This window comes from Simochromis diagramma, unplaced genomic scaffold, assembly GCF_900408965.1.
Source record: "Simochromis diagramma unplaced genomic scaffold, fSimDia1.1 OVJJ01000361.1, whole genome shotgun sequence".
NCBI lineage: Eukaryota > Metazoa > Chordata > Actinopteri > Cichliformes > Cichlidae > Simochromis > Simochromis diagramma.
Genome location: NW_024386860.1, coordinates 7,190,660 through 7,262,415, shown reverse-complemented (window position 1 = coordinate 7,262,415; position 71,756 = coordinate 7,190,660). Strand labels below are relative to the sequence as shown.

The window sequence follows — 71,756 nt, the reverse complement described above, 5'->3', positions numbered from 1 at the left end:
CAGACGTCATGTGTTCATTAACAGGTACTTTTACTGCACTGTTATTTGATTTTATTGCTGTGATGACATTAGGTTGCCACGGCAACGTATTTTATGTACAATGACCTTTGAATTTATTGCTGCAGTTAAAATGCAGTTGCAGTTAAGAGTTTCATTCCTGGAACTAAATTTATTTTTGTATAATTAGGCTACAACTACTTCCTCCTGCAGTTACACTTCTAATAGTTTCTCCGTCTTTTGTTTTAACTTTAAACTAAGTAAACAAACACCAAAGAAACTGTCAACAGTATAGTTGCAATAATAAATGGGCCTTCATTTGCAGCCCTCTTTGGGTCTTGTGAATAAGAAGATATTTATGTTCCTGTTCTGAACTTCTTTATTTTTTCAGTTACAGTTCCTTTCTTGTGAAATTTTAAACAACAGATAACAATCAACTACTGTGTCATTTCGTCTCTGGAAAAACAAAAACAAACAAAGAGACACATGTGACTTATGCATGGATTTTAAGACAGAAGTAAAAGTGTCACTAAAGCAGAATATGCTCTGTAAACTCAGTAGTTGAAAACGCATTTTATTCATTTGAAGAAGTATATTATTACAAATACATTAAAAATAACATGCAGCTATCATCATTGCACTCCCGAGTGAACAGGTGCAAACTGGTTACACATTTATTTAACTTTCATTTCGGCATGTGGCAGAAAAAAAGACATCACCTTTCAATGGACATAAAACACCCACAGGGACAATGCACATGTAGCTTGATCTTCAGTAATGGGTAACTAATGGGGGGAGGGCTGACTGAGATAACCTCTAGACAAATGCTGATGATGGGAGGGAGTCTTCTCTCATGGTTTCATGTGCTCTAAACTAACGTTATTGTTTTACACAGAAGACCAACAATGACCCAAGTACAGATTGCACACCCAGTCAGAATTGATACATTTGATTTGAACTGAAGTGAATTGAATAGAAAGGGTGAATGACAAGTGTTGTTGGTCCACAGTTAAACAATGAATGGCATTGATTCAGTGAGTTTAAAGCCAGAGTTAAGACAAACTACTCTTATTTGTTAATTGAAGCCTTGTTCTTTAAATAGACATAACTCCTTGTTACCAAATGCACACTAAGAAAAGGACAAGTGCCATCTCTGTCACGCATTTATTGCTTGAATGATTTCAAACACAATCCTTAGCAACACCTGCTAGGATCCAGTGCCTACTTGCAAATGAATTAGTTTGATACATGAAGCACACTACTAAGACTACTAAAAAATATTATATATTTCCACAGCAGCCACAGAACAAAGTAAAAGATGTTTTGTTATATGATGTCTTCATTTTATTTACAATACCCTTAAACTGAAGTCATACAGTTATTGACTGTCAACAGTTTTCAGTTCATTCAACATTAAAAAAAAAGAAAGAACTTTAAATCTGTAGTAAAACTCTCTGATCATATTTTACTCTCAAGTGGGATATTCTGATTTATTAAAAAGACACCTTAAAATGTGTGCAATTCTACTGCATCTAATGCCTTTACTGAAACATCGCACACTACAGTATCATTAAGCGCTGTTTATGTTTGCACTATTGAGATATAGATATTGACAGAGGAGGCAAATGCCTTGCTATCTTAGCCTGCAAACATGCATGAATGACTAGTGGACAATTTTGTGTAGAAATTTTTTCTGGGTTTTTCAGAATTAACATGGCAGAAACATTTCAGACACAAATAGAAATGCACAGACAGAAAAGAATAGAAAAAAGGAACAAGTAAAAAAAATAAAATAAAATAGAAAAAAATAAACCCTGCAATTCCCACATAGCACATTATACATTACTTAGCAAACATCTTAATAAAAAACATGGAGACAATTATGAAGATGAAGTCATCTAGGCGTGTTGAAGGGATTTAAATGATAAAGTAGCTCACTGTTATCATACATATCAATAACTATACTCATCACACAGGTTCACCTGTCCCAGGAAAACATCTACAGTTCCCTCATGTTTATGTAAACCCTGACAAAGATAAAGCGTGCCTATATAAAGCATTTATTGTTATTTATCAGGGTAAGTAAAAAAAAAAGATGTAATATTATTCTGAAATATGATCCACATTATTGTCTAGTGTGCAATGGATGATTTCCCCAAACCTGCCCAATAGCACCAGAAAATGTTTGAAAGTCTGGAGTCATTCAAATGATTTTAAACAGAAGCATTATTAGTTATTGTCACTGCAGACCTTTCGTTTGCAGGGACGATAAAGCAGATTTCATTTAAATCTTTAAATTGCTGCACCTTTACAGTTCACTAAGATAATGAAGTAATGAATTGTCACACTGATCATCAAGTAGCATCCAGGAGTGTTGCTTTTAAAAAATTACTACTTCACTATTGGCCACAAATAAGAATCTTGTATGAAATCACATGATAATATATTATGACAAAAGTGACAGATAAATATCTGAATCAAATAAAAAGAATATCACTGCTCAGATAACTGCACTTTGCACTGTACAAAGAAAATGCTGAACATAAGAACAGGAACACTATGATATGCCATTTACTCAAAGTAATAAGGAAACATTGTTCCCATGGCAATAAACTTCAGAGCTGGTTGATTATTGACTACTTTTAAAGTGCTTTGACTCAGGAGTTCAAGTCCAAGCTAGCCCACAATAAATGGAGTGAGATTGACTGCTTCTGGCCGGCTTGGATATGAATCACATCCAGTACACTCAGCGTACGCGAACCTGAGCATAGGTTTCTCCAGCATTAGGATCAGGCTGAGGGGCGGGCCTCCTCACGTGGTGCATGTGAGCATCATATGTAGGGAGGGAGGATGCTGCAGGAGCCCTGCTGTTCGCTTGAACCTGAGCATAATTTGAGGATTCACTCTGTACCCCCATCTGAACTCTCCCATCATTTCTCTTTGGGAAAAACCTGACATCTGCATAGTTCAACTCCTACAGAGGAAACAGAGAGTAGAATAAGATTATAACTGTGAAATACAGGGAGTCTTATCGTATTTGTTTTAGACTCTTTAAGATCCAACTTTCATTCAGTTACATTGCAATAAATTAAATATTAAACACATATTTGGCTAATCTTTTGAAAAACACAACCATGAGCCCGACAGTTGTATCCAGCTGTTAAGTTGGGTTTAACTCAAAGTCTGACAAGGTTCAAAGTCTGCATAAGGTACACAAGTGTTAGCTGTATGTTAGGAGGCATACTCTGTTAATCGGTCCATATAAACTATATATGGACTAAGCTATAGTCCATAAGTGTGTCTCAAAACTCCAAGATTATGAATCTGTGATAATTTTTCTAGTAAAATTTATAAACATAAGAAAATAGTTGATTTGAGGAATATTGGTTTTAATTTGTCTGATGTTTCTGTGAATGATTTAAGTAATGGGTTTAGGGATGAAACATTGTTTCCTTAAACATATACTCAGGTATATGCATACTCATGTGAATTTAAAGGAATTAGCAACTTTTACCTGATTTGAGGAAGCTGCAGTTCCCTGGCCTCCTTTAACACAACAACAAATAATAATAACAGGAGTTAAATGTAGGGAGAAGCAATAATTCCTTTACATGTACTCAGCAGGGGTAATATTAACTAAAAAAAAAACTGAGAATTACACAGCATGTAAATTAAGACATGTAAATTAATTAAGTTTCACCATAAACTGATCCCAATACAACCAGTACAGTTTTAGTACAGGCTGCATTTACTGATTCATATACCATTTTATTATTATTGTCATTATATTTGTCTTCTAATGCTTTAATGCTACCACTCAAAAACACACAGAAAGAGCTGGGGATTAAATGACCAACCTTCTGATTAGCAGATGACCCACTTCATCCACTAGCTGCCAATACTACAAAATACCCTTGATCCACACACACACACACACACACACACACACACACACACACACACACACACACACACACACACACACTAACCTGTTGTAGATTTCTTCAGAGGTCCTCTGTTGAGAAAGATAAAGACTTATGACTGCACTACACATATAAAAATTTGCCAAATAACAATAATATAGTCAATATATATTAAGTATTATTATAATCAATATATCAATAATCAATATATTATCAACATTACTAGAAATTGAATTTCTGTTTGACTCTTTTTATACTTTTAGTCCCTGTTTTTTTTAAGCATGTCACACTATCCTGTTGTTCAAAAGGTGCAAATATTAATCATATATTTGCACCTTTGCAAATAATAATCAGTAAGTCCAAACTATTTTTTATTTCAAGTTTTTCAAGTGTTTTACTTAACTGACATTTTTATGACAAATACTGATAAAACATATAATCAATTTTAAAATAGTTTCAAATACAATTTTCCGGTGTCCCCATAAGAAGTAGCAATAAAGACTTGTCAAATTAAAGCTGCAGTAATCATTAAAACCACACAGACACACCCTCTAGCAGATCTTTACATGAAGGAACCTTTTAAAAAAACAAGCGCATCCATGCTCACAGGTGTACACACGGGTGATCACACCCACAAACTACACCCTTTTTGGCTCCTACCTCAAAGCACACTGTGTTCTGTTGATCTTATGTGCTGCACAATAATGTTTAATATTTAGTATTTACTGTCATATTCCCATATATCATTGTGATGTTGTTTATTCTATTACTCTTGTTCTCTTCTGCTTGTTTTCTTTTTTCTTTCTCAACAGGTGATCCAGGTGATCGATATATGCATTTTTTTTTCCTGCCCATTCTGTTGGTTTTTGTTTTTTGCCCTTTTCCCCCGTCCCTCTTCTCAGCTGTTTCTCTTTCCCTCTTTCTTTCTCCCTTTCTTTCCTCCAGTCAAGTCTGTCCCGTATTCAGCAAGTGAAAATAAAATAAACAATAAAAGGTGAATCAAATGGACCATTACGGCAAGGCTGGGATGGTCAATTTGGTAAAGTAAATCCGTTGGGCATCTTTCTTTGCCTTTAGACAACAATTCTGATGGCAAAAGAGCCAAACGGGACAGGCAACAAACAAACAAAAAAAAACACACACAGACAATGCACATTCAGAAAATGGTGCACTTTTAGAAAAATGTCCTCCTGTTTCCAACTTACTTTTTCTTATAAAAGTAGTATCCGCCACCAACAGCTGCAGCAACAAGGACTAAACATGCAATTACTATTCCAGCGATGGCACCAGCAGATAATCCTGATGATTTTTCTGGGAATGTACAAAAAGCAATAAATATTGTTGCTTTTTTTTTTTTAAAAAATAGGAATTACTCCATCATCTCACAGTCACTTAATAGTTTCCTTTGAATTTGTAACTGGTCAAGTTTCAGTGTCAATTTATTACACAGCAGAGCTGTTGAACTCCTGGCGTGGAGAACATTTTGTAATTTTTTAATGTTCTGGTATCGTCACGGCGGGGTGCGTCGGTGTGAGAAAGAGGTAGACCCAGATGCAGACACGGTGGAGACCAAACGTAGTTTCAAAAAATAAAGCAAGCCTTTATTGTTGCTGATTGCAGAAGAAAAACATGAAACTAGGGAAACTAAGGAGACTATGAACACTGTGTTAACAGAAGGCTGTGACACTCAGTGAAAAAACTATGAAAAAATTATGAACACTGAGTAAACAAGGAAACACAGTGAAACAATGAGGCAAACCTATGAAAACTGTGGTGAGGTTAAGAGACGATCTGACACTGACTGAGCGGAAACACACAGACTAAGTACACATAAGGAATGATCAAGGGAAGAGGAATCACGTGAGGAAAACAGCTGACAACAATTAACATAATGACAGGACAGGGGGATGTGAAACTAAATACAGTAAACAAAAAACACAAGGTTCTTTCAAAATAAAACGGGAAACATAACGAGACCCAGACATGACTCACCCAAACTTGACAAACAAAGAAAACTTGGACATGAAACATGACAGAATATAACTAGATAAACTGAAATGAAACTAGACTGAAAAGAATAACAAAAACATCAAGAAACTCAGAATACTGGGTCACATGACCCAGGACCATGACAGGTATAACATTAAAGGACATTAAAGACATTGCAGGGCATCCTCTATATATGGTCATAAACAGCCAGAGGAGTCTGCTCAGCAACATGTTGCTTCTCCTAAAGTCTAGGACAAACAGACTTAAAAATTCTTCTGTCCAACATGCCATCAAACTGTTTAACTCCTCACTAGAAAGAGGGGGGAGGGGAAACAGGAGGACACAGGAGGGCGGGGCCAACTAAGCTGTCATATTCTCTTATTCCCCTTTATTTATCTAATTCTGTAATTATGTACAAAATTCTGTTGGTGTTCTGCTACTGGAAATTTCTACCAGTAGCAGTTCCCTTAGGTATTACCACTACCTAAGGGTAGATAGATAGATAGATAGATAGATAGATAGATAGATAGATAGATAGATAGATAGATAGATAGATAGATAGATAGATAGATAGATAGATAGATAGATAGATAGATAGATAACAACTATCTTTAAATGGAGTTCTGTACTTAAAAACACTGTTGTCTCATTAGCTTGAAATTAATCTTAACCTTATTCGATGAAAGATGAATTATTAATTCATCTTAATCTTGTTAGTATCAAAGATCTCTAAGAAAATGTTAGGAGGTCAATTAGTGGCATGACAGTTAAAGCTATCTAAAAAAATCCAAGAAATCAATACATGCAGGTACCTGTTACAGTCAGTCCATGCACCACTGATGATGATGTTCTCTCAGTTATATTATTCCAGGCTTGACAGGTGTAGTTGCCACTGTCAGAAAGTTCAACCTCTTCTTTAATGTACTCAACTGAATTGGTGAGTATCTCCCTAGTCCCATTAAAGAACCAGGTGAATCTGGCAGTTGGTGTGGATTCAGCAGAGCAGGTCAGTTTTAAGGTGCCTTTGATATTTATTTCATTTGGACCTTTGATTTGAACATTTTCTGGTCCATCTGAAAAACAGGTAAAATAATAAATGTGTTCAGTACTTTTAAATTTCTGCATTACTAGACTACATATCATATTAGTTGTACCATTCAAAGTTTGAAATTATTTTACTGTATGCATGAACAAGAAGTGTAGACTGACCAGGATGTTACTTACAATTAACAGACATGATGTATTTAGCTTCATCACTGCTGAAGGGGTTGCTGATCTGGCAGAAATATTCTCCATTGTCTTTCCTATTCACGGTCTCAAAGGTCAACACTCTGTTATTGTCAGAAAGGATCATGCTGTCAGTCGGGGTCAGTTCGGAGCCATCCTTCATCCAGTTTCTTGTAAAGACTGAGCCAGAAGCCTCACAGGTTAAACTGACAGAGGTTCCCTCAACTGGCGGGTTTGTTGGTGGTTTGACAGAAGCACCTGAAATTTTCTCTGTTTGCCAAGAAAATAATAATTAAGAACAAAAGTAATAAGATAACAAGAACAAAAGTAGATGATCAGTTGAATACCAAAATTATACACTAAAATCAGTGATGGTGAAATAGAAGAACAAATGAAAAATCTAATTAATGAGATTAAAAACACCAAAGAAAACAACAGAGATGAGGAGAACCCTTGAGATATGGTATTGTAATTCTCTGTAGAATAATGTGCAGGATAGTGATCAACACTAAATTAGAGTTATATTGTCTAATACTAAAAATATTTATTACTGTCTTAGTTTAGTTTAGAGAAAGACCATCTCTGAATCGAGGAGGGGGCCTAAGGGTACCATCTTACAATGCTGTGATTGCAGCAATTCCGCAACTCTCTGTGAATGGTACTCATGGCCATTGATCAGTGGTCTTTGATCAATGGGATTTGGTCAGTGGTTGTTGATCAATGGTCATGAGAATTTGCATATTATGATTACTGACTGACCTCCCAGCCCATTGTTCCTTCAGTGGGCTGGTTTCAGTCATTATGCAAATGTGCTGTTTATAAGATTCGGGGAAACCTGCTGTCAGCTGAGACTGAAGAAGTCACTTGGATGAGTGACGAAACGTTTCTCCCACAAAACACTACGTCCAGATGAACAGAATCAACTTTTGGAGATATATGAGTAAACCTTTTTATTTGAAAATTGTTTTACTGTAGTGTTTATCTCCACAAATATTTTTATATGTGTGAAATTATCATCTGAATATAGCTCTAGTCAAAAATATATGCATGAATCACACACTTTAACAATAAATCAAACCTACCCAGTACAGTGATGGCTGAAGGCTGAGATGTTTGAGATCTCAGAGTTTTGTTGTTAAAGGCCTGACAGCTGTAGTTTCCACTGTTACTCATGTTAACATTCATCAGTCTGAGCTCTGATCCAGTATCAGGCAGCTGATCTCCATTCAGAAACCAGTTAAACTGGGCAGGAGGTCTGGATCCAACTGAGCAGGTGAGGCTGATGTCTGACCCCACAGCAAAGTATTCTTGTGGTGGAGATAATATCAAATTGATATTTTCTGGGCCATCTAAATGTAGGGGGGACATAGAAAAGTTAATGTTAACTGTATGAAACATTTAAAGGTATACAGCAGGGATTTCAAAGTTATTTGATAGTGTGGGCCACAAACACTCCACTTTGCTCTTAGGTGGGTCAAACCAGTGAAACTCCAATTTCAGCCAGTGTCAAGAAGTTTACTTACACAATTTATCAATGAGCGGTCATAGTATAAGACAAAGAGGAGCTTTTTCAACAGCATGTCTAAGATTTTTCACATGATAAGCAAATGAAGTGTAGTACATTAAAGACGTCTGTCAGCTTGACTCTGGGCTTAAAATGTAAGAGGTAATGTGTAAAATTACAGAAATCTGTCATTTACTTACTTTGGGGTATTGTGAATGCCCTTGAAGGAGTTCTTTATCAAAATAAAAAGGTGTAAAACCTAAAAAGAATAACAGTTAATAGTCCAAAATTTCTGTCCTCTTTCACCTTTTCCAAAACCATCCAGTGGGCCGGATGGGAATCTTTGTCAGGCTGATTCTGGCCCACAGGCCTCTGTATGACAACCCCAACCCTGGTATATACCATTCAGTTTGGCTTATTGTGAAACTGTGACATTATTAGCCAGATCATTCCACATTATATCACAATTAAAGAAATCTACTTACTCTGTAATGTATGACAACAAAACTATCCAAATGACAACTGCACTGTGAATTAGGTGATTTAAACTGTAATTTAAATCACCTCCATCCATTCGCTTCCGCTTATCCTTTTCAGGGTCGCGGGGGGCGCTGGAGCCTATCCCAGCTGTCATAGGGCGAGAGGCAGGGTACACCCTGGACAAGTAGCCAGTCTGTCGCAGGGCCAACAGACAGGGACAGACAACTATTCGCACTCACATTCACTCGCACATTCACTCCTAGTGGCAATTTGGATTATCCAATTAACCTATCCCCAAAAGTTGCATGTCTTTGGACGGTGGGAGGAAGCCGGAGTAATAATAATAATTAAAGAAAATAAACAAATCCCAGTAACTCACAGCTGATGGAGAGGTTTACTGGATCACTGGTAACAGCACTGACAGGATTGGACACACGACACCTGAATGGTCCCTGGTCAAAGCGGGTCACATTGATTATAGTCAGACTGGAGCCTCCATCAGTGAGCTGAACTCTGTCACTTGCTGTAACCTCAGAGCTGCTGTTCAACCAGAGGAAAGAGAGAGAGGATCCAGAGGCAGAGCAGGACAGAGAGACAGAACCACTGAACTCAACCAAGTCTGTGCTGCTGGAATTTACCAACACATTGGAGACTTTCTCTGTGGAAAAAAAAACACAAAATAGAGTTGGCAGTTCGTCTTGTAATCAGAAGGTTGCCGGTTCAAGCCCCGGCTTGGACAGTCTCGATCGTTGTGTCCTTGGGCAAGACACTTCACCTACCACCTACTGGTGATGGCCAGAGGGGCCGATGGCGCGATATGGCAGCCTCGCTTCTGTCAGTCTGCCCCAGGGCAGCTGTGGCTACAACTGTAGCTTGCCTCCACCAGCGTGTGAATGAATAGTGGAATTGTAAAGCGCTTTGGGTGCCTCGAAAAGCGCTATATAAATCCATTATTATTATTATCAACTCCTTTTAAGTGACTATTCTGAACAGAATAAATGAAATTAATTGAGTTCTCAGTTTGTTCTTTATAGTATGGGGGTCAATACTACCTTATAAAATAAATAAGCCATACAGTTTCTTACAGACACTTTAAGTCTTTAATACCACAGTCTTAAGAATAAGACAAAGTATTGCAAGAATGCATTACTGCAGTGAGTAGAGATGTAACAAACATGTACTAATCATTACAGGTATTTTTACATGTTCAATATATTGTAAACTTGTTTAAATATTGCAAAAACAGTTAAGCTGTTGAATTTCTACATCTGCTCACCGTATATCAACAGAGTAGTACGGCCATTCTGGGGTTTTCCATCTTGTATAATACCAACACTGTATTCTCCAGTGTCATCCAGAGTGAGACTCCTGAGCTCCAAAGACGCAGTAGATGGGAAGAAGGTGATCCTGCCTTCATACTCAGGTCCAATAGTTTCTTCTGAGTTAATCATGACTACTATAATTGTAGAGAAATTAAAACTCCAGTTCACAGATTGAAACGGTTTCTCTGTTGGAGACAGTGTTGTAGTGAACATCACCGTTTCTCCTACAGCTGCATTCAGTGAACCATCAGGCAACACACCAGCTCCTTCAGTGAAACCTGCGGGAGAAGAATAGAAAAGTGCTGTTGTTACTCAAACATATAGAACAGTTGTGGAATATATAAAGATTAAATTTTTTAGTTATTTTCATTAAAGTCTAATGTCAGCTTTTCCAGATAATACCGCACATATTTCTGATCGAGTTTCAGGAACTCACTCAGTAAACGTGTGGTTATTAAAACAGTTAACCAGCTGTTGCTTTTTGTGACTTGTTGCTATTCTAAGCCCTTGAACAACCGAAGGAAAATCTGACTTTTTGTAAAGAGACCACAAGTTATACTGAACATCTTAATTTTGAGACTTACTTGCAAATGTCACAAAAACAACAAGAAGCTGTAGTAAAAAAGCCATTAATTAAATATCCGTGAAGTGTGCAGTTAGGAATGTTCAACTATGAAACTGACCAAAAATCTACTGGCTCAGTATGGTGAATGAAACTCTACTTAACAAGATGCAGTGCCAGTTTCATGTGCAAAGAGAGTCCTAGATTTTTTTTTTCTTTGTAATTTAATGCACCAGAAAACTTGAAGGATGCCTCCCTCATGTGGTGTGTTAGTGCAAGATGTAAAACTTGAAATGTTGATATAAAGATGTTGATGTCCAGTCACAGGATGTTTTTCCAATTATCCCACACAGTTTAATTGATCAATAGAAAACAAATCACTATTCATATATATATTCCTCGCTGCATGCCACAGCCCTAGTTATTTGTTTAGTTAAAAATACTCAGAAAGATACCGAGAATGTTTTATAACCATCCAAAATGACCTAAAACTATCAACAGAATACAACCAATGTTGAAACAAGTCATTTCTGTTGCTTTCAAAACTAAAAGTCAAACTTTGAGCCAAAATCTTGATAAATTTTTGTGAGTATTTAAAATTCTGAGTTAGACGATGAAGCAAGGCAAAATAGTGTCTAGCATGCCCTGAGCCCAACATTAGAGGAAGAATAAATTTCTATTTCAAAAAACAGAATCATTTATTTTCCTTTTAAGGTAAAGAGTTTCAGGGCAGGCATAACCAAAACAACAAACAAAATACAGGTCTTTTAACTGCCTCCCTAGACTAAACAGGAGAAAACATTTTAAAAGAATACAACTACCATGTCTGTTCTCTTCAAAATGATCATTTGCAATATTTACAATATGTACAAATTAATTAATCTTGTTTTTTTAGTGCAGAAAATCGGTCACACAACAACACACAGCTAATCATACAAAGCCTTGTTGGAAGCTGGAAGTATATATAGGCAGGGCACAGCTGATCTGGACTGGTCCCAATTAATAGCCAGCCCCATTCAGTCTCCCAAACCAATGGTCAGCTTCCATCTGGAACTTAGATAAGCAAAAAAACAGTGGAGAATAACAGCACCCCCTCAATACACAAAATTATGACTTGGATCATAACAACTATCCAACACAGTCACAGAGCTCCCACGTGTCCCAGGGTAAGAGGCTCAATACTGTAATAATCCAAGTTGTGATATGTCAGAAAACCAAAAACAAGACACCATCACAGAAGGCAAGATCAGAAACTTTATTTCACAACTTACACTTAAAATAGAGATTTCAAACAAAGATTGAGAGGATGTGACCTACAGTACAGTTCCCAGAAGACAACATGCACTACAAACCAACCACATGCAAATTGCTCACACTGCACACAGTGAAAACAATTCCTTAAAACCCCAAAAATGAGTCAGGATAATGCCACCCCATCCTAAATCTTGGTTGGCCATATACCGGAAATCCCTTTTTGGCATAACCAAATACCAATCGTTCCTGTCTTGAATTCTATCACTGCTGTGATGGGTCATTGGAGCCTAATTGCCAAAATAGATCAATTAATTTATGTCTGACAATAAATCATGTTAAATTCTTCCAAGTGACACATCCTGTAACTAGCTGTTACAGTACAGAAGGAAAGCTTAATGTGACTAAACAGAATCTGACACAAACACTTAGTAGAAAGGTTTGTTAATGATTAAAAAAGTTCATGAAGTTTAACCTTTCAGAATAACAACATTACTTCCTTATGACACCATATATTGAATGAACATTCATGTACCGGTATTAGCAAAGGAAAAGGCAAAGAGTGAAGGACTGCTTTAGAAATGGGAACATTTTCTGATGTACTTGTCATATACTTCTTCATTTTTGGGTCCATCTCAGGTGAGCTTTCACTGCTTGACGTGGCAGAAAAAACTGTCGGCTCACACTGACTTTAAAGTTTTACTTTGTTTATTGTTTGTTTGTTGTTCACTTTATGAGACATCTGTTGAATACTTCTAGTTCATGTTTAATCATAATGTGACCTTAATATTATAAACAGAAATAAATTTTTCTGCTCAGATAACATGGATCAGAGAAGAAGCAGGTTTGTACAAAAGTATTTTAAATGAGAGTAGGAGAGCAGTGCCATGGTCCTTATAATTCTCTAGTAATGCTTAGTTTTCCTCGTCCTTTGTGTCATTCTTCATTGATCGTTAATTGTTCATCATGCGACTTTAACTCTTTTTACTTCTCTGATTTGTTCTTCATGAGTATAGAGAGAGAAGAGTGGAAACAAAAGACATTTAAAAGAAAGTTGAGTGCTTCCTTCTGAATCTCAGTTTAAATCTATTCCAATTAAACCCCATAGTTCGTGTCTCCTTTCTCCTCCGGATGCAGGACTTGGGACACATTTTTCAAGACTGATTTCAGATGGAGGACAGAGGAGACAGGAGAAATATGGGAAGCCTTTGATCAGGTTGCTTCTGTTGGCTCTCCTGTTGGCTACCTGTTTCTAGATTATGTTGTACGTGAATCTGTCAGTCTCAGTTTTGTTTCTTGAATTAACCTGCTGTGTGTGCTTCTTTTTTCTTTCCAATAAAACCTCTAATGAAAATAACGTGACCTTTTCAGACTTGCTTTATTTTCTACAGATTAATTTAACTTTTTGAGATTTTTTATATATGTGACTGGACATCTGGACGTCTTTATAGCAACATTTTAAGTTTTACATCTTGCACTAACACAGTTGCACCACTTGAGGAAGGCATCCTGCAAGTTTTCTGGTGCATGAAACTGACACTGCATCTTGTTAAGTAGAGTTTCATTCACCATACTGAGTCAGTATTTTGGTCAGTTTGATAGTAAAACATTCCTAACTACACACTTCATGGATATTTAATTAATGGCTTTGTTACTACAGCTTCTTGTTGTTTTTGTGACATTTGCAAGTAAATCTAAAAATTAAGATGTTCAGTATAACTTGTGGTCTCTTTACAAAAAGTCAGATTTTCCTTCGGTTGTTCGCCAAGGGCTTAGAATAGCAACAAGTCACCAAAAGCAACAGCTGGTTAACAGTTTTAATAACCACGCAATTATTGAGTGAGTTCCTGAAACTCGACCAGAATTATGTGCAGTATTATCTGGAAAAGCTGACATTAGACTTTAATGAAAATAACTAAAAAATTTAATCTTTATATATTCCACAACTGTTTTATATGTTTGAGTAACAACAGCACTTTTCTATTCTTCTCCCGCAGGTTTCACTGAAGGAGCTGGTGTGTTGCCTGATGGTCTGAATGCAGCTGTAGGTGAAACGGTGATGTTCACTACAACACTGTCTCCAACAGAGAAACCATTTCAATCTGTGAACTGGAGTTTTAATTTCTCTACAACTATACTAGTCATGATTAACTCAGAAGAAACTATTGGACCTGAGTATGAAGGCAGGATCACCTTCTTCCCATCTACTGCGTCTTTGGAGCTCAGGAGTCTCACTCTGGATGACACTGGAGAATACAGTGTTGGTATTATACAAGATGGAAAACCCCAGAATGGCCGTACTACTCTGTTGATATACGGTGAGCAGATGTAGAAATTCAACAGCTTAACTGTTTTTGCAATATTTAAACAAGTTTACAATATATTGAACATGTAAAAATACCTGTAATGATTAGTACATGTTTGTTACATCTCTACTCTGTAATAATACATTCTTGCAATAATTCGTCTTATTCTTAAGACTGTGATAATAAAGACTTTTAAAAAGTGTCTGTAAGAAACTGAATGGTTTATGTGAAGGTAATATTGATCCCCATAGAACAAAGAACAAGCTGAGAACTCAATTGTCTCATTTATTCTGTTCAGAATAGTCACTTAAAGGGAGTTGATTTATTTTTTTTATACAAATAAAAATATTCCAAGATTTTGATTGGTACAGTATTTCTTACAATTATTGATATTCTGTCTTTTTAGGTTGGGTATGTAATATATCCTCCTTAACATGACATAGTTCAGCTGGAATTGATTTGTAATTATTTTAATGCTTATTTTCTATTGTTGTATTTTTCTTTCACAGAGAAAGTCTCCAATGTGTTGGTAACTTCCAGCAGCACAGACTTGGTTGAGTTCAATGCTTCTGTCTCTCTGTCCTGCTCTGCCTCTGGATCCTCTCTCTCTTTCCTCTGGTTGAACGGCAGCTCTGAGGTTACAGCAAGTGACAGAGTTCAGCTCACTGATGGAGGCTCCAGTCTGACTATAATCAATGTGACCCGCTTTGACCAGGGACCATTCAGGTGTCGTGTGTCCAACCCTATCAGTACTGGTACCAGTGATCCAGTAAACCTCTCCATCAGCTGTGAGTTACTAAACTAAATGTTCAGTAGTCTATCTGAAAACATCTGCACACAAGCATCAGAGTGTTTAGACATCATTTTAGATTTCAGAATATTAGATATTTCTGATAAGCTGAATAGAAGATAGATGAGATATTTTTTCAGTTGACATGATGTGAAGCAATGTAGTTGTGTGAAATACTTTTACATTTTCCATCCACCCAACATAACTTTTCTATGTCCCCTCTACATTTAGATGGCCCAGAAAATATCAATTTGATATTACCTCCATCACAAGAATACTTTGCTGTGGGGTCAGACATCAGCCTCACCTGCACAGTTGGATCCAGACCTCCTGCCCAGTTTAACTGGTTTCTGAATGGAGATCAGCTGCCTGATACTGGATCAGAGGTCAGACTGATGAATGTTAACATGAGTAACAGTGGAAACTACAGCTGTCAGGCCTTTAACAACAAAACTCTGAGATCTCAAACATCTCAGCCTTCAGCCATCACTGTACTGGGTAGGTTTGATTTATTGTTAAAGTGTGTGTTTCATGCATTCTTTGCTCTCTGGATTCTCAGCCACATGTTAAACAAATTCTTCTTTCTTTAACATGTGGCTGTTATGATAACAACTTTGGTTATGATTTCATTACATATTGTGAGCTTTATGCGATTAGCCTAACATTATCACCATTTGTATAAGCCGGCAAAAAAGTCTTTAGTTTATTTCTTACGTGCTAACAGGTAGTAAACATTATTTGATTCATTTATGGTTTCAGCGTGAAAGAATGGCATTTTTTAGGGTATTTTGTATTTACAATTAAGTAAAGCATGAATAAATTGTTATGCACTTGTTTTAAATATATATTCAATCACCGTGGGATAATTGCACATTGGGAATTAATAATGAATTAATAGGAACACTAGCTAATTTCAATAGCTTTGGGAGTCATCATTGCTACAACATAGTTAAGCTAAAGAACCATATCATCAGGATGTTCATAATATTAAAAATGATAGTATTTAGCACTACTTAGCGTTACATGTTTTGAGCGAGGATCATACGGGTATGCATCACCAGCAAGCAGATACATCTCTCTTTTATCTCTTAGTTTCTAACCTGTATGTAAAGAATTGTATGTGCATTTTCTTTCTTAACAATTTATCTTTTGTCAAACAGAGAAAATATCAGGTCCTTCAATTTTGCTTAACTCGTCAACAAACCTGCCAGCTGAGGGGACTTCTGTCAGCTTAACCTGTGAGGCTTCTGGCTCAGTCTTTACCAGAAACTGGATGAAGGATGGCTCCAAACTGACCCTGACTGACAACATGAGCCTTTCTGACAATAACAGAGTTTTGACCTTTAACACTTTGGAGAAGAAAGATGAAGGAAAATATTTTTGTAATATCAGCAACCCTGTCAGCAGTGATGGAGCGAAATATGTTCTGATTTTTAACTGTAAGTAACATGCTGTTCAGTTTACACTAACTGTTCACACGTATGGTCATACAAATTTTGAGCTACAATATTGGCACCACTGACAACATATTTAATCAATCATTGCAATGTATTTTTATTTTAATGCAATGAACACATTTATTGTTTGTATTACTTTATTAGGTGTCCTTCAGACAGACCAAAACATTTTCAAATTGAAGTTCCAAAAAAAAGATCCATATCAATATCAAAGACACCTTAAATTTGACCTCTACCCAACTGTTCATGTTCGTCTATTTTCAATAGTGTTCAGTCCTTTGGGACAAGTCAGCCAAGTGATATAATCTCTCCAGTGAGTCCTGGAGTCATCCTATTCAAATGCTTGTTTATTTCAATGCTTATTTCTGCTACTTGTATCCACAACCTCATTCTTTCAGTAACTAGCAAGAGGTTAATACCATAGATAAAGATAAATGCTAAATGACTGGTAAGTCATCACCTTCCCATTCACACTCAGCTCTCTCCTCACCTCAGCAGACCATACACCGTCTTAGACCATGGTCTTAATACCATGGTCTAAGATTTGGAGATGCTGTTTCTAATTCATACTAAGCTACGAACAGCTCCAGTGCAAGATGGAGGTCAGTAAGGATCTTGTGGACTGGGAACTCTGCCAGATGTTCACAGCACACCCTCACTATACTAGACGTTTGGGTACACCAGGCCTGTCTGGCATCCTACCCCACCAGATGATCCATCTCACCACCAGTTACTTAGAACCCCCTTTTGGGTCTATAGTCACAAATGACAGTCATGACCTAAACCCGAACTGAATGTGTAGAGAAGCAACCCCAACATGCGCATTTGCCAGTTGACCTCTGATCTTACTTTTGCGCTTCACATGTGCCTTTCTTTCAAGTTGACTCCAAAATGCATTATATCTATAAATAAAATATTGTCAAGAGAAATAGAAAGCGGTACCTCTTTAGCTAGAAATATTGTAGTATAATAATATATAAGAAGCTCATATAATATAAGCAGGATGAAATAAAAGCATGAATAACTATTTCTAACTCAGATTTAGACAACAAAGTTCACAGTTGGGAGATATTTCTGAGCTGAAAAAGGCAATTCCTAATTAACTGTCGAGAGTGTTGTTGGCAGAATCAAAAATGGGGCAGATCATCACCAATTTGGGTGACTACATAAAAATAGAGGTTTTTAAGCATCACTCTCTCTTTTCTGAGAGAGTGAAGCACATTTCTCAAAGATGGATTAATGTAACTGAGAGGGCATCATCATCAGCAGTGTATGGATTTGATGTGAACGGTACCTGTGTGCTCTGATACTCTTGGATGTTGCAGTGTGCCTATAGTATGGTACCACTAATAGTTTAAATGATGTACGTTTCCTGGAGTTTTAATATTTTCCATGAACTAAATTTTGGAAATGTTTCCTAACACTTAACTACCCTTTATCAAAACATTAATCTTCAGCAAAATATTTGCTGAAACTACACAGTGCATTCATCATTTTTACAAATACAAGTGCTCTCCAGACAAAGTGAGCAATGCACTGACCAAAAGTCCTCTGAAACCTGTTCAATTATGAAATCAAACAAAGAGAGAAATTATTGGAAAGTTTTGAGATGGTGAGACAACTTTGTGTCATCTTTATTTTATCTCTATTTGAACTTCCCCAGATCAATCATCAGAATGTGCTGCAGGTTGTATCGCTGGAATTGTAATCGCATGTTTTGCCATCGTTGCTGTTGCTTGTGGTGTAGGATACTACTTTTATAGGCGAAGGTAGGTGGATAATTTCTTAATGATCTTATAAGTCTCTGAATCTGTGTTCTCAATCCACTTCTAAACACTTAAGCAAAAGCATATGCTTGTGCTAAACTTAGCAATGTTATGTGTAATTCATTTAACATTATATCATTTCATGAAACAACCACAGAGGTGCAAGTATTTCAGTGCACTGTTTGTTTGAACAAACAAGTCTTTATCATTTGTCATTAAGATTGGCTTTAAACAAATGTAAATGTGTTACAGTTTTGTGTAACTTTGTGGAAAGACTTTGATAATGCTTCATTTATTATATTTAGAACCAACAAAAATCCACAGACACATAATACAGGTGAGTAATATTTTTAATATACATTTAAAATATTGGGGGCAATCGTGGCTCAAGAGTTGGCAGTTTGTCTTGTAATCGGAAGGTTGCCGGTTTGAGCCCCGGCTCCGACAGTCTCGGTCATTGTGTCCTTGGGCAAGTATAAATAAAATCCAATCCAATCCAACTTTATTTATATAGCACTTTTAAAAACAACAAAGTTGACCAAAGTGCTTTCCAATAATAAAACAGAGATAGCAGTTAAAACCATACTTTAAGCATACAATGAAATCAATAAACAAAACAAATATATAATTGAAAAAGAAGATAAAAATAAATCAACATGAGTAGAATAAACAATAAGATATACAATGAATAAGATTAACAAAGTAAAAAGATTAAGAATGACCAACAGCTGACTAAAAACTGACTACAAACTGGCTCTGATAACACTCCTAGAAGGCCTTTGAAAAAAAGTGTGAGGCCTTTGAAAAAAAGTGTGACTGTATCAAAATATTTTTTTTTGACCAGGAGAACATGTGTATGAGAACACTTCCCCAAATGACAAGAAAAATTGAACTGTATTTCCATTTTAAGGTAAGCATTAAATTCACTGTTGTGCTTTATTAAGAAAGAATACCGTTATACATTATACTTATACATAAGGAAAAGAGTGAAAGATTTTTTCTCTGTATAAAAATCTATCATTTTTCCAATAGTGCTGAAAGCTAATGCCCACTCGCATGCAGTTTATAGTGTTTGTCTGCTAGAAAAAAATGTCTATCTTTTCTTGTCCTGCAGATGAAACATTTGTGAAGTCTCTATCTGCTCCAGGAAGACAAAAGTTATTGTTTTTGTTAGTTTGTTGGTTATAATATTTTTTGGGGTCATTATGAAAATATTTTAACAGGACATATGAAGATTGTTTATAAATTATTAGCCTACAACAATAAATATGAAGGGTTTTTTAAGTTGCTATTATTTTGATATAGGTCTCTGTCTGTAGCATCTTATTGATCATTAAATGTCAAATAAATACAACAAATACACAGAGGTTGTAGCCCTTGCTCTTACATCAGTTTATCACTCATAAATGTGGTCCTGTATGTTTTAATGGTGAACTCAATCTATATGTTGTAAAAATCTGGATGATTACAGAAAGCCTTCAAAGGTTTTGCAGGCCTTATGCTGTCTGATATGGGGCGCCGTTTGTAAACTGAAACATGCCGAAATTAACAGCAACATTTTTCCACATTTAGCTCTAAATCTTACAAAAACATGTTTTTTCGAGTCATTTTTTACAACATTTAGTAAAACATTTGTAACTTTTCATATTTAAAACAGGATTTTAAATGTTAAATCTAAATGCTAAATGTTAAATCTAAATGTTAAATGTTAAATCTAAATGTTATATATAAATCTAAATGTTAAATGTTAAATCTAAATGTTATATATAAATCTAAATGTTAAATCTAAATGTTATATATAAATCTAAATGTTAAATGTTAAATCTAAATGTTATATATAAATCTAAATATTATATATAAATCTAAATGTTAAATGTTAAATCTAAATGTTATATATAAATCTAAATGTTAAATGTTAAATCTAAATGTTACGGGAAACTAAATATTTAGCTAATATGCAAATTTATTGTACGGGTCAACGGAAATACCAAAATAAAAGCTTCAAGAAAACCTACCGTGCTAAAGTGTGCCGGTCGTGGTCAGGTTCTGTGTTTGCGCTCCTATCACGGTCACTTTTGACTGCCATGAACTGCTTCAACTATTCCCTACCAGCATGTCCAGCGATTTAGCTGAAAACATTGGAAGAGCCGTTTTGTCGGCCATTCAACGATAGTGCACCCTCGACCTCACAAACGCCGCAGCACTTGGTAAGTTTATTGTATAGCATTTTGGACGGGTTGATAGCAGTGTTAGCAAAACTAGCAAAGCTAAATTACTTAGCTAGTCCTCAATTATTTCATTTGGTAGGCAGCAGACAGAGATCGAACATCACACAACTCTATTTATTTATTTGGTAGGTAGGTAACAGTCGTTCTTGATGTAAATGTTTCCTTAGGAATCCAGCAATGCACCTGGACCAAGTAGACCTGCCGTCTCCACTGGGATACCATACCGCTCGGTAGGCCTTCTTACACATATCATTTAATTTATTTATCATGAAATTTCCCCTTGTGGGACTAATAAAGGTATGTTATCTTATCTTAGCTGACTGGTTTTGATATACAGTCAGGTCCATAAGTAGTTGGATACAGACACATTTTCTAATGTTGCTTCTGTACATTACCAGAATGAATTAAAAATGAAACTACTCCAATGCAGTTGAAGTGCAGACTTTAAGTTTTAATTCAGTGGGTTGGACTAAATGAATGCATAAAAATGTGAGGGGGAAAAATTAATTTGTAAAGGCTCTGCCAGGCCTTTACTGCATTGACTTTCAGTTGCTGTTTGTTTGTGGGCCTTTCTGTCCTAAATTTAGTCTTCAACAACTGAAATGTATGCTCAATTGGGTTAAAATCCAGTGACTGACTTGGCCATTCAAGAATATTCTATTTCATTACTTTATTAAAGTCATGGGGTGCTTAGACTGTATGTTTTGGGTCATCTTCCACCTTTATTATGAAATGCCTCCCAATCAATGTGACTACTTTTAGCTGGACTTAAGCAGACAAGTATGTCTCTGAACACATTCAGCTGCTTCAGTCCTGTGTCACATATTCAGTAAACACTACCAGTGCCACTGGCAGCCATGCACGCCCAAACCATCACACTGCCTCTGCCATGTTTTACAGATGATGTGGTATGCTTTGGATCGTGAGTCGTTCCACCCCTCTCCATACTTTTTTCTTGCCATCATTCTGGTAGAGGTTGATCTTGGTTTTATCTGTCCAAAGAATGTTTTTCCAAAATTTTGCTGGCTTTTACTAGATGTTTTTTTTTTTTTTTTTTTTTGTTAAGTCCATTCTAGCCTTTCTATTCTTGAGGCTTATGAGTGGCTTGCACCTTGCAGTGAACCCTCTGTATTAGGGCTGTTCGATATGACGATATGAAAACATCTATCATTTCATATTATACGCTATCATTTGTTCTGTGGTGTCGCAAAATAAATTTTACGTCAATATTTTTCATCATTTTGATGGTCACTGTAGTGGCTGTATTAATTTCTTAATTTTCTTTTTTCTGTTATGTTCTCTTTGACTGCATGTTGTCTGTTCACAGTAAAATTTTCAAAATGCAAACACTACGTCTCAAATCAATTCCAGGCCTTTTATCTGCTTAATTGGTAATGACATCATCATTTTAATATGGATACCCTAAATTAAAGCTGAGTCTGCACATCATGTCCATGATATAATTATGATTGGAAAATGTTTCAGTAAACGGGCAACAAAATAAAACTTGTTAGGGTCCAAATACACACTGACCTAACTGCAGGCCTTTTCTACTCTAATTGAGTGCTCAAAGCACTTTATACAACAGATCTCATTTACCCATTCACAGGCACAGATTAATACAAGCACTTTTTCTGTCCAACATTCGCACACAGTCATACTCAGATAAACCCATTGGTAGCTGTAGATTAGAGCACCTGGGGACTGAATCACCAGCTTGACCAAAAATCACCAAATGCTAATCTACAAGATACAAAAGATTCAGTTTTCTGTGTAATGGGTAGACAATAGTAAGATGGACTGAGTCTACAGTTTGTTTGTTTGTTTTTAATGAACAGATAACAGAAACCTTACGGATGTATTATAATGCATAGGTGTCTATCTGTATCTGTGTTTGAATTCATTTCAGGTTCCTCTTCCATCAGTTCCTCAAGCTCATGCTACGCGCTCACATTTTGTGAGAAAAAAACAAGACCTGCAAACACTATACAAAAGATGTGTGCTTGCCCTTGTCTTCAGCATCAACGTTTCTCATACCGAGAGGGGATTCACGAGCAAAACTAGCACAAGATGGCCTTATTGGGAAGATCTCCTTTACATCTGACTGGTCTGAAGCACAACTTAGAGAAGAAATAGCAGCAATCTTCAGAAGAACATTTGCACTGTCAACTGGCCAGACATTCCCTTTTGAGTATTTGAGTACAATTAGAGGATGTAAACGACTAATGAAACCAAATGTTTCTAGCAGTTTTCTTTGGGGTGGCCAAGAAGTTGGCTCGATTTGTTCCACCACCTGCCTCTATATAATGGCAGGGATACAAAAACCTGCACAGGTAAACATTTTATATTGCAGTGCAGAAATATTTATTGTCTAAAAAGTGAGTCTGTTCCCTTAACATAATTTTATTAATTGTATTAATTAATATTGCAGTTTCAGCAGGTGTAAACAGTTTTTAGTGCAGCCATGTGCCTCTGTGTTACCAGTGATTTGGTGCAACTGTATTTGATTTTATGTAGAACATGCTTTCTTTTCCCTCAGGAGGAACCAGTAGAGCTGTCTGACAGTGACTTTGAAAGTCCAGTCTGCCGGAGAAGACGAGGTATGTGACGTGAATGAGAACCTAGTGAGGTTCTAAGCTCGATGACCAGTTAGATTTTGTTACTGCAGTGCGTAATAATTCCTGGGGGGTTTGTTTGATGAGAGCATCATTAATTTGTCCGATTGGGGCGATCGTGGCTCAAGAGTTGGGAGTTTGCCTTGTAATCGGAAGGTTGCCGGTTCGAGCCCCGGCTCGGACAGTCTCAGTCGCTGTGTCCTTGGGCAAGACACTTCACCTACCGCCTACTGGTGTTGGCCAGAAGGGCCAATGGCGCGATATGGCAGCCTCGCCTCTGTCAGTCTGCCCCAGGGCAGCTGTGGCTACAACTGTAGCCTCCACGTGTGTGTGAATGGGTGGATGACTGGGTGTGTAAAGCGCTTTGGGGTCCTTAGGGGGGACTAGTAAAAGCGCTATACAAATACAGGCCATTTACCATTTTAATGTTTACGAATTATCACAGGTGATTACAGCCAAGGAGGAATATGTGCCCAACTTTCACTTAAACTAATATAAGGATATATAAAGGCTCTGTTAACATTATGAAGCAAGTCATGCTGACCTTCTTTCCTTTGTTCAGTGCATCATGCATTGTCTACAACACCAGGTGAAAGTGAGGCCAAGCATCAGGAAACAGAGAGCTGCATTCAAGAGAGTGAAAATGAGGGCCAGGCAGAGGGACAGCAGATGTTTCCATATAATGTGGCAGAATTTGTGTAAGCTGTTGTCTAGGGGTTAAAGAAATCCTTCATTTTAGATGTTGTTTAGGATATTGTTTTGATGCAAGTTTCCAATTTGCATGTTTGGGTTTGTTTTTTTTTTGCTGAATGACTGCAACTTTAGGATTTACATTTAATTTTTTTTTTTTTAAAGATGTAGTGTGAGAAATTCTTCAAGGCTGACATGTTTTATGATTTCTAATATCTCTTATCTACTTAGCCCTATTTTCCTGGAGGAAGATGAAGCTCTTGAAGAGGCAATTCAGCGTAGCCTCCTAGAAGAGTCTGATAGACAGAGTGAAGTTCATATTTCAAGGTAAGATTTGAAAGTAACCTTTGATAATTGAATATCTTATTTGCATCTTCACTTGCATCATTTTTTTGCAGTTACACAATTACAAAGGTTTACATTTACATTACATTTCTGACTAATTTAATATGGACTATCACAACATAATTATCTGTTGTAACTCTGTGCACTTGAGTCAAATGTACAGCAAATTTCCATTTTTCCCCAAGATCTGTTTGTCATTGTCCCTTTTTTAATATAGGTCTTTTAAGAAGCTCAGCAAAGAAGAAATTGAAGGTCTTCTTAGAGCTCATAGTGAGAAAGTCATTACACCAGGAACAAGACAACTCCATATCAGTCGAGCCAATGTGTGGTCGACTGCTTTGCGTCAGTTCAAGAGACCCAAGTTTGCAGAAAGCTGTGAGATGCTTTATGTCACATTTGCAAGCGATGAACATGATACAGAGGAAGATGCTGCTGACCTTGGGGGGCCAAGGCGGGAGTTTTTCCGTTTACTGGTGAAGGCCATCTTTCAGGACAGTGGTGCTTTTGAAGGTAATATGATTTCATAGACAAACTAACTAACTTACTTACTCAAGGCCTAAAGGCTTGTTGACGACACTTGTTTTTATAATGTTACAAACGCAACAACCACCTGATCTGAACATTGTTTGACAGAACATTAACAAGTTAATAAATGACTACAGATAATAAATCTGTTATGTTCTGTGTCTGAAACAGTAAAAAAAAAAAGTAATACATTTTTGTCTGTCAATCTCAAGATATCAGTTTGGGGTCTGTACAGAATATACTTTTTTGTGTGTTATTTTTCAGCTACACCAAATGGATGCACACTGAAATTTAACATCCTACACTTGCAAAATGGAGTATATCGAACCATTGGCAGGATGTTGTCCACAACAATAGTGCAAGGTGGAGAAGCACCTGCCTTTCTCTCTCCACATGTAGTAGACTACATTGTGTCAGGAGACATTCTTCAAGTACACCTAACACCGGATAATATAGGTGACCCTGAGTTAAGAGAGAATCTGAAAAAGGTGAATTGCAATATTATAACAAGAATATTGTAATATTTCCTATATTCACAAGTCTTCTGGTCTTCTTTTATAATATATAATAAATACACTTTTGGTTATTAGAGGCAATTCCATGTATTATATTTTCAATTTGTTTCCTTTTTGTTAAAAAAAAAATTATTGGTGAAATACAGCCAAATAAACCAAAACAAAAACGTTTAGAGTCCAATTAAAATGAACCATCTGCAGTATTTGTGTACACTGGTAAAAAACAAACATTTAAAGTGTTTTTCTTAAATATTTAGGTTGTAAATGCAACAACTCAACATGATTTGGAGGAAGCAGTCAGCTGCTGCGACTCATGGCGATATCAAGTTGAAGGTCTTCCACTCACAGTCACCATGGCCAATAAAGATCTGTTTGTGAAAAATGCAGCTCTATACCTTGCAGTTCTGCAATGGCAAAGCTGTTTTGATCAACTAACTGATGGCTTGTCCTACTATGGAGTGAGATTTTTTTTTTTTCTGTATCAATTGGTCATTATTTTATAATCATTTAGAGTGAGCTACTTTTTGTATTTAAAACGGGAATTTAACCATTATTTAAACTTTTCTGTCTAGATTTTATCACTCCTGAGAGAGAACCCCAGTTTGCGTGTTCTGCTTGACCTATCGGGGGAGGACAAAGATCTGACAGCCAGTTTAATTGCTGGGGTTCTCAGGCCAAGCTATTCTGTCCTTGGGAGCAACAGAAGAGTTAGAGAGGAGCTGATGGTGGTCAAATTTCGGGAATTTCTCCAGTGTGTCGAAAGTAAGCAGAAATTCACATAATGTAGTCTGGCCATGAAACAATTTGGGACACTAAAGTAAAACTTTGTCTTTTTATGTCACATGCGCACACACAAAACAGGAATAAAGATGTATGATAGCTTACAACTGACAAGCAAGGCAAAGACAGAACCTCTGTATTTTTTATAAAAACATTAGCCATCATTTAGTTGTTAGCTCAAGCTTTAACTATTTTAGTGTCCCCAGGTTAACAGTGGTTTTTCTTTGTTTTTAGATAAAGAGCTGAGAGACTCACTTGGAGAAAGAACTCTTACCAAGGATGAAGAGGCATTTGTGAAAGCTTTGAGGCCTGGTCACATCTTGGCTTTTGCCACCGGGAGCAGCAAGGTTCCAGCCATAGGTTTTCAACCAGCTCCTAAAATAACATTCATTCACGATGAAAGCAAACATCTCCCGATTGCACACACATGTGCAAATGAGCTTCAGCTTTTTGTGAATGAAACAATGGCTGATGATGATGCTTTTCATTACTGCTTCTTAGTAGCACTCATGAATGGAGCTTTATTCAGCACCATCTAAACATGTTCCAAAAAAGTGAAATTAAAATGGTGGGTTTGTTAACTCTAATCCTGTTCATTAATTGTAGTTTCAAGTAACTTTGCTTCTTACAAGATACTTGAAATAAATTCTGACTGCATTTAATGTTGAAATGTAATAATTTTCAAAGCTTCAATAGATTTATAAAAATGCTAACTCTGTATTTTCAACGATAAATCAATAAAGTCACTGGTGTAATACAATTAATAATTTTATTAAGCTTTTTCTTTTTTTTTTAAACAAGGACATTTCAAAACAGTTTATGCACAGAGTATACTAAACATGCTTTGTAGAACAGGCCAGGATTACTTAGACATCTAACAGCAACATTTATTAAGACTATTGCAACTTTACAATGATTAAAACAATACTGTAGGTAATCTTGTGAATTGATTTAAAGACTGACTGTTCTGTGTTGATAATTTTCACTGTTATACTGTATTACACTGTTACAGTGTGAATTTGATCTTTACTGCAATCTGAATAACTGGTTTTACCCATAAACTAAAAGTGGTTGTACCCTTCTCAATAGCCTATGAGTCACTGTCAGTCATTAACTCTGAGTCCTTATGTGGCAGGAGGCATCACTGCTAGAGGGGAGGGGCTTCTGCAGTAGTACAAAAAATGCATTTACTGTACAGCATTTAAGAATATTAAGTGTCATCACTCTTTAGAACATCACTGGTATCCTGTGGTTGAGGTCACACATTTACAAGTTTGTTAAAAATATACTGCTGTGTTCGTTGAAACAATGTTTTACCATTATTGTTGTCTTCTTCGAAAGGGTGAATGCTTGTATATAGCTCTTGTAAATCGCTGTCATTTAATGGGACAAACCTACTTTCAGAGTTTGACAAGGAGGGTATGGAGACCTCTGCTGTAGAAAGTTCTGGGTTGTGACGATGAGACACATGAGTTCCGCAGGAAAAAAGCTGGATGGGAGTTCTATTACCTTCAGTGGAAACAGAGTGATTGTTATATCCAGCTTTGAATTCCTTCAAAGTGCGGTTGATTCGTGGTAGAAACACATAATGAAGGCAAAATAGGTCTGTTTCATTTTCTAAGTCTAGGATACCAAGTGATTCCAATTCATAAAATATAGGTGCATAAATGCGGCTACAGTTGTTGTTTAAGTCTCGGTTGAAACGCTCAATCCTCTGGTTGTGCACAGAACTTCCCATTAAGACAGAGCTTTCACCCCTGCTTGCTCGCATGTCCTCCCAAATCTAAGCATTCTCTCCTCCGTGATCAGTCCTGATATGCAGGGGTCTGCCAAATTGTCCAACAGCTGCAGTAAAGAGGGCTTTCACAGTCTCAGCTCGATTATTGCTGGAGCACTGAAGAAACATCAACATCCTGCTGTATCCATCTATTGCACCATGAACAACAAACTTCCAACGAATCAGTTTGTGATTTCCATCTATGTGCCATATGAAATTTGGATGAGGCACAGAATATACTCGCCGAGCAACTGCAGTTCTTCTCCTGGATAGAACACCAGCCGAGTCCACCCTCCGCAGTGACTTTCTTACGCGCCATCTTTGAACCACTATGTTTTTGGAACGCAGATGACCCATCAGCATCACTTCTCCAACATTTGGATGTTCAGTTTTTATCTGGGACACTCTGATCTAACTCATGGTCACTGATTACATTGAATTTTGACTCTGAGATATTATAGTCTTGCAGTAACTTATACAGAGTGGGCCTGGAGATGGAAAGGATAGATGCAGCTTCAGTAAAAGATGTTTTCAGGGAAAGAACATTTTCCAATTCCTCTTTGGAAATCTGAAGCCTTCCTTGGTAACCATCCTAGAACACGGCACAGAAAATCTCAATGAGCACAATTCTATAACAAAAGATGGGTAATTTGAGGCAATTGTACGGTGACAGATTAGCTAGAGAGTAATATTTTATCAATAGTTTTAAAATATGAAAGTGAGCAATCAAAAGACACTTCACAGCAAAAACAGTAATAAAATATGACGTAAAACTTGTGAATGTTGTTGGTGGTGATGTGACACTGCTAGTGATGGACCCCTAAGAAGATGAAATGTATGTAGAGTCAGAATCATTACTTTGACAGGATTTAATTTAAGGTGACATATTACACCAAAGAAAAAACAAAAATCAGTCAGCTAAATGATATGTGTAAGAAGGCCTACCGAGCGGTATGGTATCCCAGTGGAGACGGCAGGTCTACTTGGTCCAGGTGCATTGCTGGATTCCTAAGGAAACATTTACATCAAGAACGACTGTTACCTATGGAAGCCCGTTTCCGCCACTAAAAAAAAAAAAAAAAGGATCCATAACTCAAAATTTCGAGTTATTTTCTCGAAATTTCGAGTTATTATCTCGAAATTTCGAGTTATTTTCTCGAAATTTCGAGTTATTTTCTCGAAATTTCGACATATTAACTCAAAATTTTGAGAAAAGCAACTCGAAATTTCGAGTTAGCGCTGCCAATCAGTAATCTACGTGAATGACGTCATTTCCATGTTACCCGGAAGCTGAAGCCCTCAGCTACAAATGCTACAGCTAAGCTACCGGTATTACATCCAGTCGTGAATGCACAGATTGCTGAGTGTTTTCAGCCTGGCTTCACAAATGATGAAATCCCTGTGTTATTAGCTGAAGCACATGGTGTTACTATCAGCAAACATACTTTAATTTGTTGGGATCCGTTTTTGAGTGCGCGGTCCTGCGCCATATGCTTCCGGGTAACAAGAAAGCGACCTCATTCACGTATATTTTTGATTGGCAGAGCTAACTCGAAATTTTGAGAAAAGTAACTCGAAATTTCGAGTTATATTTCTCGAAATTTCGAGAAAATAACTCGAAATTTCGAGAAAATAACTCGAAATTTCGAGTTATGGATACTAGCTTTTTTTTAAAAAATAAACTTACCAAGTGCTGCGGCGTTTGTGAGGTCGAGGGTGCACTATCGTTGAATGGCCGACAAAACGGCTCTTCCAATGTTTTCAGCTAAATCGCTGGACATGCTGGTAGGGAATAGTTGAAGCAGCTCATGGCAGTCAAAAGTGACCGTGATAGGAGCGCAAACACAGAACCTGACCACGACCGGCACACTTTAGCACGGTAGGTTTTCTTGAAGCTTTTATTTTGGTATTTCCGTTGACCCGTACAATAAATTTGCATATTAGCTAAATATTTAGTTTCCCGTAACATTTAGATTTAACATTTAACATTTAGATTTATATATAACATTTAGATTTAACATTTAACATTTAGATTTATATATAACATTTAGATTTAACATTTAACATTTAGATTTATATATAACATTTAGATTTAACATTTAACATTTAGATTTAACATTTAGATTTATATATAACATTTAGATTTAACATTTAACATTTAGATTTATATATAACATTTAGATTTAACATTTAACATTTAGATTTATATATAACATTTAGATTTAACATTTAACATTTAGATTTAACATTTAGCATTTAGATTTAACATTTAAAATCCTGTTTTAAATATGAAAAGTTACAAATGTTTTACTAAATGTTGTAAAAAATGACTCGAAAAAACATGTTTTTGTAAGATTTAGAGCTAAATGTGGAAAAATGTTGCTGTTAATTTCGGCATGTTTCAGTTTACAAACGGCGCCCCATAGTCTGAAGACACTGAGAAAAGCAGTACTGTCAAGTTTTACTGTGTGAGAGTGTGTTGGGGGGTAGGTGGGAGGTAGTAAAGAATTCAGTCTTCTGACAGCCTCATGAATGGAGCTATTCAAGAGTTTAGTGGAGTGGAGGAGAGATTAGGCCTTCTTGGCCACAGCAGTGCAGTAGATGTTCAGTTGAGTATGCTGGGAATGACTTCTCCTGAAATCTGCCATAATCTCTTTGGTGTCTTTGGTCTTTTCCACATTCATATACACACATATATATACAACAATACAGGTAGAAAAACTTTTTTTTTCCAAATTAATTGTATTATCACTCTTAATGTTGTGTTGGCAGCAGCACTACTACACCAACCAAAAGAAGGTTTCTCACAAACTCTCACAAACTAAGCAAGTGACCTGAAGGCCCAAAGATATAAAGGTCTAGATGACCTCTAATTTTCTGCTTTTAAATTCACCTGAAACTGAGGTTGTTTTACTCTAAATACCCTAAAAACCTCATAAAAAACATGGTGCCTAGCGAGATACTTACTTTGGATGGCATTGCCTTGGCCTCCAGGAGAGTTTTCTTTCTTGTTTTTGTACATCTCTAATAATGCATAACACATTCTGTACAAAAGAGTTTGAAAACTGGATTTAAAAAAACTATAATAAATGTAATTGTTGTGATATTTTGATACCATGATAGCATTTACAGGATATTGTTTTATAGTGATATTATACAGGAAAACTGTTACTAAATAAGGCCCATTTACTAGTTGTTTTTCTCTTTCTCTGTGACCCAAGAATTAATGTGTAAGACTCACAAGCTGGTACCCCAAGGTTGAAAACACCACAGAGACGAGACCACTTCCTTACTCCCATCCTCCCTTCCTTATTCTTTAGAAAAGGCTCGTTAAAGGCCAGGTGGTTTGTTTCAGAATTCACTAATGAAAGAACTGTGTATTTTGCTGGGATGATCATAATTTGTAGCTGAACTGATAAACTACACAAAGGATACTTCTCTGCTCACAAGGCAGGAAGACGTTTCCTTATTTGGTCTGTACCGGTTTGAACTGGGAAAACTGACACACGAACCTTTTTCTCTCTATATAAACTGTTGTGTATCAAATAAACCTTTGAGTCGATTGGGAAGGCAACCTAAAGCAGTCTCTGTTTTCTTGTTCTCCCAAGCTGCTCCCGAGCTCGTACTAACACGCTGAATGGCATACCTGAGTGTTACTTTAAATAATTAGGAATCTTAGAAGGAAAGGACAGAACTCTGCTTATCGGTGCTCGTACCTTGGAGGGAAAACCGGGATGGACATTTTTTCCTTCAATTTGGCGTCAGAAGTGGGATTGACTGACAGAAGGTAAATATGCGTCTTTCATATTTATATAAAGACCGTATTAGAGCAGGGCGATATGGCCAAAAATATTTATCACGATATATATTTGAAAATTTGCGATAACGATATAACTGACGATATAATTGATGCGAGACAAAATACAACTCCACAACATTACTAGCGCAAAAAGACAACCTTCCATTTATTTTCACTTAAACAAGAAGCTGGTTTTTATGTACATTAAAGCTTTATAAAAATGTAACAGTGCAAATGCAAATTCCTTGCTGAAAGTTTAACCAAAAGGCATTTCCAGTAGAAATGGGCTGACATATCCTGAGCATAACCATGTATAATATCCACTGAAGTTAAAAAGGGGTGCTTTGCAACATTAAACTGCAGTGTGCAGTACGCATTTTTCGTACCATAAGGTGCACGGGATTATAAGGCACATTAAGCGAAACAAAGCAGTCAGATAAATCAAACTTTATTAAACTCATTCTTCTTGCTTCCTCCACTTCTGTACCATTGATTCATTAATGCTGTATTCTATCACAGCTGCTCTGTTCCCATGTTGTTGCAGTATATTAATGACTAACCTCGTATTGTGGATGGATTATGTCAGTTGTTCTGACTGAAGTTTGGTCCGTTTACAGCATCCTGCCATGCGATTGCATTTGTCTCTAACCATGAGGAACCTTCACGTTAACTTTTATAAGTGGAAAAGTGTTAGTGTTGGTCCTCCAGCTTCACTGTTTATGTTATGCTAACATAGCTGTGTCGCTAGCGATCACGTAGCGCATCATTATATACCAGCTAGCCCAACTTCAGTAACCCTACAAACGTCACTGCTGTTTAGTTTTCTGTCTTCATTTATGTTGGAAATGATAGCAGAGCTGTACGTTTGAATTTTTTCAGAAATCTCTCAGTCAGAACATGCAATATCCTGCTTAGGTAACTAGCGAAACTAGCAAGCTAACTTCCGCTAGCTTCCTGCTAACTTCTAACTCCGTTAAATGTAATAACTTTTGTTTTCATGGATGCCTGGAAGTTAAACTTTATAGTTACACCTGGTAAAGCAGCAATGCTGATCGTTTTATTAAAGATGAAAGAATTTAGACAGTTTTTAACTCTCAGTGATGCTGCAGTGTTGTTTGACCTGAAGTTACGGAGTTTAGGACCCAGATTACTCCCAGATTTAAGAGCATCTTAGTCCGAAAAAATACGACAATAATGACGGCCGCTTGTATGTTCTGCAAAAAAAATGTGCTTTGTTGTGTATCTGACGGACAAACACCAAACCAGTTCCATATCACGGAAGTTGCACCATTTTTACAAACCAATTCTGGTTCATCTGTTTCACTCAACAATCGGCCATGTGCGTATGAAAACAAAGACACTGCGCATGCGCATTTTACTCCCATTCTATCGCGATATTTCATTTTCCTATCGTTGCCTAACATTATACCGGTATTACCGTGAACGGTATAATATGGCCCAGCCCTAGACCGTATTATACCTCTCTCAGTGATCGATCCATAAAAAAACGGGATATGCTGACGAAGTTTCACTTAGTGATCCAGAGAGATACACTGACGACTTCCTCAGTCCCCGATGTAATGTTCTGTCTCAAATTTAGGAATAACGTGTTCGTAATCTGCTTCGTGAGCCACCATTATCTTTATTGCCGCTCGTTCAGTTCAACATAAAACACACCCACTTTCGTGACAACAAACACTCCCCGTTGCCACTACGGTGGACCACAAGGGACAGTAAGCACGGAGTGCAAACATTATAAGCAATACAACAGCTCCCTTTTTTTTTTTTTTTTTTAAATGTCCGCCAGTGACACAGCTGGTATACATTTCAAAATAGAACATCCTGAACATGAGGATAAGGAACAGTTTTCCAACACTGCCATGTGTAAAATTACTGGGGCATAAAACTAACACCAACAATGCAATGCGGGATATGCACTCATTAGTACATGGACATTTGACATGTTTCCATCTTTTTTTTTTTTTTTTTTTTTTTTAGGGCAGCGATCCGCCTACACCCTTTACAATCACAGGTCAAGAATAACCCTCGGTTTGACCACTCGTCCTGATCTGGTGGTCAGTGCAGGGCTAGTGTCCATGGTTGGAGTTTTAGTGTCTCTAGATGGCGACAGGGGCTCTGCTTGTTGCTGAGCTGCACTATCTGGCTGGGTGACCAGATCGGATGCTGGTGCTGAAGGTGCCGGTGACGCCTTGGCGCCTCTCAGGTGCCGTCGGTTACGCCGTATAGTCTGTCCCTCGCCAGTGCGGATCACAAAAGAGCGGGCAGTCTCTGCAGGTCGGATGATGACAGCCGGTTTCCAGGCTCCGGACTCGTGCTGAAAGCGAATGTGGTCCCCCTGCTGCAGCCTCGGTAGTGGTGTGGCGCTGCGATTGTAGTAACGCCTCTGATGCTCTTGTCTTTCCATCCGTGTTTTTTGCACAACCGTCGGGCTTATGATGCGAGGTACCAGGTGGCATCCGGTAATGGGAAGCACTGAGCGTAGACGTCGACTCATGAGGAGCTGCGCAGGTGACCTGAAGCCATCGACTGGCGTGTTCCTTTGCTCCAATAGGGACAGGTAGGGATCTACTCCCTGAGCATGAGCTTTATCCAGAACTGATTTGGCCGTTTTGACTGTTCTTTCGGCGAGGCCGTTGCTTTGCGGGTACAAAGGACTTGAGGTCATGTGGACAAAGTCCCATGTGACTGCAAAATCCTTGAACTCTCGAGAGCTGTACTGTGGGCCGTTATCTGAGATAAGCTTCTCTGGTATACCATGTCTGGCGAATATGGCCTTGAGCTTTTTGATGACGGACCCTGCAGTGGTAGAGAATAGCCTTTCGACCTCAAAGTAGCGGCTGTAATAGTCCACAACTACCAAGTAGTCCCGTCCACGCCATGTGAAGAGATCTGAGGCCACTGCCTACCATGGTCTCTCAGGGATCTGGTGTGGGATGAGAGGTTCTTTGGGATTCGCCGCGCGCCTCTCCTGACATATGGAACAGTTTTCCACCGTGGCAGCTATGTCCTTGCCCATGCCTGGCCAGAAGAGGGCGTCCCTTGCTCTCTGCTTACTCCTCTCAATCCCCATGTGCCCAGTGTGGATTCTTTCCAGCATGTTGTTTCTTAGGGCTATTGGCACTATGATTTTGTCACCTTTGAAGATGATGCCATGGAAATGTGAAATTTCATCTCTGAAATTCCAGAAGTCCAAAAGGGTTTTGGGGCATTTTTTTCTGTCCTCAGGCCAGCCATCCTGCACAATTTGCTTCAGCAGGGTGAGCTGCGGGTCGCATCCTGTTGCAGCCTGTATCTCTGAGAGTTTTTTGTCACTTACTGGGAGGCTGTTTATCACTGAGTGGATCTGGTCCTCCATGCCTTCACTCAGCGTGCTGTCTTGGTCGGGCAATGGTTTCCTGGACAGTGTGTCAGCCACAGGTATGTCTTTTCCGGGCCGGTGCACAATCTCTATGTCGTATCTCTGCAGCTGTAACAGCATGCGCTGCAGACGAGCAGGGGCTACAGAGATTGGTTTCTTCAGTATGTGCTCCAACGGCTTGTGGTCCGACTCGACGATGACTCTCCTGCCGTATATGTAGGTGTGGAAACGCTTGCATCCAAACAGCACTGCAAAGAGCTCTTTTTCGATCTGTGCATAGTTGACTTCTGTTGGGGTCAGTGTCTTTGAAGCATATGCTATTGGGTGTCCGTCCTGCATCAACACAGCTCCCAAACCATACTTCGATGCATCTACCTGTAGCCGTAGCTCCTTGGTCGTGTCGTAGTATGCCAGTATGGGGCCTGGTTCTCTGGTTATGAGCTCTTTCATTTGCTGGAAGACTCTGTCGTGGGTCTGATCCCAGATGAACTCTGAGTCTTGTTTGAGCAGCTGACGCAGCGGTGCGTTCACCTCTGATAGTCGTGGTGCGAATCTGGACAGGTAGTTCGCCATTCCAAGGATTGTCTCAAGCTCATTCTTATTCTCAGGAGGTGGCATGTCCTTTATGGCCTGCAGTTTCTTTGGGTCTGGCTGGATGCCCTCCCGGGTGAGTTTGTGTCCAAAGTAACTCACTTCTGTGGCGCCTATGACACATTTCTCTGGATTGAGACGTACTCCTCGCTCCCGTGTGCGCTCAAGCATGGCACGGAGGTTCTCGTCGTGTTCCTCCTTTGTCCTGCCAAACACGAGGATGTCATCCACGATGGCTGCCACTCCATTAAGCCCTTCATACGTCTCATCGATTTTCCTTTGGAAAATGTCCTGTGCTGATATTATCCCAAAAGGAAGGCGCAGAAAACGGTACCTGCCAAAGGTCGTGTTGAAGGTGGTGAGGAGCGATGACTTGGTGGTTAGTTGGATGGCCCAATAGCCTGAGCGAGCATCCATGACACTGAAGTACTGTGCTCCTGCCAGCTTTGGTGTGATGTCATCCAATGTTGGAAGCGGGTAATGAGGTCTTTTGATGGCTTTGTTTAATTCGCGAGGATCGAGGCATACTCTGAGCTTCCCAGTACGCTTCTCTGCGACCACCAGTCCGTTTACCCATTCTGTGGGTTCTTTTACTTTGACGATTATGCCGTTTTTCTCCATGTCATCCAACTCCCGTTTCAGTCGTTCCCGCAGTGTGAAAGGGATCCTCCGGGGGGGGGCACACAACGGGCATGGCGTCTGGGTCAATGTGTAAGTCGCATTCTCCTGGGAATTTCCCTATGCCCTCGAACACATCGGCAAACTCCTCCATGACGTTTGTGATCTGTACTGACATGACCAGCTTGACTAGGTTTAGATCCAGGCATGCTCTCAACCCTAAGATGGGGGGGTGCTGCAGTGTCTACTATGTCAAAAGTCAGCATCTTGTGAATGTCTTTCCACCTGCACTTCAACTGGCATGTGCCTTTGATGTTGAGTTTTTCTCCTCCATAGCCAGATAGTGTGCGTGTGGGCGGTGCCAAGCTAACCTGCTTAAAACACTTCTTAAACAATCGGGCAGGAATGACGTTGGCAGTGGCTCCTGTGTCAAGCTTAAAACTCACGGTGTGATGCAGTGAGCCTACTTCTACGTCAGCGTAAGCCTGTTCATCGGCCTCCCCTTCGTTGCACTTTGTTATGGAATCTATGAATAGCTCCGCTTCATCGCTTGGAGTGTCAGGGTTGATAGAGTACACTGGGTTGGGTTGGTGTGGTGCTTGTGAACGGCATGCTTTGGCAAAGTGGTTCATTTTATTGCACTTTTTGCACCTCTTCCCTTTTGCAGGACACTCCTCCTTCTGGCTGTGTGCTCGTGCACATCTTCCACACACTTTTCCCATCTTATTATAATGAGGTGCCCTCCTATCTTTTTGCTGCGTACTCTGGCGCTTAGCGGATACTGCATGCGCGGGCGCTGCTCCCTGCAGGCTAGTGTGTGGGTCAACCATGGCTTTCAATTGCTCTCGTGTGATCTCATAGGAGCGTGCAATGTCTATGGCTTTTTCTAGAGTCAAATCTGACCCTTGGCTCAGCAGCTTTTCTCTGACTTGTGGGAAACTGGTTGCGAAGACAATCCTGTCTCGGACCATTTCATCACTGTTAACATAGCCACACTGCTTGACGAGTAACTTTAACTCGGTCACAAAGTGCTCAAATGACTCCCCTTCACCTTGGAGTCTTTCATTAAACTTGTATCTGGCGAAAATGGTGTTTGTTTTCGGCATGAGGTACTGTTCAAACCTGTCGAGATATGTGGTCAGCTTTTTAGCTTCTTCATCAGATAGCTGCCATGTGTTATAAATGTCCCTGCCTCTTTCTCCTACCCACAGAAGAAGATAGCTGCACTGGGTCTCCTCGGGCTTGCCGCTTAGCGGGCCGCTAAACATTAGCTTCACATGTTGTACGAACCTCCGCCAGGCATCGGGAAGATTGGCTGAATCCCAGTCCATCCGTGTGCAGGAACTCCCGACGAATCCATTTCACTCTGTCAGTGGGCGTTTAGTTCGATTTACTCTGACACCATGTAATGTTCTGTCTCAAACTTAGGAATAACGTGTTCGTAATCTGCTTAGTGAGCCACCATTATCTTTATTGCCGCTCGTTCAGTTCAACATAAAACACACCCACTTTCGTGAAAACAAACACTCCCCGTTGCCACTACGGTGGACCACAAGGGACAGTAAGCACGGAGTGCAAACATTATAAGCAATACAACACCACGAATAAAGTAAAATTAACCCTTGTGTGGTGTTGGTGGACCCGCTATAGTTGTGGCTTTCCAAATTAACACTATCAACAATGTTATGTTAAATTACTATGAATTAATGTGCTTCTTTTATATAAAATGTTATAATAAATCAGTTATAATCAAGTGGAGTGATGGAAAGACACAACACATTTATACGTAAAAAAAAATAATTAATTGTTAATTTTCTTTTGAAAAACAAAACAAAACAAAAAAAAAAACACGGGTCTCACACAGACCTGATTACCATACAAGGGTTAAAAGCAGTAAATTAAAAAGCAGAAAGACACAGAAAGTATGCTGTTGTTTGGCGATAAGTTGCTCGTTAAGCGAGAAGTTGCTCGTTAAGTGAGAGTTGCTCACCCAAAACAAAAATTGCTAGCAATAAATTTAAAGTAACCATCAGCTGTGCCGCAGCAAAATACTAACATAAATCCTCCTAGCGTGTAAACCCCTCTGGAAATCACTGAACATGGGTCAGAATTATTCAAAGACCACAGACAGGTCCGATAAAAATCGAAAGTACCGTAAAGCCAAAAATAATAAAATACAAAATAAAGTCTCAAATAACGGCTCAGTACAACTCCCATTTCCGGTTACGTGTAACCTACGTCCGCGAATCGGTGAAGACGTCCATGATCACGTATCCAGAACATGCGGAAGTACTCACGTGACTGACTTTGTTTACAACTTAAGAACTGTAAGTTCAATGCATTCTAATTTATTTTCGGAGCCTTATCCCGAACGATTATCGCCAGAAAACAGGTCAGTAAAACTGAAGGCCAGTGCAGATACTACCACGAAAGCTAAAAGTGTTAAGATAAAGTTGAATTTTGATGTAGAAGGCTCAGAGGAAAGTGAGAAACTAATGTATGCAGGATTACCCGCTCCAGCACAGCAAGGAAGTTTCAGAGGACGGAAGGATAAAAGTAGAGATATGTGTTTTTATTGTGGCTCAGTTTTCCAGCAGCCGCAGACACCCAGAGCAAAAATGAATTTGTGTATTTCATTTAACATAAAGGGTGAAATGTTTGCTGACACTGATAACAGCTTATGTTTTCTCTGCCCTATGTACCGACATGATGGAGAAGGAACATCCTCTGTGTCAGCTGGACCCTCAGCAGAGAATGAACTCAACATCCTTTTTGTCCGGTACTCTATGTCACACACTGTGCCAAAAAAAACGTGCACAGACGCCACTACCAGGTAATCCCATGACTGGGAGCCACACTTTTGTTTCTCTCACACTGTTCAACAACATGATAAGTGCTCACACAAGTGAAGGTCAAACAGTGATTTTGTCACATAACTCAGACATAGGTTATGACATAACTATACCATGTGGACACATAGATCTAACCTACCCTATCCACTGTACTATTTCTGCAGTTACATTGCCAGCTGAATACCAGAATATGACATTGTGGTCAAAAAGTGAGAATGATATAGGATTTATTGACTGTACACTATCACGCACACCTATTAAAACACAACAAGCCAGTATATGTCAAGCAACATCCCATTTCTGCCGAAAAAGCCGCAGCCCTAGATGTCATGATAGGAGATTTATTGACTATAGGAGTAATAAAGCCCACAGTATCTCCATATAATACTCCTGTCAATCCTGTGCCAAAGCCTAACAAACCTGGCGCATGGCGTTTCATACAAGACTTAAGGCAAATTAATGCAGTCAACATTCCTCTGCCACCTCTCGTTTCAGATGTTCACAGCATATTGACATGCATTGCATGCACATTTTACCGTGGTGGATTTATGCTCTGCCTTTTTCTCAGTACCTGTGCATGAAGACACACAGCCGTTATTTGCATTCACACATAGAAATAAGCAGTACACTTGGACTCGTTTGCCCCAAGGCATGGTAGACAGCTCTGCTGCTTTCTCAATGGTGGTCCGTGCTACCCTGGACAGCTTCACTCCTCTGGAGGGCTGTACTGGATGACCTCCTCCTCTAGTGAGAACTAGTCAAACTTCTACACACATGCTTCTCCAGCACCTCCAACAGACTGGCCACAAAGCATCAGCAAAGAAAATGCAGTACTGTCAGACTTCTGTTCAATATTTGGGATTCACACTGTCTCACGGAAAACGTTCCATGACTGCAGACAGGGTCAAAGCTGTGACCCCCGTCCCTCGGCTCACTACACAGAAGGAAATGTTGTCCTTCCTAGGCATGGTGAACTATTGCATACAGTGGATACCAGACTGTTCTTTTCATGACCACATTCTGCGTGACTGTTGTAAAAAAGACAAGCCTCCTCGAATACTGTGGTCCACAGAAATGACTGCCATCTTTCAATGCCTGTGATTGTTCAGGGAATGCCGGCTGCCTGAGAGCAGTAGCAGCTTGCTCTATCATGATAAGGGACTGCGAGAAGCTACACTCTCACATGACACTATTCTACACACCAATCACCAGGTCACGACCATTGTAGCAAACATAACTACACAACATATGCAAATCTCACTATAAAAGCGAGCAGCACACCTGATTCGCCAGCACATTTATTGATCCTATGCTGTGTTCTTCTGACCGACAGAATGGCTCAGACAGGCTTGACGATCATGACTGCATGACATGTATACAGGAATCCACAGAATCACATCCAGATTTAGAGCAGACACCTATCCCAGACTCAGCCACGGTTTATGTGGACGGGTCCTGTTCAAGGCCAAATGACAATTCATTTCTTTGTGGCTATTCAGTGGTAACAGTGCCTGACATCATACTAGAGGCTCACTCATTACCATTTCACTCAACACAAAAAGCAGAGCTCATGGCTTTAATACGCGCCTGTGAGCTCCATTTGGATAAGCGTGTGACAATTTACACAGACAAGCCGCTATGCATTTGGCGTCGTACATGACTTTGGCACATTGTGGAGACAGAGAGGAGTTAGATCTGCTGATGGAAAATAAATTGCTAAATTCTGATTTTGTTCAAAGACTTTTTCAGGCTATACAGCTACCATCGGCCGTTGCAGTTGTAAAAACGAAAGGACACAGTACAGCTGACACAGACGAAGCAACAGGTAATGCCTTAGCAGACGTGACAGCCAAGGCTGCAGCTGCATCACAGCTCCCACCTCCGCAGGAAGTATTATCTGTGCCCCTACAGCTGCCACTTGTTTACAACTCCCAGACTATTTAGAAACAAATGTTGATTTAAAATTCATACAAGAGCAAGCCTCTGCATGTGATTACACCTATTGGGAGAATGATACTGTACCTTAGATGACAGAGATGGCTTATACAAAATCTTAAGGGTTTGATTGCCCTCCCATATTCCCTGATGCCAGTCCTTGCCCGACATTTTTCACTGTGGTGGTCATGTCGGACAAGGAGGGGTAATAGGGACAATAAAATCAAGATTTGTAATTGAGAAACATCACATGCAGTAAAAAAGCATATTAGCAACCTGTCTAACATGTGCACGAACTATATAGGGAGAACCAAAAGCGAAACATCAGCATTTTACCCAACAACCAGATTTCCATTTCATAGCATTACAAATTGATTTTACACACATGCCAGCGCAAGGAAGCATCAAGTACTTACTAAGTTGATCCACTATTACCAGGATCAATTTAGTAAATGAGTAGAAGCTTATCCAACCTCAAAAGAAACTGCAGAAGTAGTCTGTCAAAAGTTGAGCAATGAAATAATACCCAGATTTGGAATACCTCACCAGATTAACAGTGATAGAGGACCTTCATTCACATCAGAAGTAATTCAAAAGTGTGCTAAAACTTTAATGACCTGGATCAAATTACTTCCTCAAGTCCTCTGTGAGATTAGAATGACTCCATCTGCAGTAACCAAATTATCTCCATTTGAAATAAGACTATTTCCAACACCATGGTCAGCTTCCAGAGGGGCACCGCTAGTAGAAGGTGATGTATATTGCATTGTCCACTGATGTTCACAATCTGGTAGAAAACTGAATAATAACTATCAGAAAGTTTGTCTCTCTCAGCCTTTCCCCTCCACAGTTCCACCAGTGGAGACAAGGAGAGCGTGTTGGTGAAGTCGCTAAAACCAAGGACACTCTGGGAGGCCGCGCGTGTTCCAGCCCCAGACTGTACTGGCAGTGACGAGAACCAGCATCCTTACAGACGGACAACCTCAGTGGATTCATGCCAGCAGGGTTAAGACCAGCCCAACCAGACCATCTCAGGCGTCGGATCAAGCAGATGACATCTCCGGCGGGCCAACGCCCGGAACCAGAGCAAATAAACACACGGGTAGATGACATCTCCGGCGGGCCAGCGCCAGGATCCAATTCAATCCACATACACACAATCACTGATTAACACACAACAGTTCTTGTTTCACATTTATGATTTGTCTTTATATATGTTATTACATTCTGTCTTTATACTATGTTATCATTTCATGATAAAAGGGGGGAACTGTTGTGATATTTTGATACCATGATAGCATTTACAGGATATTGTTTTATAGTGATATTACAGGAAAACTGTTACTCAATAAGGCCCATTTACTAGTTGTTTTTCCTCTTTCTCTGTGACCCAAGAATTAATGTGTAAGACTCACAGGCTGGTACCCCAAGGTCGAAAACACCACAGAGACGAGACCACTTCCTTACTCCCATCCTCCCTTCCTTATTCTTTAGAAAAGGCTCGTTAAAGGCCAGGTGGTTTGTTTCAGAATTCACTAATGAAAGAACTGTGTATTTTGCTGGGATGATCATAATTTGTAGCTGAACTGATAAACTACACAAAGGATACTTCGCTCACAAGGCAGGAAGACGTTTCCTTATTTGGTCTGTACCGGTTTGAACTGGGAAAACTGACACACGAACCTTTTTCTCTCTATAAAACTGTTGTGTATCAAATAAACCTTTGAGTCGATTGGGAAGGCAACCTAAAGCAGTCTCTGTTTTCTTGTTCTCCCAAGCTGCTCCCGAGCTCGTACTAACACGCTGAATGGCATACCTGAGTGTTACTTTAAATAATTAGGAATCTTAGAAGGAAAGGACAGAACTCTGCTTATCGGTGCTCGTGCCTTGGAGGGAAAACCGGATGGACATTTTTTCCTTCAGTAATGAACTTTTATACATTTAGGTCTTACTGATTACCAATGTTAGATTTGTATTGTTCATTGTCATTTATGCTTAGAAATATTTACTCATATTGCTTAGAAGTATAAATCATTTGTAGATTGAAAGAATGTCTCATCCTAGGAGGTCTGTAACAACTCTGTGTAGCATGAAGAGGGGGTGCTTTCACTCCTCTCCAGAGTGTTTGGCATAGAGCACACACCTCCTAGGAAAGGTCGTATCTTCTCTTGCTGATATATGGTATAGCAAACACACGTATATCTGTTTGAGTGTAGGAGCCTTTGTTTAGATGGACCGCTAGACTCCTGGCACCAGCTTTGGGGAGTCTTCACAGGGTCACATCTTGACCCCCCCCCCCCCCCCCCCCACACACACACACACACACACACACACACTTACACAATGCACAGGCAAGGTACTCTTTGTGTGTATGTAGACGTCTTATGTTAATGAACCTATGTATATTCATGTGAGCTCAATAAAAGAACAATGTTATGGGGGAGTGGACAACAGCGACTGGGGTCAAGCGAAGGAACGGCGCTTGTCGTGGTTCTCTCCCTCATGCATGAGTAACACGAAGAACTTTGCCTATGTTACGAGATCGATCAACTTTAGACCAGACAACAAACTACGGAGGCTCCGGGAAAAGTGCAATCAAACGATGAGTTTTTATTGTCACAGGAGAACAAACCAACCATCAGCATACGGAATGCGTTGCTCTGACAAGAATACATTGGGTTCTGGGTTTATAGGACAAAATATCACACCTACGCAATGCAGTTCAAAAATACAGGGTGAGAGACGGCAAAAGTTCAACCCAGTGCAGACAAGGGTACATCACGTACATAATACCTACACGACATATAACTTCTCCTTTCTACATTACTTGCCTTTTAAGGTAATAACTTCAGGTCTTAGCATCTCTGAGAGCTAAGAATGGACCCTCGTCATTAATCACTAAGTAGAGTACTTTGCAGCCAGTCTCAAACTGAAGCAGAAGACGCTTAGGCCTTCGCTCAGACCTGCTACTAGATTAATATGTGTATTGTAAGCATGCATGCAATTAACCTGCTATGTTCTCATCTCCCCTCAGCATGTATCATCTGGACACTCTCACCAGTGAAGCTTAAAACCTTCTAGAATGGAACATCAACTCTAACCAAGCACATTTATGCATTGTGTATAGAATGAACTCAACCTATAAAAATAGAAAGGTCAATGTGATGACAGACATATTCAATGCAATATAAACCCTGTAGGAAATATTACTGATAAATGATACTGTGAAACATGTTATTAATACATTCTTCATAAGGCAAATTATATGGTAGCAATAAAAGAATCTCTGAATCCCAACATTCCCTCTTTTGACATTCCAACAGGAATGTCACCATACTTCATGTTGTATCACTCCCTGCCCCACTCTATGGGTTCCAGGTTCATCTGGTAGATGCCCTCAACCCAGCCAGGGTTCGCAACCCTCGCCACTATCTTTACCAACAATCCTCTGACACAAGGAATGATACAACAACCAGCGATGACCAATATTCCCAAAAATACAGCCAATGAGCACATCACTGATATAGCCACACCTTTCCATTGTCCAAACATGGATCTCATCCACGATGCCAGCGGGTTTTCAATACCTGAGTGCTCATGCATGGTTTTAGACAAATTTTCAGGCCCTCCAGAGCTCGGGTTACTGAGCCATCTGGGGCAGTATTGTTGTTCCATGGTGTCCCTGGTAAGGCTAGAGAGTCTCAGCAAGTTGTAATGAACGTACTTAATGTGGTCATCATTCTTATTAGGCGTTATCCAAAGGAATATACTTTCAAACCCTGAAGCTACTGGGTCTGCCAGCTTATACTCGTTTGGAACTACCCTGGGCACTCCTATGGAGTCTATCCTAGTCGGAGAGTTTAGCCGGGGGTCATATGCATGTATACCCTGGGTCCCTCTTTTTACCAAAACATGTCTCTTATGTGTGGCTGCTAAGGTACGTGTGTTGTGTTGCTGAATAGTCTTTACCTGATTTCCAATCAGTATGAGTGGAGCTCCCAGTGGCACCATCGCACATGTCCCTACGCTTCCCCTTGGGACACGAACCAAAAGGGTGCTTTGCCCACAGTAATAATACAACCCACTTCTTGCCCATGTTCCAATTAATGTGCTCGGGTCACTCACATTATTCGTGGTTCTTCCCGTGGGTGTGACGGCACACCAAGTAGGGTCGATTTCTCCCACGTGGTACTTTACATTATCTGTAGAAAACCTGAAACATGTATAGTTATCTTGTTTTGGCATAAATGAATTGGCATTCTCCGCTTGCCCGATCGTGTTTGGTGCGAGATTATTAGTTTATCACTTAGAGTGGTGGTTGAGTTTTTAAGTGCGACTCAGGCTTTGGGGTAAACTAAGTGTACCCTAATTACCCCAAACGAATCTGTTCCTGACACGTCCACCCCGATTACCAGATAGAATACGCCTCCCGGGCTCTCTGCTTTGGGCAGTATGTTCCATGGACCTAAGAAGATGGTGACAGGGTTATGAAAAACAGAATAAACCCTTTGAATTACTATTCCTTGCAGGCCTTCTGGCACATTTGGCTGCCATCCTACTCCTGTCCAACCTACCTCACTTTCCCAGGAGCACCACTGACCTGCTGTGTATGTATGGATGTGTTTGCCCCAGGAGGGGCTTTGCAATAAGCATAACTGGAGCATATCATAGGGTGATTACAGACCCACACATCATATGCTCTCCAGCTGCTACTAGCTCCTGCACACTTAATGACGTCACACAAATCAAACGTGAATGAGCTGGTGGACCCTTTAACATAATTTAATTCTATGCCGTTGTATGTGCTGAGACACTCATCACCTTTACCTGACACCTCGCGCTTTAGTCTTTTCACCGATCCCGTTTTAGCAACTATTGTCTCAGGAAGTGCTGTGCTGGACTGGCATCCGCGTCCGACCGATTCACAAAATGCGCCCTGCAACATAGAGAGACCTAATATTTAATAATCCACATTTCACTGTTTATGCTTGTTTATGTTTAAGTTGTTTATTTCTAGCTTTTAGTTTGTTTTGTCTGTTTGGGAGCTGACATAGTCTCTATGGATAAGGGTTTTTTCCCTGGGTACCCTAAGGAGAAAAGCTCCAGAGAGGCGTGTTTCATGTCAAAAGTTAAAATATAACAAAAGAGATTTTGCTCAACAAAACAATACCTTTCAATTGCCGAACCCTATCTCTCCCCTCAACGGGTTGTATGCTTCAATGTTTCCTAATTATTTTGTCATCAAAAAATCAAACAAATAAATCAAGCTGTGAGACAGCACCTTGCGTTTACGCCGGGCTGTGAGCTGCCCTAAACCTACTTCCTACACCTTCACTCCTTCTAGTTCTTTCAATTTGTTACCGCTCCTTTTGGTGGCGCGGCGACCTTCTGCGATGCTCTTCTTCTTTCTTCGGCCTTCCAGGTGGACCACTGGTCGGCCCGTTGCACAGGTGAGAGGGTTTATTCTGCCTCTGTTTGTTGACACTTGTGTTCTTTGAAGACGAGTTTTCCTCTACCAAGCTCTCGTGTGCGGGTGCACACTGCAACCAGTGGTACCAGGTGTCGCCTTTCTCTTCCAGTTGAACTGCTGTAGTCGTCCTCGTAAGGACCCGTCTAACGTGGTTCCTTCCACTTTCGTTTGAGCACCTTCAGCCACACCACCTTTGCCTCCGGGGTCGCCCTGTCCACAGCGTGTACTCCAGATGTTACCTGTTTTGTGAAACTGGAGATTCTCGCCACCCCTGTGGTCGCTGTGGTACTGGAATGTTCTCCTGTAAAGGATAGAAAACAAAAAGCCTCTCCCTGCTACACCTCACTAATCTACTGTGTTCATCTAATGTTCCCTTAATTATCCAAAGTTGGTTCAAGATACCATGTTCTGGGCTCTATCCTTTATATTAACTTTACTTAATCTCAATGCTCTTTATGTGTGTAAAGAGTTTATCTTCTAAACAGGATTCAGTTCATTTTAATCCTTCAACTTAAACATGAAAATAACAATTTCTGCCTCAGTTTTACCATATCTAAATTATCAAACACCCCAAAAATCATAAAATGATCCTGAAACCCATTTCAAATTAAACCTTAAATCCCCCCTTTTGTGACACATAAGAACATAAGATGTGTCACAAACTCAAAATGCTTCACCTGAGCTTAGAAAATTAAAGAAAAAGGTTAGTCATATCATTTCACACCTCAGCAATCCTCCTCTCAGGTAAACAAAACCTGTGTGTTAACCCGAACTTCACATTTCATACTGAGTTTTCCTCACTTATGATCCAATCTGTGTTATAAGAAAGAAAACTTAAAACAGAACAGTCATCAGTCATGTGCTTCACCTTAGTCCAGTCTTCACCTCAGTGTCCAGTTGGTCCAACCTTCATTCACCTCGTCCGTCTAGTCACCGTCCATTTACACACATCCATTCATACGTATTCACACCAGGTATTGCTACTAGTGGAGACCCTCGCGCAAATAATCAGCTTCTCCACTCTCAGCAACATGAGCTCATTCATTTGTTTTATTCTGTTTTGTTTTTTTTGTTTTGTTTAGGAAGCTAGTTTTTTATGCTTTTGACTGGATTGAATCGCTACAATCCTTTTAGACAGACCTGATCACAGGTAGGCTTCTCCTCAGCCAGTTGAAATCTGGAAATCCCACCTTATATTTGCTCTCCCGAGAATTTTCAGCGCCGTTATTCACTGTTGCAGGCCTGCTTAGAACAAAAATGAGAAAAAAGAGCTGATTATTAGCTCATCAAGCACAAAACAAAATCACCTGACAGGTTTTCTCTAAGTGCACTGTTACCAAAATAATGGGCCCCTCTCAGACATGTCCATGGTTAATCAAACTCCCTCTATTAAAATAACAAGAACATCCAAAGCAAACTGACCGAATCAATCCATCACTACAACAACAACCTCAAAAATCCTAAACACAGAACATTTTGCCACAAGTTCTTCAGGGTCCTGTCACTCCGAAGTCAACTGACATAATTTCACCTGCTCAATACACAGAAAGTCTTGTTAAACGCCGCACAGTCACAGTGTCTCCTCCAGTGCAAGCTTCTCTCACACAGTCAGACAGGAAACCCAAGTTTCTCTTTTTCTTTTCCTGTCCCGAGTCATTCAACTACTTTGCATACTGAGTCATCTCTCAAGAAGTTGCCGTGACCAGAGAAATACATGTTCAAACATTACCACCTTATTAAATTATTTTATTTCTTTCAACCGTGATCACTGGTTTTGATCACTCAGTACGAGAGCACTCCTAAGTCACTCTTTTAAACTACTTTAATCACTGTTTCTTTTTTCCATAACTCCCTTTGTCATATAGCTTCTTTGAGTTATTCCACAACTTCAAACACAAGTGTATTCTATTAAACATTCACACCATTCTATCACTCATACAAATAGCAAGCTGATCTTCATTGCGTATGTTTGTGTTCTAAGCCAGGTTTAATCAATGTCTATGCATTAATCATCATGAACTTCTCTTGTCTTTGTAAGGTTAATGCATTTTCTGTTTGTGTGTGTGTGATTTTGCATGTGTTGCTTTGCAGTGTTTCAGACTCCTTCACAATTTTGCCTTTAAACAGTCAATTTTCTCCTTCCCAAATTTGCTAACCCAAATTCTGATTTCCCACCTTAACTAACAGCCTTCCTTGTCCTCAGCCAGAAGTTAGGCTCCACTTGCCACTTTCCCCCTCCGCCTGAGCCCAGCGGCTTTACCCTTGAGGTCCCGTCTTCTTCACTTCATCTCACCCGTGAGTCTGAGCTCACAGGGACTGAGGCCGAGTAATCGTGACTGTGCCTGCCTTAGGTTGTCCCAGGGTTTCGAGGTGGGATCTTACCCGTCATGGGCTATCCAGCCTTCCATACTCGCCTGATACGGGGGCCAAGTGGGCAGGGTGCTATGAGAGGAGGGGACACACTGGCTCTGGAAATTAAAGGAGTGTAAGCTGCTTCCTTCATTGCATCTTATATTAAACTATCTCACTTCTGATTCTTTCCTAGAATAATTTCACATATGGCACTTTGTGTATGTGTGTTTTCTATTCATTAATGTAATTGTCAGTTATTTTCTCTCTTTATTTTACTTTTTTATCTGTTTATTTGTGACGTTCTACTTTAGTTCTACTAAATCTTGATGTAAAAACAATACCCCCTCTTTCACGCGCACACTCTGCAGTTTGCCTACGCACACACTTCTCTCTCAGACTTCCTCTGTTCATACACTCATCTATGAGTTATTATTAGTTATTTATTATTTTGTACAAATCACACAGAATCATTCAAATCGAGTACTCGCAGCATTTACACACATAGAATCCCTCAAAATACGCTTTCCTAAGAGTATTTTATCAAACATGCTTTCAAGAATCAGAAAGAGGAAGTAGACAACACTCAGTAACTGCGTCTGTCCTCTTAAAAGAGAAGAGAAATAAACACATGTGGGACAATTCTCCCCATCTTAGACAAAATGTGACCTTAAATGTCCTTTTCTAAGTCATGTTCTTCTCTATACACAACTCTTGGCCTCCAGGGCATAACCTTTGGACTTGTAACTCTGATATAAGTCCACACAGTACAGAGAACCTGCAAGTTCAGTTTTTTCTTTTTTTTTTAAATTCTCCACACACTTGAAGAACTGTTTGTCATTTATCAGCCCTTCATCAAATGGACCTCGCCGGGTCCAGTAATCTTCAGCTCATGTATCTCATCGCCGCCAGTGAGGATTTAAAACAGTTTCTTGTCAGCATTCACTTATCAAATGGACCGCAGCCGATCCAGCAATATCGACACAATTGTGTATCCTCATGTACACAACTTAATCTTCACTTGTATCACAGCACTTCTAGTAATATCTTCAGAATTACTTCATCATAGTAAACATTGATTTTCCTTTAAAATCAATTTACCATCAGAACTCAAGATCACAGCTGACTCGATTCTCTGAATCCTGAGTCAGTTAAACACCTTGCTCAACTCACGGTGTCCTTTTCTCGGGCTTCCTCGTCCGAGCTCACTCTTTTTACCCCGGCATGCGCATTCAGAAGATCCCCCTCTCACTGTAATTCAATTCTCATAGACCCAAAAGTAAGCATATTATCTCCCTAGTCAAAAGTGAAACCGTTCCTCACACAGTAATTCTTAATCCAACCTTAAAGTGAAACAAACACCCTTCGTGTTTTGAAACTAAAAGAGTAAGGAAGAGCGCCCAACTTTAACTGCGCATGTTGTTACTGAACAACACACAGACCCAGACCCAGGGCAGTTCTTCCTGGATCATTTATCAACATCCAAACCAACACAGTCTGCATTGATCATTCTTCTGGAACCTCAGTGGATCCACCAAAATTCATGTAGGTATATCAACCATTCACCGATTTATTTCTTCCTCAGACCACGCAGGATCTGTTACTTCAGCACAATAAACACTGATTTTCCCTCAAAATCAGTTTACCAAGAGCCACAAAACCATTTCTGACTCGATTTTCTGAACCTCTGTGTCACTTAAACATCCTGACGGCACCAGGTGTTTTCTGTCGGACTTCCTCTTTGAAGATCAAGTATAGAGGCTGTCTGTCCTGCAAAGTTTTTGTTGGGCAGCACATAATTTCTCCACATATTTCCTCACAGCTTTGAATTCTTTATCTGCTGCTTTAGTTGTTCTTGAACAAGACATGTGGATGGCTTTGCTCAGCTGCTCCAGCTGATCATTTAGTGGCTTATATAGCCTTGGTTCACTAGATGTCATAGTTGAGCTCTTCATTTTGGTTCCTCTGAGATTTCCCCAAAATGGCTGCTATATGACTCCTCCTAGCAAGTTTCTTGAGGCGACTTCCCTATTTCTTTATCAGATGTCCTGCAGCCACCCAACAGTCACTTCCTCTTTTCGTACCCTGTTTGATATAACCAGCACTGGGTCAGAACAGCATTTGCTTCATAAATTTTCAAAACAGCCACAATTATCAGCGCTACAAAATAAACACACCACACCAGCTGCAACTCTTGCTCTAAAAACCAAGCACAGAGCTTTTATACTTCATGCAACTTGTAGACCGATCCTCAGTAAAAAGAGGAAGTGCGGGCCAACCCAAAAACTGCGCAGTTCTATATTTCAGATACCTTAGACCTGCACAAAGTTAAAAACAATTCTCTTCTCTTTCTGTTAAAGTCAAACTCACACCGTTCAGCAAGGCCTGTTATTTTAAATCACCAAGAGACAAGCAACGTTATTCTTTTAATCTTAAAGAGGCCTACAGTGCGTGTTTCTTCTCCTGTTCAAAGGGGAAGTAAAAAGGGGAAGTAGGCCGCACCCAGTAGCTCTTAGCTGAAGCAATCTCTGCTGGTACACTTTTGATAAAACAAGTGGTTTCACCTGCACAACCCAGCCAGTTTTAACACCTAGATCACACCTAAAGACACTCAAATCTCTCATTCAGAAACAAATCCTCTCTCAGCAAGTTCAGCCAGCTCTTTAAACCTTCTTAAACAATGACCAACAAACTCAAGAGGCTGGTCCTCAGTTATGTCTGCAGGGAGTACAAGCAGATATAAGTTTCCCCTAAATTATCTCGGTTTTCACTGAAACGAAATATTATGGCACACCAACATTTATTGTGGAAACTCTCACTCTTCTAAATAACTGTGCTGTGCCAGAACTGGGGCTAAGTCTTCACGCATTTCTACACAATCAACCCGAAACTCTAGTTCGGTTAAAATCTCTGCTCTAAAAAATCAAACTCTCTATCTGATGTTTCACAACCAACCAACACCTCCACAGGCTCCCCATGAGTGACAGGTGTCAGCAAAATAGTCAAGGTAAAACCAGTTAATGTCCTAGAATCAAACGTCTGATAACGGAACCTTTCCTCCATTCACTGTGCAGAATCCTTCATTTATTACTGCGTTTCTGGTTGATCAACGTGCCTGTTCCGTTAAACTTAAAGGGGGAAGTGGCCGCCCCCAAATTTTTACTACGCACTCTTTCGCCAGAGAGAAAAGAAAGGAAAAAGAGACTTTTAAAAATCCTCACACAGCCAGCCTGCAGGCGCCTGGCACTTTAAATTATTTCAGACAGTTTCCTACGTCACAACCTCAGCTCAGTTCAAGGCGGATATGCACACTGCCGGTCGTCTTTCAGACGCCAACCAGAATAACAACAAAAACACAGCTTTTCACGGACCACGGCGGGCCCAAAAATGCATAATGGTAATAGCTCACAGTATTTTATTATCAGACTTCTCACTTTTAATAATCAACTCACTTCACTACAAAACCTCAAGCTCACGGCTTGGCCTGAGTTTCTCTTCAATCATATATCAACACCTCAGACCTTCTTGTCCGGTATTTTATTCTCAACACATGTCACTATTCCTCGGAACTTCTGTCCGGCATTTACTCTTAAAACATGTATTTATTAAGTGTCTTCTCAAGGTAATCCTCTACGATTACCAGGGCTATATCTGAGGCCACAAAATCTCAGCGGGGCCCCACCCCTAGTTTAATACCCAGGAAACGTCTTTCCCGGGGGTGGAATCCTTCGGTTCCGTGACTTTAGACACTTCTTAATCCCTTTATTCCTTACACACAAATCAATCTCTCTTCTCTATTTCTTCAACAACGACGTCTCAAGTTACTTTTAGCTCAGTACTGCTTTTTCCTAGTTTCCGTGAATGCAACAATTCTCTCAAGTTTCACTTTCGTTGCAAATAAAGATTACTGTTTTAAACAAAACTCAAAACAGAGATCAACGGATGACCACTTGACTATTTGTTTTAGAATTATACTCCAATACAGCACAATTTCTGTTTAAGAGGTTTGTGCCTTACCTTTTTATTCTGTGGGCCCAATAGTCAAATTGATCACCGTGATGTCTGCCGTCCGATTCACTGATCCGGCCTCAAACTTCGCTGACAACAAACACCTGAACCTCGTTCTACTGATCTTCAGTTGCCCGCATTCTCCACCAAATGTTACGAGATCGATCAACTTTAGACCAGACAACAAAAACGACGGAGGCTCCGGAAAAGTGCAATCAAACGATGAGTTTTATTATCACAGGAGAACAACCAACCATCAGCATACAGAATGTGTTGCTCTGACAAAAATACAATGGGTTCTGGTTTTATAGGATAAAATATCACACCTACGTCAACACAGTTCAAAAATACATGGTGACAGACGGGCAAAAGTTCAATTCGTGCAGACAAGGGTACATCACGTACACTTCATACACCAACATATAACTTCTCCTTTCTACATTACTTGCCTTTTAAGGTAATAACTTCAGGTCTTAGCATCTCTGAGAGCTAAGAATGGACCCTCGTCATTAATCACTAAGTAGAGTACTTTGCAGCCAGTCTCAAACTGAAGCAGAAGACGCTTAGGCCTTCGCTCAGACCTGCTACTAGATTAATATGTGTATTGTAAGCATGCATGCAATTAACCTGCTATGTTCTCATCTCCCCTCAGCATGTATCATCTGGACACTCTCACCAGTGAAGCTTAAAACCTTCTAGAATGGAACATCAACTCTAACCAAGCACATTTATGCATTGTGTATAGAATGAACTCAACCTATAAAAATAGAAAGGTCAATGTGATGACAGACATATTCAATGCAATATAAACCCTGTAGGAAATATTACTGATAAATGATACTGTGAAACATGTTATTAATACATTCTTCATAAGGCAAATTATATGGTAGCAATAAAAGAATCTCTGAATCCCAACAATTCCCAATAATATAACATGATACCTTAATCAAAACACAGCTAATATAGCACAGTTTTCTTAATGCAAACATCAGTAACTCAGAATTAGCAACCAAAGTGTTAAGTCTGCAGTTAACACTCATGTGAAGCTACAGTCTCCTCCTCCAGTCTCTCTTATCCTCTTGCTCCTGCAAAAACAAAACAAAACAAAGCGAAGCATCCACCCTTCTCTTGCCGGCTGGGTGAATTGTTTGTCGGCATTTACTAATCCTAAAGTTGGTGCAGTCTTTGTCTCAGTATCAAGTCCGTCAAAACTTTTAGTCATCAGTCCATCACAGTCCAGTCACATACATTCATCTACACACATTCATACCAGATGTTGCTGATAATGGAGTCTCACGCGCAACCTATTCGAGCATCCATCACCAGCAAGATGACGTCATCATTTTAAAAGGAAACAATTCTTTGTTCTTTTGTTCTAGATTGACTCGCTGCAATCCTTTTAGACTCCGGACTTCTCATATGATCAGTGTCCCATATAAGTGAATTTCTCACAAGCCAATTACAATCATGGAGAAGCACACTTTGCAACTGTTTACAGTAATAATATTTTATAGCACTTTAAATCTCAATCTTTCAGGCCTGGTTTAAAGAGCTGATTATTAAATCATGAACTCACAAAATATCACCATATCACCACCGGTGGATCACACCTCTAAGATGTTTTTGTTTTTTTCCTTCAGTGCACTGTAACAAAAACGAAAACAGACGTAACCAACAAACTACTAATAAAAATAACACAAACTAGGGCCCGTTGCAGACATGTCCAAGCATAAAACTATCCCTCTCTCGCTTACGAGAAAGAACACAAGTCAAAGCTCACTGATCAAATCAAGCTAGCGCTAAGCAAAACCAAAAAATCAACCAAAAATTCACAGGAACTCTTGCTTCCTGCCGGGACAATATTGTGTGGGAATGAGAACCTCAGGTGCCGTAACACCTTTTGTTCCTCCTTGAATTAAATCTCAATCACAGAAAATGCCGTACTCCGACCTAAAACTTACCCTATTAATTCATTATTTTCACTCTGTTTCACTGTTCCTCACCAGGGCTGTGTGAAGCACAGCAAAGAATTCAGTCAAGGCCTTGAGCCATAAACAGACATCACGCACAGACATTGTTTTCATAACCAAACCGTTTTATACCTTATTCCTTAACTCTACATAAATGCTCTCTGGGTGACATATAACACATTCTAAGTAATCAATGGCTTCTTATAACAAATTCTGTATATGTGGATGTTTGCGTGCAGCATTTTGCATATCAGCATAAGCAAAGCATTCTTCATTGCATCAGCGAGTGTGTGTGTGCATCACTCTTCATTGCACAAGCGTGTGCATGTGTATGTGTGTGGATCACTTCTCAGTGAATCAGCATTCCAATGTGTGTGTGTGTGTGTCTCTGTGTGTGTGTGTTTGTGTGTATGTTCATCACCTTCCTGTTCTGGTGTTCTGGGTAAACCACGGCCTGAAGCATGCCCTGGGGTCCTGCCCTCCTCCTTTTCAGTTCGTTTGCGACCATTGCTGCTGCTGCTGCTGCTCAAAGTTCTGTCCGTCCTGGTTCTGACCCCAATTGGGGCATCCTTTCTCCAGTGTCCATGCTCACCGCAGGTGAAACCTGCATCTTCGTCTGTGTTTTTTGTCCATTCTGAGGTGCCTTCTGACCTCAGTTACTCCTCCTGTCTCGGTCACGCCCTTTTCGCTGCCGTGTTGGTCCATCACTAGCCTGCACAGTGTGAATGCAGAGTTATCAAGGTCAGCATTCTTTTGCTCTGCCTTACTTTTCATTCGGGCTTGGCGGGCGTCTTGTCACAGCTCTGTCAGCTGACGCTGTCTGAGAATTTTCCCCCGTGTAGTGAAACGGGCCTTGGTTTTAACGCTCTCCGTCTCTGCTGCATGAGATCACATTCCTGCAGCACTGTTGACATTTTCAGGTCGTTGTTGTGGGTCCAGCTGTTGCAGCATTTGGTCAGGGTCACGTAGAGGGGAGAGCAGGAGTCCAGGTCAGCCTCGGCTTTCAGGGCCGGCAAAGCAGCCTGTAATTAAGCATAAAGAGAAAAAACAAAAACAAAACAAAACCAAAACAAACGAACAGGAAAATGATGTTGTGTTGGCTGTTATTCAGAGAGGGGAGAAACCACGGGGCCAGGCCCTGTGTCAGCCTTCTCTCCCCCTTTTTTTGTTTTTTCTCACCATATAATCAACTCATAACCCACCAAGTTGACAGGACAACACAGGTACATGTTAAAATTCTTAAGATCATGTTTAAAAGCCCAAAAAGGAATTTTCTTTCATTCAGTAATCACTTGTATTAATCAATCAGCAGAAAACATGTCACAATTTGAATCTTTTAACCACTAAATTTGTCGTGTCTTCACTGGTTGGTCAGACCAGTGTCTTTTTTTTTTTTTGAAGTTAAATTGTTGTCCTGCAACCCAGAGGGTTTCTTTGTCAGTAATGGATAAACTTCACCATTTAACAACAGAAGTATGTTAATAATTTTTTTTTTTTTTTTGCTCTAACCTTGCTGGAAAATCTTCACATGTTCATGAGTGTAAGCTGTTTTTTCATTGCATGTGTGTGCATTTGTAAGCAGGCAGGTTAATTTTAATTTTTTCTCAAACTAGGCGTTACCTTAAAAGGAGCCTTTCTCTCACATTTCTCTGCTTGTGTGTGTTTTTGTTTCACCTTTTGTTGTGATGCTCCGGACGCCTTCCCAACCTCCACAAGTCTGTTGGCCCCAATTTTCAACCCAATTTCCTGTGCTCTTAAAACCTTCATTTCTCCTCTAATTCTCTCCTCGCTGCTGTCTGTTTCACAGCTGCTGATTCGTGCTGGGTGTGGTTCCCATTACTTATAATTTTGCTTCGGCCGCTGTGCTTGTGGGGGCAGTTGGTCCAGGTCCGCAGCTTCCTGTATTAACACACTAAGAGATTTATTTAATTTCATTTTCATCACTGTTAAACAGATAAGCAGGCAACACGCCTACCTTGACAGCGTAAACTGCACGCCAGTCTCCCAACACATTCCTCTCTCTACTCCTCCATAATTCTCCACTACACACCTCTTACTATCTCTCTTTTTTTTTTTTTTTTTTTTTTTATTACACCACAGAGTAATACACCCAATTATGCCCATCTATCTCTATGTGGCTCCAAATTCCCTCTTTATTTAATTTCACACTCGTCAGGGGACAGGCAAACAGCAATTTCAACCACTGAAACGAGGAATTCAACCTTTTTATATTTCACCTATGATAGAACTCAACCTTAGATGTAAAAGCATTCTCTTGTTCTATTCCAGAATAAATGTGAACCCGTGATTACACGGCCGTGCCAGTGTTATTTCTGTAGCTATACGGGAGTCCTCAGTTCCCAAGTCGCCACCTCGGCATCCAGACGCCGCTGGGCCTGCCCGCGCGTCCACGAACAGGAGGGTCGCCACACCTTGAACAAATTTAATTTCCACAGGTACACTAGGCGTCAACCTTTGATCTTAAAGCATTCTCTTCGCACTAATGTCCTCCTATTCAAACACATCAACCGTCACTGTCACTGTGTTCACGCTTCACACACAGAAACACACTCAGAGCGCGCCTTACACACACAGCACTTTTCATCAGCGGAACTTTACACAGAAACCTCTGAGCTCAACTGTTAGAACCCTTTAAAGCACAACTGCACCATCGAACAGATACCCCTTTCTCTGCGCTTATGACCGCCACCACGGGGCAAAATCGCATCATAAAAGTGACACACGTCCCCGAGGCTCAAAACCGACACCATAAGCCAGGTTCTGCTTTACCTTTATCTCATGGCAAGTAAAATTTTACTTATTATTTATGACCGCAGCCCTCGAGGCAAAAACCGACACCACAAATCACCGTCAAACCTCTATTCAATGTACTGTATTCAATGCACCAATCGCTGCTGTACTCACGGCCGCATCACCGAAACACGGCCGTATCATAAACCAAAACCTACGGACGTGTTTCGCTTTTACACGTTGCCAGCGCTTAACCGCACCGTAAGCCAGCAGCTGCTTTTCCTTAATTCTATACTAATTTCATGGCCGCATCAACGAAGACTCAACCGACATCATAACCAACTTCAAAACCTCTATTCAATGTACTGGACTTATGGCCGCGTCTCCAAGAGATTCTAATGTATTATTGCTACAGAAGCCAGTCTTAGACAAAGTTAAATGTGGAAGGTAAAGTGGGCTGCAACTAGCTCAACGTAGTATGTTATTAGTTTCTCAGTAGAAGCAGTTTAACTGCAACTAGCTCAACCTAGTGTATTATTAGTTTCTCGGTAGAAGCAGTTTATCTTACACACTGGAATTCAGCCTCAACTTATGTTGTTAGTATCTTGCGCCAAAAACCAGACACCGACAAATTTAATGTGAAAATACGTGTAACTCAGCGAACAGATTAATTTGGAAAGCCCAATATGCACATTTGGTATTTATAATACAACAGGCTGTGCTTACCTTTCTGTTTTAGGCCGGCCTTCTGTTCGCCTCGCCTCACGATCTCACCGCAGGCCAAATCTGCCCCCCTCAGCACACCAAAGCTCCGGGTCACCAGGCACCAAGTTGTTGTAATCTCCCAATTCTTTTGATCTTTGGGCTGAAGGAAGGACAATACTCGGTGTATAAATGCTCACTCAACAATCATTTATTTCCATACAATTCAACACAAAGAGCATTTAGAACCATCATGATGGGGAGACATGCATGAAGAGGGTCACAGCGAGTCTCAAAATGGTGACGGGTTACACAGCCTCTTATAGTTCCTAGCGGCCCCCACCTAGTCGTAAAAGCCTAAACATTCACATTCTTTCTCTCTTACGGCGCCTAAGTTATGACCTCGGCTCCTTGCTCCTCTGCTCTCTGTAAGGTGGGGGTATGGAATGTGGTCTGTCTCTTCTGCCCTAGACACAAAGTCTCCTGCTTACAACCTTCTTTTTATGATTCAACAATAAAGCATGTCAAGAAAACAGTGTAACACATTCACAGCAGATCAAGGATAGAGAGTGATGCACACTTATCTAATGAACTACAAAAATGATTATGTTCTTTTAACCCAAAAGTATAATGAGGACTAAACTAGATACACAGCACACCATCTAAACTAAAGGATAATATATGTCCTACAGCTGTTATCATAATTCAACTACTTTGATTACATATATAAGGTAACATATGATAACAGAATAATATCACACTTCCTAAACAACCAAAGCCCATGCATTGACTTTTTATTTATTCATCAAAATGGTCCATTTTTCCACCAATAGGAAAGAGGTGACTCTTCCCCCCCTTTCTTTACTGTTTTTGTGCTGTCCTTAGAAAATGCTTTTTTACAAAAAAACAAACAAAAAAGGACCGTGATGATAGTGTTTAGAAAAAAGCATGGCTTATATATTTTTGTACCATAACTCTGGATTTTACAGAGCCCCACAAGGGACATTGGTAAAAAAAAAAAAAAAAAAAATGAAGATGAACTTTTGCGAGATCTCGCAAAATAGGCCGCATCCTTCGGAGGCTGCCAGCTCAAAGCTGACCGGGAGGGTGAGGTGTTCTCACCGGCCCTAGTGAGACTCAACCTCCTGGTCAGCTTCGAGCTGGTGGGTAACAGACATCTCCGTCAGAGCAATTTTTTTCAAAATTGTGATATCTTGATAAATTGAGCAGATATTTTAAGTTTACACAGCTACATTCTCACCTGAAAATATCTTAAAAGTTTATTTTGTGACCCAGAAAGAGCAATATTAAAACTAAGTAGCTGCCTTCATTGTTGGAAACTGGAATTGGCTGGGCCGCGCTATGAATTCAATAATTCAATAAGGTACTGTTGGGTGATATTGCACGGTCTGAATTGGAACAGAATAACTTTGGTATTACAGTTTTTCTGAATCACTAAAACACTAAATCCCATTGTAAAAACTGAACTGTCGACTACCAAAACAATTCCATCAAATCAGTCTCACAGTTGTTAAACACTATTCATCTGATTAGGATACAATTTGCAAATCTGAATCTCCCATTTACCAAAACTCTAAACTCATTCTCAAACCCAAGACACAGCAGTGTGGCGCACTTGTACCCAGAATGGTGCACACAGGCTACAGAAGTTGAATACAACTAACACACTGTTGTCATCATTTACACCGTACCACTCAAAATTGAAAACACATGTATCCAATCAGTGAACCCAATTACTAAACAGTATATAAGCCTTATGAAATGCAAATTGCATGAGGTTTGGTTGCACACATTACCCTCATTGTCATGTCATGCTCCAGAACATGATCTATGACAGTTTCTCGAATGTCAATTGAAATTACAGCGCTTCTTCTTGGTCTTCATCCTTGCCCACCACCTCTGACACGGACTCCTCTTCCTCTTGTATTGTATTGCTTCATTGTTGGCTTCACTAAGCAGGTTCTCAGTGGCTACTATAATCCGGACCTTCAGAGAAGAAAAAAGGTAAAAAATATTGTTAAAGTGAATTGTTAAATATTGTCATTTTTATGCTTACCATCTCTACATTGTTTCAGCTCTGTGATCAAAGGAATTCCTTTGTCCCCCTCACCATCCTCTCGAGGTTTTGGGGGGGCTGTAGTGTTTTATCACAAGCACATACTTGTGAAGGGTTGTTTGATGTTTGGTAAGCTTCCTGCCCTTTTTATGGCTTCACTGTGTTGTGTATGGTGAACCAATACAGGAATTGAACCATGCATTGGGTGGGGAGGAGATTACCCCCTTTATGACCAGGATGTTGTTAGAAACAGTTGTGATCAGGAAGTCACACACACAGAGACACACACACGCGCACACACGCACAGACACATTGGTCGTGTCCAAATTCATGGGCTGCATCCTCCTGAGGCCGCATTTGTAGACCGATTACGTCACAGCAACGTGCCGAAGGCTGTTCAAATTCGTAGACTGCTCCGAATGCAGCCGACAAATGCGTCCTCCTTTTCCCCGAATTTGAAGGATGGGTTGGGTGTGTCCTTCGTGGCCCACCATATCCCAGAATTCATAGCGCGGCCCAGCCAAACTCCAGTTTCCAGCAATGGCGGCCGCTACTAAGTTTTAAAATTACTCTTACTAATCTTTCTGGGTCACAAAATAAACTTTTAACATATTTTCAGGCGAGAAAATAGCTGTGTAAACATCAAATATCTGCTCAGTTTATCAAGACATCGCATATTTGCCAAAGTGCTTCGGCGTTTTCGGAGACGTCTGCTACCCACCAGCTCGACAGCTAGCCGGGAGCTCGAGGGTTACTGATGCGGCCGAGAACGGCACAACTCCCGGCACATCATTTTCAGATCATCGCAGACTTTCGCTACTCGGGTTAAACGTAATATATAATTCACTTAGACAACCTAAAAATGTTATTGTTGGGCTTTTTTCAGTGTTTTGTTTGTTCGTGAGTAAATCGGTTTGGCTGAGATTAAAGTTATTAGATTAGATTAGATAAAATAAAACTTTATTAATCCCCCTCCTCCTTGGTTTTTACACAGCTGACTAAACGTCAAACAGAAACCTGATTAAAGATAAGTATGAGACAGTCGAGAATTTACGCCAGTGTCCTGTTATATTTTAGATAGCAAGGAGCAGACGGCTGAGTTTATTAAACTCCACCGAGACAGCGGCGACGCTAATCTGAAGGCTAGACCGTCCAATTTCACGGCCGTTTACTTCCGGCCTACCCGACCTTCTGAGGACCCGGCCCACGTAGACCGGGAAGGCCGGGTCCTCAGGAGGATGCAGCCCATGAATTTGGACACGACCATTCTTGAAAATGTGCTTACACGTGCACACACACACACACACACACACACACACACACAGTGCCTTGTCTTTGTAACCAAAGGGGGTTTACGAGGGGAGGTACTTGTGTAAACCATTGTACACTATTGTTTATTGTAACTGTTTTTTCCAATAAAAGGCAGCGAGCGGAGGCCGGAGCGGGGTCATTTTGTGGTAGGATTCGAAGTGCGTTCCTGAGATACCGACGTGTCCTCCCTTGCGCAAGTAAAATCGATCGACCGCTGTTGCCTTGTTTTTTTTTGTCCTTCACGGGAATAAGTCCCAGGGTCAGCAGGGTCTAAGTTTAGACCCAACAAGTGTACTTATATAATTTCTCCATGTTACTGTGTGTGAAAACCTTTACTGAAAACGTGTGTGTGTGTGTGTGTGTGTGTGTGTACTTACATCTAAATGGTATTTTGTTTAGAATTGAAAGATGGCCACATGAGGGTGGAAGAAGACGCATGTCCTCACAACACCAGGAGACACTTATTGTGGATATGATCTGTCAAAATAATGCAATTCGACTGTGTGAAATATAGCAGCAGATTATAGAAGGCAACACGTTTGCGGGAATAAATAGTGTGAGTCGGTCAACAATTGACCACATCCTTCAACACAACATTATAACAATGAAACAAGTTTATCGAGTACCATTTTAGCGAAACTGTGAGAGAGTGAAAGAGCAATGATATCAATATGTGCAAGTGAGTAAACTCTTACAGTAAACTCAATACTAGAATATATAATGTATTTTCTGGGAGTCAGCACATGTAGACATCATACTTTGTGATTTACAGAAGTAAATATAATTTGTTCTCACTGTGTACAGAGAATCTTTGAGTTTGACTCAATGGTTAGGCCTCATGAATACATCTTTGTGGATGAAGCTGGATTCAATCTAGCAAAAAGGAGAAGAAGCAGTCGCAACATCATAGGTCATTATTGAACTGCCTGGCCAGCGTGGTGGGAATGTAACTATTTGCGCTGCCATCAGCAGCTGTGGGGTTCTCCACAGTCATGATACTGTAGGACCATACAACACCGAACTTCTACTAACATTCCTGGATGGTCTGCGGGATGGTTTGCTTGAGCAGAGATCATGACCAGGCAGAGCATCCCATGTAACAAATGAACTTTACTCTAAACCGTCCTGAAGAGAAACAAACTGATGAGGATCAGCCAACTGTGTGACTGTCTTAGATGTAGTAGATGTCTGTTCACACTGGTAGATAAAATAAACCTTCATGTTAAAAAGTGACCTTTACTTTGATTATTCTACTAAATAAAGCTGTTTCATACATACACTGCAAATGTGCTCATATGAGTTGGCACTCACTCTTTTGAAGGTCAGAAGCATCGTTTGGCATGACTGTCTGGACTGATATATTGTAAGAATGATGTAGAGTGCAGAGGGTTGACTGCAAACACGGTTACATACAGATAATGGGTTTTCTATAATCCTTTGGGTCAGGGAGCCCGGGCAAGATATTCTGGACCAAGACTTAGATTCACTGGAAAAACAATGGATAACAACATTAGATTATCAAGACCAGGCAGACAGGTGTTTTCTTTTTCTGTCTCTTACAGAATAGGAAGCAGATACCAGACGAGGTAGGACATGGACCGGGAGGATTCGCAGGGAGACAGCAAGACTGCCACGTCCGTGTGGGAGCCAGATAGCCATAATAATCCATGTTATTGTCGTAGTATAAAACCTGTACCGCCTTTTTCAGTGTCATCCTTTTTGTGAAGCATGCTGCTGGTTCACACAGAGGTCTACAGTGCTGTGTAAACTTGTAATTTCAAGCAAATTAAATCTTTTTAAATGACAGACCTTTTTCCTGAAATTCTTTCAGAAAAGTTTTGAAACAAACCAAAGATCTGTTTCTACACAGTAAAGTCTGTACATGGTTAGGATCCGTTAATAATGTTAGAGGGATCCGACCACAAACTAAAGACCATTTGATCAACGGTTCTTGACGAATGTTTGCAGTATAAATATTTATACTGTAAACAAAGCCAGCAGTTTGGGTGTGGCTGTATTAGATGTATTATGTGTCTGTTCACACTGGCAGATAAAGGAAGGTTTCATGTTAACAAATGTACTTTACTCTGAACCACCCTGAAGTCAAACAAACTGATGAGGATCAGAAGCTGCAGTCAGATTAACATTAAATTAAAAAACCAAAGATCTGTTTCTACACAGTAAAGCCTGTAGATGATCAGGATCCAGTAATGTTATATGGGACTGATTTTATTTGCTTTCATCAAATGTTTGTTATTTCCAGAAATCTTGTGTTATGATGACTAAAATAACTAAAAGCAGTGTTTGTTTGTTTTTTTTTAATCATGATGTGGATTACAGATGACCTGTTTTTTCTTATGTGTGCGAGCAAGAAAAGAATCTATGAAATGTCTAGAAGTCAGATTATTTGAACTTCATCCAGAATTAAACCAAAAATACATCATGTTTGTCTACTGGCAGATGAAATGCTATCGGGCCCTTTTTGAACAATTAGTCGAGTGGAACAGATGTGTTTTGTCTTTTCTTGACTCTCACACTCTTCGAGCCTGAAGAACTGAACTGAACTGAAGGACCAACCTTCTGATAAGATTGATTGATTGGTAATTTATTTCAACATGTGAACAATATACAAGTACATTTAGAAAAGAAATAAGAGAGAAAAAAAATACTATACAAATTACATACAAAAAAACATTCTGATTAATTTACATGTTGAAAGGGTGTGGGAAGAAGTATACACTTATTGTGGTGTACCCCAAGGGTCAGTTTTGGGTCCAAAATTCTTCAACTTGTACATTAACGACATCTGTAAAGTGTCCAAAGTATTAAAAATGGTTCTCTTTGCTGACGATACAAACATTTTTTGCTCTGGTGATGATCTGCAGAATTTATTGGAGGATATGACTAATGAAATAAGTAAAGTGAAGTTCTGGCTTGATAAAAACAAATTATCATGCTTATGAAGTATAAGCAGATGAGCTACAACCACCCAGAAAGAAGGACTAAGGCAGCAGAGTGAAAGGTTCATCACAGCTGCACTCTGGTTGGTTATGTTTGGAAACATGTCTGTTATACAGAATGAGTATGCTGCAGGGACTCGAGAAAACCTGCAATATAGAATTAAACTCAGGGGGCACCAATGAGTAAATCCCATATAGTAGTGACTTACTGTATTCTTCAGTTAAAAACTGTTAATAACTATAGAATCTGGCACTGTATCTAGCATTAATAAAAAGTTTAAAAAAAATAATAAGAATGAAGATCATTCAGGGTTCTGTTAAGGTTCACATAATTGAGGAAGGAGAGTACAAACAACCAGGTCCAGAAGATCTTGGTCAAACAATTGATTTTAATGAACACACGCATGGGAAGACCATTCTGTATGCAGACAGGAATTAATCTTCGACTTAATCAAAGCATACACAGATTTTTATAGCATCAGGGTTTGAATTAACGACGCCCCTTCATACGTCACAGACAGAATATATACACACGTCAAATCAAAACCACAATGACTTTTAACACAGTTTAAAAGAATGTTGTCTTCTATCTTCATGGCCGGTACTTCCTGTCACTGCTGGATGCTCTCTTGTCATCTTGACACCTCAGCAGCAGTTCTGCGACAAACTGCTCTTTTTGCAACCCCAAGCAAAACATGATTAAACTTCCACCTATAAATGATTCTCTCTAACTGAGTGTGTGTGTGTGTGTGTGTGTGTCGTCCTCAAATGCTGTCTCATCTCACCCATTGCACTTCTGACCTTTTACCAGACCAGAGGCTCATCCTTATGTGTAATATCCTAACTGAAACTATATGTACTATGTTGAATAAATGTTTTAATCAAGAACCTCTACTAAAAGCTTAGTAAAAGAATATAAAAGTATAACAGACAATTTGAATAACCTAGTAATTCAAATAGCCTCGTCTAACCTGCTCAGAATAACTTCGACTCTGCTTTCAGTTCTGCAAACTCTCTGCAACTTCCTGTCAGCCTGCAACTTAGTCTTTCTAAAAGACACACACTGTTTAAACCTCTGAATACAATATCAATGCTGTAAATTATATTATTAATGCAATGGTAATGATGATGATTATTTAACAATAGCAGTAAAATAATTTCCCTGCTCCACAGTTCATAATCCTGAAAATGGAACATCAGGTTTCAGTTTTCACAGTCGGATCATGGAGCAGAAACAAACAAATCAGTCAGACAACTACAGCTCATTCAGAACTCTGCTGCTCGAGTCCTCACTAAGACCAAAAAAGTGGACCACATCAGTCCAGCTCTGAGGTCCTTACACTGGCTGCCTGTCCGTAAGAGGATAGACTTTAAAGTTCTGATGCTGGCCTATAAAGCTCTGAATGGTTTAGGACCAAAATACATCAATGACCTCCTGACCCAGTATGAACCATCCAGATCCCTCAGGTCATCTGGATCCGGTCTTTTATCAGTTCCCAGAGTCAGAACCAGACACGGAGAAGCTGCATTCAGCTTTTATGCTCCTTATATCTGGAACAAACTCCCAGAAAGCCTCAGATCAGCTGAAACACTCAGTTTATTTAAATCCAGGTTGAAGACTCACCTGTTCTCAGCTGCATTTGAATAAAGCACCAAATCCACACTTTAAGCTTAAATTTCAAAACTTAGATTTAACTACTGATTTTATCTACTGTTCTGATTTTATCTGTTTTGATTTTATATACTGTTGTTTGTTTGTTTGTTTGTTCGTTAATTAGTTAGTTAGTTTATTTGCTTGTTTTAATCAATTTTAAATCATGCTTTTTATTTGTTCTTGTTTCTAATGTCTCTGTAAAGCACTTTGAATCACCTTGTTGTTGAATTGTGCTATACAAATAAACTTGCCTTGCCTTGCCTTATTTCAGTTTCTCTGTTTGTTTACACAACCCAGCTGAAAGACGTCAGGGTGAGGAGGACCGTCACATGATGACTGATCCAACCACTGACCAAAGATCATTTGAACAGTGGTCTTTGATCAATGGTCATGACAATTTGCATGTTAATGATCAAGGTTCCAGTTATTGTGCAAATGCCCTGTTTATAAGGTTGAAGAAACCTGCAGTCAGATGAGACTGAAGAAGTCTCAGGATGGTTAAAACGTACCTTCTTAGATGAGCCCTGGCTAGATGTTGAACAGGCACTATGCAATAACCTAGAGATTTCAGACCTACCATTTATCAGCTCAAATATCAAAAGACATGAATGCTTTAAAAGCATCAACATAAGAATCAGAATCAGAATACTATATTAATCCCGAAGGAAATTAGGGAACGTCAGCTCTTCCCTGACAGCATAGTGAGAGTTTCTAAAAATAACGGAGTCTTCTAGTCCCATGCAGACGCACGCCTATCTAGAATAACCCTTACATATTGCAAAACAGTACTATGATTAATTTTCCAGAATGGAGTTGTAAAGGAATTAAATACTTAGAACATATATTAGAAGGAACAGACTTTATTCCATTTGACAGACTAGTTATACAATATGGGATCAACAAGAAAAGATTTTTAGAATATCAACAAATTAAATCCATAGTAAAAAAGAAATTTAACCTCCGTCAAGTTGAATTGCAAACACCACCAAGCGCGGTACATTTTCTTACTCTTAAATCCCCTAAATTATTGTCTAAAATATACAGAACACTTTCTAAAATAGATGAATCAATATCCCTTCCTATTGCAAAGTGGGAAGCAGATTTGTCAGTCGGCTTAGACCAAAACTTCTGGTCTCAGATATGCTTAAAAACCTTTAAATTGATTAGAAATCCCATTAATACAATACAAAATACTACATAGAGTGCACTATACAGGTCATCGGATGTTCCAGATGGGCTTTACATCTTCCAACAACTGCTCACACTGTCAAGGCAATACACCAGACAATTACATCCATGCTCTTTGGTTCTGTCCACCAGTGCAGAAGTTTTGGCGCGGGATATGTGAAGACTTATCAAAGTGTCTGAAATGGAAAATTCCAACGTCCCCTTTAGTGTGCTTGTTGGGCAAATTGGATGATGTCACTACAGAAACTAATACAGTCCACATGGTTTTTACTGCCCTATGCATTGCCAAGAAATGGTCCTCATGAACTGGAAAAATAAAAATAATCTTAATTCTAGCCAATATAGAAACCATCTAATAGATCACATTATTCTCGATACAGCCTCTGCCACCACATTAGATCAATCCCTCTGAGAGAGTGTTCTCCTTGTGGCTATGTGCAGCAGGGCTGGGGGAGGGTCTGTGCTGGCGGACGGAGATTACTGGCCTGGTAGCCTGTCTGCCCCTGAGTGGATCCGGTGCAGGTGTGGGGGCTTGGGGTTAGAGGGTGCTTTGCCTTCGTGCTAGGGCTCTGGCTGGGCCTTGAGGGCTTCGGTCCTTGTTGGTGTGTCGCCGAGGTTGTGGGCGGGTGGGTGCACAGGAGCTCAGTCCTGGCGCAGGGGGCCTCTGGCGCATCGGCCTAACTAGGGGGCTCTTCAACTGACAGGGAATTTGTTCCATCCTTGCAGGAGTCCACTCTGCAGGTGAGGGAGAGTCAAAAGAGAGGTGGAGAATAAACTTAACCTGGGTGTTCACCTTCTTGTGCAGTCTGGGAGATGATTGAATGTTAGGGCGGGTACAGTTTCCTCTGCAGTGGGGTCGGGTGGGCTGCCCCGGGTCCTGTGGGGCTGAGCGGTCCTGCTGCCGTAGGCCATAATCTGGATGGGCCTGGGCTCCCTTGCCTTGATGGGTGCCGAAGGACGGGGGTGCCTACTGGGGTCAGCGGGAGAGCTGGCACCAGGGAGGGGCATCTTGCTACATACAACATACATCTTGCTCCTCCCTTCTTTTCCTCCCCATCCCCGGCTGCCTCCCTCTTCCCACCCACACAAGTAGGGCCTTGGGTTGCGGGTGTGTCACCAGGGGGCAGGGGAGGCATTCCCCACCCCGTGCCCTTCTGGCCACCTGTGCCTCAATTTTATTCCACAACTTAGACATCCACATCACTCACACTCTCATAACACATACATATAGGGCCTTGAGGATGGGCACGTTAACGGCGTCCAGTGGACGGTCTGTGTATTCAACCCCACCTCTGGCGCTGGTGCCCACCTCTCAATTTTAAATCCATGTAGACATTGAGGATTCTCGGGAGTGGCCATGCTACCACCTGCTGCTCTCTGGCAGCAGCACCATGCTCTCCCATGTTTTAAATGCACCTTAGAACAACCGGCAGCAACACTACACATGAGCGAGAGGAGGGTGGTTTGGGGTCTTCACACACCCCTGTTCTCTGCTGGTCATCGGGGCTGGGGGCTGAGAGGAGGTGTTGGCCGTCTGATTGGGATCTGGGATGCGGGGCCTCCTTGCTGCTGCGGAGCCTGGGGCAGACTGCTTGCCTTCACCCCAAGGGAAAGGGTAACATCTCCTGGGTCTAGGTGCCATTTCCCCCTCCAGGGGCGAGGGTACCTGTACCTGGGGTATAGACTTTGTTTGGGGAGTGTGATTGTGTGTACAGTGTCCATGTATGTCTATCCCTACGTTGGGTGAGTGCTGAGTATTTGTATATGTGTGCATGAGGGTGTGAATGCATGTTTGTGTCTGTGTGTGCCTGTTTGTCTGTGTTTACTGTATATGTCAGGTCGGTTCTTACACTCCACCTGTCACGACCTGCGGGGCCGGCAAGGCACTGATCAGCAATCTCTCTCCCCCTCCCCTGTTTTGCCGGGGCGGAACTCATGGCGGGTTCACGCCCTCGGCCCACGCCCTCCCGGATCATGCACACCTGGGCCTCATCAGACCAGCTGGTATATCAGAAGGAGGAGATCAGCTGTTCAACGCTGGATTGTTGTGAAGACTCCTGTCAGTACACGTCGAGCCCTAGTTTCCCACACTTCCGCCTCAAGTAAATACACTTGGTGAAGATTTTTGTGAATAAACTGTCTCTGTTACAACACACTCCGGAGTGTTGCGAGTGGATCCTCAGAGCAACCCGTGACAGTAACAATCCAGCCATACTATGGATCCAGCGGACTCAGCTCTACAACCCACCCCTCCTCCAGAAGCCGTGTTGGAGCGACACGAGCAGATGCTACAACACATTAACCAACAGCTGATCGCACTCACTCAGGCTCTCGCTCAGCACGTTCCGCTGCCAGGTCCCGCTATGCCACCCCCGTCTGCTCCCGCACAGCCGCTGGCCCCGGAACACTCCACGCCACCAGCCCCCGCTTCCGCGGAACCCCTGGAACGAGCTCTACCGTCACCGGAGCCATTCGCTGGTGAGTTCCATAAGTGTGCTGGTTTCCTAACGCAGATTACGTTGCAGTTTAGGCAGCTGCGGCGAACGTATGAAAGTGATGGAGCTAAGATAGCCTTTTTCGTTCAGTTACTCCGCGGTCAAGCCTTGAACTGGGCCCAAGCAGTGTTACGGACTAGCCCGGAGATTACCTATGCTGATTTTCTCTCAAAGTTCAAAAGTGTGTTCGAAAGGGGCACCGGAGCTGAGGCAGCGGGCCACCGTTTGCTGAACTTAAAACAAGGAAGACGGAGTATGGCGGAATTCTCTGTGGAGTTCTGGACGCTGGCTGAGGAGACGGGATGGGGGCAGCCTGCGCTGATAAGTACCTTATTGAACAATGTTTGTGATGTCCTTAAGGGCGAACTGTTAATGAGGGAGCTGCCCAAGACTCTATCGGAGGTGATCGCCTTATGTGTTAAGGTTGATGAACATTTGAGGGCGCGTCACCGCGCCAGCAACTACGGTTCCCAGAGGCCTGTGGGGCGAGTGGAGTCAGCTTCTGGCGGAAGCGGAAGTAGCGATCGGGAAGTGGACCGCGGCGACGAGCAGGAGCAACCCATGCAGATCGGACACTCCCAACTCTCCCCGGAGGAGAGGGCACACAGATGGCGATCCGGTGAGTGCTTTTACTGCGGCCGCAAGGGCCATCTCGCCAAGGTCTGTCCTGCTCGGCCAAAAGACCCCGCCCGCCGGTAGAAAGGAGGATACGGGTGGGCGAGGTCTCCTTTTCACATTCTCCTTCACGCTTCATGCTAGCCGCTAAAGTGACTGTCCACTCTGCCTCTCACTTTCTTCAGGCGCTGATTGACTCTGGTGCGGAGCAGAGCTTCATAGATGCTTCCCTGGCTCTCAAACTTAAGATTTCCACACGGGCATTACCCCACTTGTTGCAGGTCACCGCTTTAAACGGTCAATGTCTTCCCGACATAACTCGTGTTACAGAACCCGTGTCCCTAACGCTGTCTGGGAATCACACTGAACTGCTGCAGTTTTATGTCTTTGAAGCCCCTCTCACGCCCCTGGTGCTAGGATTTCCATGGTTACGCCAGCATAACCCCGTGCTCGACTGGAGGGAGGAGAGGGTTCTGGGGTGGGGGGAGGAGTGTCACATGACCTGTTTGACAGCAGCTACTCCCGTTAAAGCAGCTAAACCACTACCACACGAGCCCCCTGACCTTTCAGCTATCCCGTCAGAGTATCATGATCTCAAGCAAGTGTTTTGTAAGGACCGCACCCGCTCTCTTCCCCCTCATCGCCCGTACGACTGTAGTATTGATTTGCTCCCGGGTGCACCCCTTCCCACTAGTCGCTTATACAGTCTCTCTCAACCTGAACGTGAATGCATGGAGAAGTATATTAATGAATCCTTGACTGATGGACTGATTCGCCACTCTTCATCCCCTGTGGCTGCCGGGTTCTTTTTCGTCACTAAGAAGGATAAAAGCCTTCGGCCATGTATCGATTTCTGGGGTCTCAATACCATTACTGTTAAGAATAAATACCCTCTGCCGCTCTTATCCTCCGCCTTCGAACTCCTGCAGGGGGCGACCATTTTTACTAAGCTCGATCTGCGGAATGCTTACCACTTAGGATGA

The 71,756-nt window shown here is 40.4% G+C and overlaps 3 protein-coding genes and 4 long non-coding RNA genes across 9 annotated transcripts; 4 read left to right on the top strand and 3 right to left on the bottom strand.

Moving 5' to 3' along the window:
• Positions 1–8,128: 8,128 nt before the first annotated feature.
• LOC120732538 (carcinoembryonic antigen-related cell adhesion molecule 6-like) lies at positions 8,129–10,737 on the bottom strand. The gene is made up of 3 exons (XM_040030212.1): positions 10,397–10,737; positions 9,500–9,778; positions 8,129–8,485 (listed from the first exon to the last, which is right to left on the bottom strand). The coding sequence occupies exons 1-3, from the start codon at positions 10,653–10,655 to the stop codon at positions 8,166–8,168; spliced, it is 858 nt and encodes a 285-aa protein (XP_039886146.1). The 5' UTR covers positions 10,656–10,737; the 3' UTR covers positions 8,129–8,165.
• A 3,490-nt stretch (positions 10,738–14,227) lies between these two features.
• Positions 14,228–19,781, top strand: LOC120732524 (carcinoembryonic antigen-related cell adhesion molecule 1-like). Its single transcript, XM_040030211.1, has 8 exons — positions 14,228–14,573; positions 15,071–15,349; positions 15,583–15,849; positions 16,512–16,790; positions 18,472–18,577; positions 18,880–18,911; positions 19,419–19,484; positions 19,689–19,781. The coding sequence occupies exons 1-7, from the start codon at positions 14,315–14,317 to the stop codon at positions 19,463–19,465; spliced, it is 1,269 nt and encodes a 422-aa protein (XP_039886145.1). The 5' UTR covers positions 14,228–14,314; the 3' UTR covers positions 19,466–19,484; positions 19,689–19,781.
• Positions 19,782–20,644: 863 nt separating this feature from the next.
• LOC120732526 lies at positions 20,645–22,764 on the top strand. 2 transcript variants are annotated; one of them, XR_005695595.1, is made up of 3 exons: positions 20,645–20,781; positions 20,970–21,032; positions 22,712–22,764. It is a non-coding gene; the product is annotated as an uncharacterized LOC120732526 (long non-coding RNA). The 2 variants fall into 2 exon arrangements; XR_005695594.1 differs by lacking the exon at positions 20,645–20,781 and having other exon boundaries at positions 20,913–21,032.
• Positions 22,765–22,798: 34 nt separating this feature from the next.
• On the top strand, positions 22,799–27,033 carry LOC120732523 (G2/M phase-specific E3 ubiquitin-protein ligase-like). Its single transcript, XM_040030210.1, has 9 exons — positions 22,799–23,135; positions 23,342–23,402; positions 23,980–24,115; positions 24,339–24,434; positions 24,670–24,962; positions 25,242–25,465; positions 25,750–25,950; positions 26,065–26,254; positions 26,507–27,033. The coding sequence occupies exons 1-9, from the start codon at positions 23,028–23,030 to the stop codon at positions 26,809–26,811; spliced, it is 1,614 nt and encodes a 537-aa protein (XP_039886144.1). The 5' UTR covers positions 22,799–23,027; the 3' UTR covers positions 26,812–27,033.
• A 200-nt stretch (positions 27,034–27,233) lies between these two features.
• LOC120732528 lies at positions 27,234–29,923 on the bottom strand. Of its 2 annotated transcripts, none has more exons than XR_005695600.1 (3): positions 29,737–29,923; positions 28,995–29,057; positions 27,234–28,869 (listed from the first exon to the last, which is right to left on the bottom strand). It is a non-coding gene; the product is annotated as an uncharacterized LOC120732528 (long non-coding RNA). The 2 variants fall into 2 exon arrangements; XR_005695598.1 differs by having other exon boundaries at positions 27,234–28,641.
• Positions 29,924–51,856: 21,933 nt separating this feature from the next.
• Positions 51,857–53,965, top strand: LOC120732532. Its single transcript, XR_005695604.1, has 2 exons — positions 51,857–52,439; positions 53,084–53,965. It is a non-coding gene; the product is annotated as an uncharacterized LOC120732532 (long non-coding RNA).
• Positions 53,966–58,995: 5,030 nt separating this feature from the next.
• Positions 58,996–61,894, bottom strand: LOC120732535. The gene is made up of 2 exons (XR_005695606.1): positions 61,860–61,894; positions 58,996–59,233 (listed from the first exon to the last, which is right to left on the bottom strand). It is a non-coding gene; the product is annotated as an uncharacterized LOC120732535 (long non-coding RNA).
• Between the last annotated feature and the right edge of the window lie 9,862 nt (positions 61,895–71,756).

What these genes read in the sequence shown, in the direction of transcription:
- LOC120732538 (XM_040030212.1), bottom strand. Translation starts at nt 10,655, where the DNA reads ATGTTCACTACAACACTGTCTCCAACAGAGAAACCGTTTCAATCTGTG. An exon ending in TACTACTCTGTTGATATACG is followed by an intron (nt 9,779 to 10,396) that starts GTGAGCAGATGT and finishes TTTTTTCCACAG; the next exon opens with AGAAAGTCTCCAATGTGTTG. An exon ending in AGTAAACCTCTCCATCAGCT is followed by an intron (nt 8,486 to 9,499) that starts GTGAGTTACTGG and finishes CCCTACATTTAG; the next exon opens with ATGGCCCAGAAAATATCAAT.
- LOC120732524 (XM_040030211.1), top strand. Translation starts at nt 14,315, where the DNA reads ATGTTCACTACAACACTGTCTCCAACAGAGAAACCATTTCAATCTGTG. An exon ending in TACTACTCTGTTGATATACG is followed by an intron (nt 14,574 to 15,070) that starts GTGAGCAGATGT and finishes TTTCTTTCACAG; the next exon opens with AGAAAGTCTCCAATGTGTTG. An exon ending in TCCACAGACACATAATACAG is followed by an intron (nt 18,912 to 19,418) that starts GTGAGTAATATT and finishes TTTTTTGACCAG; the next exon opens with GAGAACATGTGTATGAGAAC.
- LOC120732523 (XM_040030210.1), top strand. Translation starts at nt 23,028, where the DNA reads ATGAAACCAAATGTTTCTAGCAGTTTTCTTTGGGGTGGCCAAGAAGTT. An exon ending in GGATACAAAAACCTGCACAG is followed by an intron (nt 23,136 to 23,341) that starts GTAAACATTTTA and finishes CTTTTCCCTCAG; the next exon opens with GAGGAACCAGTAGAGCTGTC. An exon ending in AGTGAAGTTCATATTTCAAG is followed by an intron (nt 24,435 to 24,669) that starts GTAAGATTTGAA and finishes TTTTTAATATAG; the next exon opens with GTCTTTTAAGAAGCTCAGCA.